Here is a 70,920-nt window from a genome sequence, read left to right as displayed (position 1 = left end):
CCCTCAGTGATTCTAACCCCCCCCCCCCCCCTCTGTAACTGACATTCATTCATTCTTTGCACTGTTCTTGCACAACGTCACTATCACTTTATTTGGATCTGTAGTTATACATATGTATATATATATATATATACATGTATATATATATATATATATATATATATATATATATATATATATATATATATATATATATATACATGTATATATATATATATTAACCTTTATATGTATATATTTATATTACTTTGTGTGGAATGTTGTAAATATATTTAAAAATGTGTGTATATCTGGAGCGTGTAACAAACGTAATTTCCCTCTGGGATTATTAAAGTATGTCTGATTCTGATTGTGAAAACCCTCTGTGCAGGGTTGTACACATTTTTGCGTGGTCTTGGGTTTCGTCCCTCATCCAAAGCGTTCCTGTGCGAGCTGTCTTCAGTGGTAGTTTCGCTGCATAATGAGGTCTAAAGTCTCACTGTCCCTCCACAGCTGTCTTGCTAATGCTAACTGCTATCACCTCCAGCTGCTGGTGGATAAACGTAATTTTGATAAGGGTTTTGTACACTGACGGGACATTAATGTTTGTGTTTTCTGGTCCACTCATTACCACAAAATAGATCTTGAAAGTCTTTTTAAATGAGCTTCAGGGGTCTGCTAGCATAAGCCGCTATTAGGTTCCTTAATAAACATAAGTACGGCTTATTTAAACACAATGCTTGTTTTTGTTTCACTCCACCTTCGTCTGATAGTGCTACGAGCGTTAGTCCAGCATGAATGGGGAACATTAATGTTGAATTAATGGTGTTTTGTGTAATTTAAGATTAACTGATCAAGCTAAAGGCCTGCATGTGCCCAAACACGTCATTCCTGGTTGATTGTCTGTTACGGTGCCCTCTAGCTTAAGTTACCAGTTTGAGTCTTAATTATTTCTAGAGAAATAGTTATATTGATAAAAATCAAGTGTCCTAAAAGTTGATTGATTTTCATTTATCAAATCATTCTTTAAATTATTTCCTCAAGTAATATTGCTTAACTCGGGATTTGCATAGTGAATGGGTTGAAACACATACCAAATGTTGTTCTAGATTAGATAAGCTAATTCAACCATATTCCACATTAAGATAAACTTTGGTTCTCTATTTAGTTCGCAAACTGTTGCGTTTGTTTATTTTGTGTGTAAATAGTTCCTTAGCTTCTTATTATCTTAACTTTGCTTAGTAGTTTTAGTTAAGTCTCACTAGTCTAGTAGAGAGGCTTTGTTGATTGAAATATAGAGTTAATTCAGATAAACAGCATTATATAGTGATGTTCTCTGGATGTTCATTTTATTTCTGGTAATACATTCTTGAACTTGAAGAGAAGTTGTCACTCCTTTATTCTATATGTGTGCAGAGAAATTTGCTTTGGTGGTGAGAAATTTCGTTTGAGTCAAACCGGCTCCCCCTGGTGGTTCTAGGAGGTGTTGTAATCGTGACGGGTCTGTGGCAGAGCTCTTCAACCGGTACCGGTGCGGGGGCCCGGTGCGGGGCCCCGTCGAGTAATGGGGCGGATCCCCTTCGCTGTGTTGGTAGCAGATCTTGCAGTCCCGCTGCAGGACCTCCACGTTGAAGCCCTCTGATCTAGAGTTAGCGCCCAGCAGTTCTCTGGTGGGTTCAGTTGGGTTCAGTAGGCCTGACGTCTCCTGCAGGCTGTGGTCCATCAGCAGGTTTTGGTTCTTCTAACAAAAAGCTCCTGGCAGCGGTTAGGGTTAGACATTTCTAAATGTGGTGCGTAGCACCTTCAGCTGCTGGGTGGTCCGCCCTGCAGCTGCTGCTTCAGGATGGTGATAAACTCAGGCCTATTGTCTGTGTCCCTGCAGGAAGCTGGCCAAGAAGAGGAAGGAAACGCTGAGCTCCAGACAGGAAATGACTCTGATGGTGAACACCTCGCAGCATACCAGTGTGGTGGACGCTCACACTCTGAACGGCCGCAGTGAGTACCCCCCCCCCCCCCCACACACACACACACACACACACACACACACACACACACACACACACACACGGCAGACTGGAGATAACCTCACTGAGAGCCCCAGGGGACCGAGGGGGACATGAGACGAGCTGCTCCAGGAGCAAAGACATCAGGAAACATGGTTCTGAGAATGGATCTGAGCGGTTCTGGTGGGTCCAGTAGTCCGGCAGGATCCCGCTGGGATGCGTTCTTATGGGCGTCTGCTTGTTAACATGACTTCATGCTGAGGACGCCTTGCTGAGGGTCAGAACAGGGAACAAAGGGGACATGATTGTTGGTCCCAGACAGGAGGAGAAGTTCTGAATCACAATAATGAACAACTCCCAATAACCTACATATAGAACCCAAAACATTCTGCATCATGAGGTTCTTCAGATCCAGAGGAACAAAGCTGGAGCAGCAGCTCCATGACGGTGAAGGTATGGTCGTCCTCCTGAATCCAACTTTGTGTCAAAGTCTGAGGAAAAAGGAGAACGTCCATCCCTCCATGGTCTCCAAATGAGGAACATCTCCAGGGCTTCTCTCTGACTGACTCCCAGTCAGCCCTGGTCCACCGCTTCACAGGTCTGGTCCTGGTTCTCCATGAGTCAGGAACCTCCCACTCTCTGCAACGTTCTAACCTGTGAGCGTCACCCTCTGCTGACGTTCTCCTTCGTCTCCCTGTCCTGCTGCTGTCTCCTTAGACTCTAACCGTGTGACGTTGTTGAGCCGTGAGAAAATGAGTTCATAAGCAGACGAGAGCAGAGGAGGAACATGAATCAGGCGGTTCTGTTGCCACAGAGACGTCTGTCTTTGTGTCCTGCAGCAGCGTCCATGCTCAGCGCCGACAGGCTGCAGGCCATGGACTCAGCGTTTATGGAGGCGCTGCTGCGGAGGCGCTGACCTTCCCTCCGGCGTTCAGCTCAGCTACTTCCTGTCTGCTCAGACTGCAGCTCCTCCCGTGAGAAGCTCCTGGCTGAGTGCTGCTGCAGACAAAGGAGGTCCAGTCTGGGCCAGACGGAACCAAAGCTGGTGAAGTCCGCCCGTCCTCAGCCTTTATGATGACACCTTTGTTCTATCCTGAAGGTGGAAAAACGGCATTTAGCAGCCAGTGAGGAGATGCAGCACTCCTGCTCAGATGATCATGGAGAGTTCCCAGATTTAAAAACGCACCTGGCTCACACTGGCATGTGGTTCTGCTGCAGAACCCTGTGCTAAGCTAACGCTAAAGTCATCTTCAGAGAAGTGGAACCTGGATGTCCATCTGCCCGGTCCGACGTTCTGACGTTCTCCTGATGAGGTTCTCCTGGCTAGGTCCATCACTGTAAAGCTGGTTTTCTGGCTTTTTGTCAGCAGCTAGTGACCAACCTGCGCTGCTCATTCCAGATCTTTGATACTTTGGTGGATTTATGTGTGAAGAATGTCACTGGGGGGGGGGGGGTTACCAGACGCTCACAACCACCATGCCCCCACCATGCACCCACCGTGGCCCCCACAATGCCCCCACCATGCCCCCACCATGGCCCCCACCATGCCCCCACCAAGCCCCCACCATGCACCCACCGTGGCCCCCACCATGCCCCACCATGGAGACCGATATTTAACATGCGTTTCCTAGAAGACGCCTGCATGACGTCATGTGGGCGGTTGTCCGTCAGACTGCAGCGTGGTGCCCCCACAATGCCCCCACCATGCCCCCACCATGGCCCCCACCATGCCCCCACCATGCCCCCACCGTGCCCCCACCAAGCCCCCACCATGCACCCACCGTGCCCCCACCATGCCCCCACCATGCCCCACCGTGGCCCCCACAATGCCCCCACAATGCCCCCACCATGCACCCACCGTGCCCCCACCAAGCCCCCACCATGCCCCCACCATGGCCCCCACCATGCCCCCACCATGCCCCCACCGTGCCCCCACCAAGCCCCCACCATGCACCCACCGTGGCCCCCACCATGCCCCCACCATGCCCCACCGTGGCCCCCACAATGCCCCCACCATGCACCCACCGTGGCCCCCACCATGCCCCCACCATGGAGACCGATATTTAACATGCGTGTCCTAGAAGACGCCAGCGTGTCGTCATGTGGGCGATTGTCCGTCAGACTGCAGCGTGGTGCGTTCATGAACTCTGGTTTCTGTGTCTCTGCAGCCATGTCGTCTCCGTCCTCCTTCACCCTGAAGACAAACACCATCAGTACCTCCGTCCCCAACTCCTACTACCCAGGTAACCTCTACCACATGACACACATGGTCAGTGAACGCATCACACCGGCATTGAACGCATCACACTGACAGTGAACACAACACACCGTCAGTGAACGCATCACACTGACAGTGAATGCATCACCCTGACAGTGAACACAACACACCGTCAGTGAATGCATCACATTGACAGTGAACACATCACCCTGACAGTGAACACAACACACCGTCAGTGAATGCATCACCCTGACAGTGAAATCAACACACCGTTAGTGAACGCATCACCCTGACAGTGAACGCATCACACTGACAGTGAACACATCACCCTGACAGTGAACACATCACCCTGACAGTGAACACAACACAGTGTCAGTGAACACAACACAGTGTCAGTGAACGCATCACCCTGACAGTGAACACAACACACCGTCAGTGAACACAACACACTGTCAGTGAATGCATCACCCTGACAGTGAACACAACACACCGTCAGTGAACGCATCACCCTGACAGTGAACGCATCACCCTGACAGTGAACACATCACCCTGACAGTGAACACAACACAGTGTCAGTGAACGCATCACCCTGACAGTGAACACAACACACCGTCAGTGAACGCATCACACTGACAGTGAACACATCACACTGACAGTGAACCCATCACCCTGACAGTGAACACATCACCCTGACAGTGAACACAACACACCGTCAGTGAACGCATCACACTGACAGTGAACCCATCACCCTGACAGTGAACCCATCACCCTGACAGTGAACACATCACACTGACAGTGAACCCATCACCCTGACAGTGAACCCATCACCCTGACAGTGAACCCATCACCCTGACAGTGAACCCATCACCCTGACAGTGAACACATCACACTGACAGTGAACCCATCACCCTGACAGTGAACCCATCACCCTGACAGTGAACACATCACCCTGACAGTGAACGCATCACACTGACAGTGAACCCATCACCCTGACAGTGAACACAACACACCGTCAGTGAACGCATCACACTGACAGTGAACCCATCACCCTGACAGTGAACCCATCACCCTGACAGTGAACACAACACACCGTCAGTGAACGCATCACACTGACAGTGAACCCATCACCCTGACAGTGAACGCATCACCCTGACAGTGAACACATCACACTGACAGTGAACCCATCACCCTGACAGTGAACCCATCACCCTGACAGTGAACACATCACCCTGACAGTGAACGCATCACCCTGACAGTGAACACATCACCCTGACAGTGAACACATCACACTGACAGTGAACCCATCACCCTGACAGTGAACGCATCACCCTGACAGTGAACACATCACCCTGACAGTGAACACATCACACTGACAGTGAACCCATCACCCTGACAGTGAACCCATCACCCTGACAGTGAACGCATCACACTGACAGTAAACCCATCACCCTGACAGTGAACCCATCACCCTGACAGTGAACGCATCACCCTGACAGTGAACACATCATCCTGACAGTGAACACATCACCCTGACAGTGAACACATCACCCTGACAGTGAACACATCACACTGACAGTGAACCCATCACCCTGACAGTGAACACATCACCCTGACAGTGAACACATCACACTGACAGTGAACCCATCACCCTGACAGTGAACACATCACCCTGACAGTGAACACATCACACTGACAGTGAACCCATCACCCTGACAGTGAACCCATCACCCTGACAGTAAACACAACACACCGTCAGAGAACACAACACACGTCAGTGAACACAACACACCGTCAGTGAACGCAACACACCGTCAGTGAACGCATCACCATATTCAGGTCCGCTTTGACTCAAACCTCCAAATTTCCGCCGCCAATCGGACGCTCTTGGCCCAGCAGACCGTGACTCGTCTTCTGTTCTTCTTTGTCCTGTCTTCCTCTCTGTCTCTCTGCTGCTCTTGTGTCCGGATGGCAGATCCATTCGTACCGACAGCTATCCTGGGTGAGACTCTTTTCCTTGTTTCTTGTGCAGTAGGTCAAAGTTCAGGTTTACAGGTAGACAGGTGAGAGGTAGACAGGAAGTGGACAGACAGACAGAAAGAGAGAGGGATTCTCTGGCTTCCATCCATCCCTGCTTGCTTGTTTGTTGTTCAGCTGCCTTCTTCTCCTTTTTTCTGGAAACTTTAAACTTTTTCTTTATTCGTCTTTTTGTTCCGCGGTTCTATAATTATTCTATTTATTTCAGCCATCTTTAGTGTCTTTGTCTTTTTAACTGCCTTGCTTTTATTTTTAATGTTTTAATAGTTTTTAATTAGTTTTTTGTTTATTAAATTTTTTTCTTTATTATTTAATATTTAATATTTGTTTCTCTGTCATTTTTGTAATAGTTCCTTGGTTTTCACCCTGTTTTTGTCGTTTTATTTTACTAAAATGATGGTGGGCTTCACTCCATCCCCACATCCACAACATTCCTGCGTGTCGTGTTGACGTCACGTCTGTCTGTGACCTCCAACCTTTGCATGGACACAACACGCCCACCTGGACTGGGGAGGAAAATTAACAAAGACAACAACAGTGGAAATAACAGGGGCGCTTTTTATTGGAGTTTTCTTGTGTTTCAACAGAAAAACATCAGGAGAGTGACAAAAAAGTGTACATAATGATAAATACAGCCATACAGCCATAGACTTATTGGTCTATGATATTTTCTCCAAATGACTGTGAGTTAATTTGAACTTTATCCAGTGTTTCTGTTCTAACAGCCTCATTTAAGGAAAAGCCATTAAAGTGAACAAAGTAACCTAAAATTGTCAGTAGATGTACCTATTAGTCATGTCACCTTACGTTAAATCCAGGATCCAGAGATGATTGATTGTGATTAAGACTTTTCTCCAGGACAGCGATAGTTTGGACTGAATAGAAAACATGGTCCACCATGACCGAACCAGTTTAATTAATTTCCCGTCAGTCCAAGCTGAACTCTCCCAAACATCCAGGACATCCAGGGTCCTGTGAGACAGTACCTAGAGCGATGAATCGACCCATTTCATGGAAACGTAGCCAGTTACCTCCAGTTACCACCCAGGACCCTGATTCTAAACGGCCACAGCTGTAATAGAAACGTTCCCCACATGCCTAAAACTAGGGCTGTGCATAAAAATCAATGCAAAGATTAATATTGATATTTTTAAAAACGATTTAATATCGATATTCTGGCTCTAAATATCTATATACCTCCCAACCTCTAGGGGGCGTTAATACAGCGAGCCGTTACTGTTCACAGTGAGGAAGTAAGACGAATTTACGGAATGGCTGACAGGATTTTAGAAGCTCCTTCCTCCTTAAATCAGACGTTTGGGACATTTATGGTTTCTGTGATAAATGCATTGAATCAAATTCACTTTATGTTCATGTTAATATATCAGAGTTCAATAAATTGAACATAAATATAATATTTGGCTGGATTTGTTGATTGAATAACTTTGAGCATTAATTTAAAAGCAATAAATTTGGATATTGGAGTCAAATCAAATCAAGCTGAGCTATATGGAGAATCGTATTGTATCGCCTCATCCTAGATGATAGCCAGCCCTAAACCGTCCGTGGCCTTTCATGCTCCACTAAACCAGCAGAGGAACCCTCTGGGTTACACCTCTGAAGACCAGCAGGCCTTCTGGCTGATTCCTGTGTCCTAAAAAGGCTCTTCATGTCTTACAGCATCCTGGATATCCTCTGATCAGTTTCATGCAGACAATTAGGCTCATCTCATTCACAAAAGTCAAAGACATTTCAGAGTAGCAAATAATGGTAAAATAGGAAATGTTTCTTTTTTGTCATGCTTTGTGGCCTAACAGACCCCCTCTGACCTGAAATACCCATGATATTCTTCTCAGTAGTTATTCCTGTGATGGCAGGGCCTTAAAAATCAGATTTCTACTTTTTCTGGGTGCTTAACTAGTTGGAGGACAGGGATCCTGACACTAACTGGGCGCTCCAGGAGGTTAGCCAGGTTAGCAGAGAAAGTGGAGAGCAGCTGTCGTCAGGTTGAGCGTGTGTTAGCTTTAAGACCAGATAAAGGCTAAAGTTGTTGCTCATCTCGTGTCTCCTCTCTCTTCTTCTCTTCTATCTTCTCTGTGTAAAGTGCCCATTAATGGTAAGTGGTTAAATCTGGGGCAAAACGGGGGGGCTCATGTTTAGGGGTGTCACCACTTCGCATGGAGCCACACCCATCACCTGCTGTGATGTCATCCATTAGTGTGGCAAAGCCTCATTTTTCCCTCTGTAAAGTCGTGGCATCGCAACCCAAGCCCCTCCCATCATTACGTACCAATCAGCTCTCAGCATCTGAGCTCTTCTGATTGGTTGTTGTTTTTGTCAATGGGTTGTTCCATTCATCTGATCACCATCATCACATGGTCCATGTTCCTCACCTTGACTGGTCGGGCTGTTAGGTTAGCGAGCTTCTGATTGGTCAGTTAGCCCCCAGGCTAGCCAATAAGAACAGTTAGAGAACGTAGTGAAAGTTCTGTCCGCTGTGTCTTTGCTGAAATGTTCACGTCAGAGTGCTGGATGGCTTTAGCTCAGATGTCCACTGTGAAACACAAAGGTTTGTTCTCTTCCAGGACTCTGAACTCTGCTCTTTTCACACTGCAGCTCCAGGAACCCAAACTGTTGTGGACCAGCACACAGCTGGCCCAGTTCTGGACCAATAGCCAAGCCAGACTGGTCAACTTCTGGAGCCAGGCCATGTTATACTCCATATGGGAGCGTACTGGTTCTGGACTGGTTCTGGACTGGATGTAGACCAGTAACCTGGGCATCTTACTGGCACTCTCCGTCTATCTGACCGTCACATTCTTGATTATAGACTTTTGGCAGCAGTGTGAAAAGAGTCCATCATCATCCTCTCTCCAGACATGTAATGTGATGTCATGTGATGTCATTCATTTGTGTTGTTGTTGTGGTACCAGCCTGGTAGGAGTGGATGTGGACCAGAACTTTCCATTGGACAAAGTGGTGCCAAACTGTTTGGTTCTGGACAGACTCGCAGCAGATTGGTTCTATTGTCTCTAAACAAAGACCTACTGACCTGGTTCAGACTTTGATTAGGCCACATTAGGTTATTCCTGTCCTGCAGGTTCTCACTAATCAGACAATTTAAAGCTTTGTTGGAAAGAACTTGTAGAAGGTTTCTTTGCCGAACCATCGGGCTGCTCCTGCTGGTCTGCTTGACGTTCCACCAGTGGAGGTCATACTTCAGTTCATCAGGACTGTTGCAGATGCAGGAGATGCATGTGAAAGAAAAGGCAAATTCAGAAGACATTCAAGGGAGAGATTGTGAATCAACACTCAAGAACAAGGAGGAGAAACCTCTGAACGACTTCCCCAGATATCTGGACTGGTATTTAAGGGCCTGATGGTTTTGCCAGTGAGCCGTAGTATTTGGCTCACGCTCCAGGTACCATCGTCCTTCTAATCCTAAATCAATGTTTGAAGTCCTTCTTCCTCATCTTGCACTGCAAATTTCAGTTTTAATTGGTCCTTATATTCCAAATATGGTAAAGGAGCTAAAGTTTGGATATTTGGATTTTTAGATGTCCTATTGAGGAGCAACACAAGGTTTCAGCCAGAATCCCTGATGGAGCCACAAATGTGAGCAGTTTGGCCTTAGACTCCTTTGTAGGAACACAGCATTAAACAACGTTCCTCAGAGAAACCGGTCTAGATAAAAAGTTTGATCTGTTGGACTGAGGCTAAACAGCAGCTGCAGACCCAGGAGTCCCTCTGGAGGCATTGTAAGGAACTAGGATTAGATTCTGGCTTGCAGGCAGAACCAGAGGAGGTGCATATAGAAAAATAAGGTTGTCTAATAGGTTCTGGACCATCTGGAGGGGTTTTGATGTGAGAATACCATGTTCTGGAGCAAGGCCATGGCGTAATCAGGTGTTAATGAAAGGCTTGTTAGATATCAAGACTGCAGTGAAACAAGAATGTCTTCTAGAGCCTCCAAGACCAGGAGGACAGGTTTCTCTTTGTTCTGAAAAAGAACGGGTTCCAACCGTGAGCCCTGTGGCACTCCGATGAAGAGGACATGTTGTTTGTGAAGGTGCAGTCAGTAAAATTCTCACTTTTATTCTATTGCTCAGGAATACTGGAGCAGGACACTTCCATTATTTGATCTGTAGTGGACATCTGTGAATGTTCTCATTGTTCTGCGAGGAACACATTTTAGTCGGACAGATCAAACTAAAGTGGAATCAAAGTCCAAACTTTCAGTCCCAGTCTGTCCAGAATGAAGCTTTAACATTATAAACTGATAAAAATGAATCTGGCTCCACATGTCAGATCATATTTAGACCCAACTGGTTGTGGCTGATTAGAAACAAACAGATCCTGGTGTTAGCGGGTCAGTCTGGTCCCGTCCATCCTGTGTCCAAACCTTCTGTGTTCACCCTCAGTCTGATGTCGCTGTCTCTGCCTCTGTTTGTGTCCAGACGACAGCAGCCACACCATGACCAGTGAAACCAGCAGCCTGGTCCAGTCCCACTACAAGCAGCGGGAGGCGGAGCGCGAGGCGCTGCCCTACCAGACGGGCCAGCTGCATCCCGCCATCCGAGTGGCCGACCTGCTGCAGCACATCACCCAGATGAAATGTGCCGAGGGCTACGGGTTCAAGGAGGAGTACGAGGTGAGAACGTGAGCTGGGGACAGAGAACCCAGAGTTACAGGGACAGAAAACAAAGGCTGCTTCTTCACAAGCTGCAGCCTTGATCCATCAGAACCCGCGTTGGTTCTGAATGTTTAAACATGGAGTTCACAGAGTTTTAGCTGTTCTGATTGGTCGGTGTAACCCCGCCCCCACGCCGTTCCTCTGTGGTCTTTGGTTGAGATGATCTGTTTGGACCAACCGCCGACGTGTAAGTGGAAGTAGAAGTGTTCACCTCGGCCCGTTCTACGTTCCGCGTCACAGAACCCTGTAATCACATCCTCTCCCAGTCTGAGCCGTTAAACATCCTCCAACACTGAACATGCAGCTTATTTAGGGCCAGGGCTGGATTAAGACGGTCCAGATCAGGGTTCTGGGTTCTAATGTTCTGCAGCAAACATTAGAGGACTTCTCCTCTGCAGTGGAGTCTGCTTCCCTTTCTGCCAATCCCAGGCCGTCCTGAAGGGCTCTGTGAGTTCTCGGTGGATGAGGCCGGTGATCGGACCAGCAGCCGATCCCCTCCAGAACAACACGGAGTCCACCTGAACGATCTGAGACGTTATCGATGATCAGATAATCAGTCAGGAGGAGATGCAGCGATAACGGAAACCAGAGAAAATCCAGCCAATAATGCTCTCTAACAGCAGCAGTTTGGAGCGGCAGTGTGTGTGTGTGTGTGTGTGATTGTGTGTGTGTGATTGTGTGATTGTGTGTTTATCCATTTTATCAGGAGAAACCCACTAATGGACGTTACTTACCTGAACACACACACACACACATACATTATAGATCTTCCCTGCAGCTAATGGCCCAAACAGGGAGCAGTGTGTGCGTGATTGTGTTACTGTGTGTGTGTGTGTGTGTGTGTGTGTGTGTGTGTGTGTGTGTGTGTGTGTGTGTGTGTGTGCGCTCGCGGCTGCCCTCAGGGCTGATCCATTATACATACTGAATACACATTCTCAGAGTCTTCACCCTCCATTTGCAGAAAGTTAGCGCTGAGGAGTTCTCCCTGCCTCTGTTTCTGTTTCTGGCCCAATCCCCACACACCAGCAGCACCATTATGTGCTGTGAGCTGGTTTCAGCCTGGTTCTGATCCAAATAAGGATCCTACAGGAAACAGTTTGGATTTAAACTCGTTGACTGCTACAAAAACAAAGTTCCAGATTCATTCAGTCCTTTCTGGTTCTGGTTTTGGACCTCTTACTGGAAGATTTCTGGACCCAAATGCTGGATTCAGAGCGGTTAGCAGACCAGGAGCAGGAAAGGAAAGGAATCACGCCTACAGTGAGATTACAGGACGTTCTGAGGAGGATTATAAATGGAATATGTTACAGAACCTTGTCTGTTTCTGTGCTTTGGGACCGGACACAATAAACAGGATCCCTGTGTGTTCATGTAAAAATAGCTTGTTCACAGCATTCAAACTGTGTTCAAAGTCCTTCTTAGAAACAGTCTCCAGAAACGAATGATCTAAAAAGCTCTAAGTCTATTTATTTAGTCAGAGATCTGCTGCTGGGATCAGGACATGTTCTCACAGATGGTAGCAGTAGATCTGGTGGAGACAGAATACATGCAGCTGGACCTACAGAGTCCTGAGTCAGACAGTTATATACAGATGGAACCGTTCTCCTCTCCTGGCCCAGAACATCCCACTAAAATCCACTGAAGTCCTGCTAGGAACTGGGCCATCAGATGCAGAGATAAATGGATCTACAGTACACGGTGTAAGGGACTGTCGATAGGTGAGAAGAAACTGTGTTAGGTGAAGCGTTTAATCCAAGGAGCTTTTAGAACCCCATCCCGGACGAGCCCCCAACACAACCACAGATCCAGCTGCAGTGGAGGAGTTAGAAGCTGATTACCTGCGGTTCCTGGACTGTCTGCATGATGAGACCAGCTGATGATCAGTGCTGAGGTCTTCACACTGAACAGGTCAACATGGGGGAACCGCGTGTTTCCATCAGGTGGAGCTCTGATGGATGAAACTGTGGAACCTTAGAGACCCTGATGGAAACACCATGTGACCCTGCTGGGTGGACACCTTCTTGTCCAAACTGACATGATGATGATGATTGTCCTGTTTTAAGCATAAATATGAAAGTCAGGATCCGTGTAAAAATGACGCGTTTTCAGAATCACTCAGAATTTTGAAGCAAAATGATTAATGGCATTTTTTCCTAATTCTGCTTTGACCAGTTAAGTAGAGCAGCTGAACGCCCCACTCATGACTCTTGTCTCCCTGATCCCTCCATGCTTTTCTAATTAATCTGATTGGACAGCTTAACGAGGTAAGACACCTTCTTGGTTTTCTGTGTTTCTGTCATAGATCAGGGTTTAGTTGGTGGCATCGCACCTCCGTTAACGACGTGCTAGCTCAGATTCACCCAGATCCAGTTTGTGCCTGTTTGTTTATCTGCATCACACACCGGCCTCCATGGTAACCCTAACCCTTTACATCATAAAGCTGAAAACAGCTCTGCACCCATCAGGACAAAAGTAGTGCCATCACTCTTTGGAGATCCTCCCGGCTCAGTTAGATGCTGGCAGAGGTCTGGTGACGGCGGTAATGACTACACCTGATGGGACTGGAGCGGATTGGATAACGGCCAGCAGAGGGCATCAGTGTGGCTGTCAGGAGTGTCCTGGGTGGGGGGGCTGCTGTCCAGTGTATTTCAGAACCAGTTATCTGGGCAGCACATGGCGTAGTGCTAGGAGCTATCGTTCTCAACACTGCCATCTAGGGTCCAATTGCTGAACATGAGAACTTTGCTGCATGTCCTCGCCCTTCACCCTCGGCCCATTTGCTGTGTGATTACTGTCAACCAAAGACCCTGTTGTTTAGATGCTGGGACCAGTGGGTCTCTGTGGAAGCCATCAGTTTGACCAGTGTGGGAAACACTCCCCCAGCATGCAGAGATCTCACAGGCTTCTCTCAGGCCTTCGTCACCAGGTGATGGGGAGGTCTGGGTCTGGGTGCCCTCACATGCACACCGGTCCCAACATCCGTCCACCAGGACATCTGTAGCCTCCACATAGGAAAGTGACCAGCTGGCCTCATGCAGACCTACCCTGTAAGCTCCATGAACCTCTGTCAGCGCTGCTAATGCTCATCCTCTGTGCATGTTCACCTTCACGCTGACTGTCAGTCGCTCCAAAAACTACCTGGTAAGACTACTGCTCCAGTCCTGATGGCGCCATTGACGCCCTCTGGTGGCCATTCAGTAAATCTGATCATTTCCATGAAGACCAAATTACATCTAATTGTACTTATAGTATATGAAGTCTGCAATTACATTGTAGACTTCTGTCAGTATCCTGTGGTAACGATGCAGGAACCAACTGAGTGGTTTTACTGGTGCAATCTAACCTGGTAGCAGTTGTTAAAGAATCGACCTGCTGCGGTCACCCCAGGTTCTTTAGCTGAATAATGTGATGTTTGTATTGTAGACTTCTGTAGTAATAAAAAGACACTCCCCTGAATGAGTGTACACAATGGGTCCTACTTAATGTCTGTGTGAGGAATGAACAGGGCTCTCTCTGGCGTCCAGAAATCTGCCCGTTGTTGTGTATGAGAGTCCAGTACTGAAGCTGTAAACATCCCTCTGCCTTTTAGATTAAATATGGTCAAATATAGTTCCTGTTTCAAGAGTCTTTTTATCACTAGAGAAGTCTACAGTAGAAACACTCATTATTCAGCGAAAGAACCCGGGGTGACCGCAGCAGGTCAATTCTTTAACGCAGTGATGATGTCATAAACGGACGTGTAATCTGTTAAACAGCATGGGTCAGCACTGACAGCAGCCTGCTAGCAGGAATCAGCTGGACTAGAAATCTTCAGATGTTTCATTTTAAACTTTTTCATCGTTTCCTCTGGTTTAAATCTAAATGACCCTGATTTACTCAGAGTTACTACCTGGGGAATGCCTAATGATGCCCTCTGGAACCATGTGTCACCTGAAGCTCAACATTTTCTTCCTGAGGAACATTTACCCCGTGGTTCAGAGGACTCGTTAAACTGGACTCTGTGCTTCGGTTCAGGGAGTCTGTCATCATCTGGTAGTCTTCATAAGGGTCTCTGAAGGTGTCTGATGAACGGGTCCATTTGAAGCACCTCCCTGTCATGGATAAATATTGATGTTAGATGGACCGAAGTTTCTTGCTTGGTTCTGTCAGGAACAATTAAAGTTCAAAAGTCCCCCATGACAGCTGAACTGGCATGTCTGGTCCTCTCATTCATCCTTTTTTCCTTACGGACTTTGGTTTGATGGGACCTTTAATGAGTTATGATGGCCTTCTGCAGCACAAGAGACACAGAACCTCAAATATGTTTATAATCCACCCAGAACCAACTGTATGGACCTCTGACCCCATATCAGCAACATATAGTTCTCCATAAATGAAATATTCAGCAGCCTGCATGCCCAGTATTCTGACTACATTAGATACCATCTCTGGTGTCTGGCCCGGTTCTAGTCCACCTAATATATTTCTAATTGTGTTTTTGATACCTGTGTCTCTGGTATTACTGCACGTGTTACCGTGGTTACGCTCGTTGGGTACCTTTCAGCATGACCGGTGGGCACTGTTTGTGATTGTAGTATTTAATAGGCTTAGTACTAACAGTACGGCTCCATTAGGTGATCTCAGTGAGACCAAAGGGTGAAGCTGGCTCCTGTCAGTGGTCTAGAAACCACATCATGTCTGACTTTACCAATCTAACATGTGGAGTACCTGAAAACTGTTTTTGGCCCACATGTTTTTCACTATATATTCATCCACTTGGGCAGATCATTCATAAATTTCATAATGTCTCCTATTTGCAGATGACATGCGGCTGTGCAACTCCTTTAAAAGGGTTCTCTAGACTGTGCTAGTTAAGTTGTTAAAAGAAATGACAAACAGAAAACAATTCCCTATAAACTCTGAGAGGACACAGTGTTCGACCATATCCCCGGATAACACGGTTCCTCCAATTGGGCAGATTGGACTTTAACACTCTCCCTTCAAACCAGAGTTGAGTTGTTTAGGTGTTTTCAACCAATCAGTGTTTAAAATGTCTAAATCTTCCAAACTAAGAAGTTCATTTGAAAACAGAACTTGGTTATTGATGTATCAGCAAAACGTTCTTGACCACCTTCGGTTGGTCTGAGCAGCCAGACTGTTGACCAAACAACAGAGCTCCCATCACTGTGTTCTGCTGTCTGATCACTGGTTACCAGTTCAGTTAAGCTCAAAGCTTCAGCGCATCAAACCAAAATGAACGGGATCATTTCATACAAACCATCTGATCTACTGATACCAACGCTTCCACTGATAACTGTTTCCAGAGCCTGAACAACACCTTCAGTACTGACCCAGTGCAGGACACCAGAACCAGACAAAGACAGCTTAATGGAAGCTCATTGAAAAGATCGACCCCGGTTCTAGGGCAGGTCCAGGTACCTTTTCCACCAGGTACTTTTGATGGGAGACCAATCCAAACAAACTCTATGAGCTCCCGTTTAAACTCTAGGAGCAGTTTATACTTCCTCAAAGATCTAAACTTCAGAGTGTCCAGTAACAGGAACCTTTTCATGGCTTGACTAGGTAGTTCTCCGTGTTCTTCCTGTAAATCCAGCAGAAGTGCACTCTTTTCTAGTGTAAAGTCCCCTCCTGTCACAGGAACCATCTTAATAGAACTAACATCAGCGAACCTACAGGCTGCAGTTCCAACATGGACGACTGAGCAACTCTCCAGAACCTGTTGTTACACCATTGGTAAAGAGTCAGGTGTACAGAAGTTCTGCCTCTAATCACAGTGTTCTGAAGACTGGAGGAACCGGTCCACCCAGGTTCCCTACTAAAGTCTGTAAATCTCTGTTCCACTGGGACCTCCACAGGTCCTGTAGACCATAGGAATCTCTGAGGCAGTCTGAATAAACTTATTGGGGATTTGTTGGTCTTTCTCTGGTCTTCTTCTCTGAGCAGTGTAGGAGGCACCAAGGTTGGACCGTTCTTTGTTGACATGATCTTCATGCAGTGACATGTCTGTACCTAACCTGACCCTGGCCAAATGAATTTCGCTCCGCCTAGCTCCACTCATCCATCTGGGACTGATCCATAGGAATGGTGTTTCAGAAGGCTGGGCCTTATCAAAAATCCCTGCATGTGATTGGAAAAGCCACTTGTCTGTCATCTTTATCGACGTGCTATTTCAATCACTCACACCGAAGCTAACCCGTGACGCTGATGAGAGCGACGCAGAAAAAAAAAAAACAGAACAGCCAACAAAAGCCTTCAGAGGTGTTCTCTGATGTTCTTTTAATGAAACAATATTAGGTAGATTGGACAACACGGAAGAAATAGCAGCATCAATGTTAACGCTGCTTCCTCCATGCGAGCCGCCATTGTTGTCTGAATCAAAACAGTCTCACGGTCGCTTCTCCACTACGTCACATCTATGAAACTCCAGCTCTGCGTCCTGATTGGCTGGACAATAAAATGGGTTGGAGAAATCACTCTCTATGGGAGAGGTCCCAGATGGATGTGAGTGGAGCTAGGCGGAGCGAGATCCATCTGGCTAGAGTCAGGTTAGTCTGTACCAGCCTGTGTACAGCAGAAACACAGCATCTCCTGAACTTATCCTGCTGTGGTTGGCAGAACCAGCTGCAGTTCCTGGAGTCCAAAAGGAGGAGGGACGTTTACTTTAGCTATGGGAACTATAGAAAAGATACCTTGAGGCGAGGCATGGGCCAGACATTAGTTTCATGGTGTTGGTATGAAAAACTCATGGTCTTAAAACCACTATGGACTTTCTTATATACAAATGTCAACAGACAGGAAGTGGAGGTCAGATCCCTCAGGTAGCATGCAGCATTTTGACCCATCAGAAGAGAAGGCAAGCTCACCCCCCCCCCCAACACACACTAAACAACACACACACTAAACAACACACACTAAACAACACACACTGAACAACACACACTAAACAACACACACTGAACAACACACACTAAACAACACTCACACTAAACACACACACACTAAACAACACACACTGAACAACACACACTAAACAACACACACACTAAACAACACACACTAAACAACACACACTGAACAACACACACTAAACAACACACACACTAAACACACACACTAAACAACACTCACACTAAACACACACACACTAAACAACACACACTGAACAACACACACTAAACAACACACACACTAAACACACACACACTAAACAACACACACTGAACAACACACACTAAACAACACACACTAAACAACACACACTGAACAACACACACTAAACAACACACACACTAAACACACACACTAAACAACACTCACACTAAACACACACACACTAAACACACACACACTAAACAACACACACACTAAACACACACACACTGAGCCACAAACAGACGGAGGGGAGGTTCTGCCAGCACTCATTAGTTCCATTCTTTGCTCTGTTTTCGTGTTTCGTCTTTGTTCCTCGCTGTCACCCATGTCTGTGTGTGTCTGTGTGTGTGTGTCTTTTTGTGTGTGTCTGTGTGTGTGTGTTGTTGCTCACCTCACAGTTTGATGGATGTCTGAAGCTGTTAGACGGCTGTCAGACACACATTCATTTGTCTGCCGGCGTTTTAATGAGCGACTCAGGAACCTGCCTTGGATCAAAGTGGGAGACGTTCACACACAGAGAGTGACGCTACAGACGTGTGTGTGTGTGTGTGTGTGTGTGTGTGTGTGTGTGTGTGTGTGTGTGTGTGTGTGTGTGTGTGTGTGTGTGTGTGTGTGTGTTGGAAGATTTGAAATGTTTGTTTCCTCTTACAGAACCTGGATTGGTTTGAATCTCTGTGTTTGTTCGTTTGCAGCTCCCCTCACAGCCTCGTCTCCTAATTGGACTTAACCGTGTGTTTTGTCCATGAAGGCAGGCGCCAAACAGCAAATCAAACGCACCCTTTGCATTATTCATGGCCCTCATAGCTGCAGTTATCTCTAACAAACTGTCTCTGTCTTCCAACAGAGCTTCTTTGAGGGACAGTCCGCTCCATGGGACTCAGCCAAGAAGGACGAGAACCGCATGAAGAACCGCTACGGCAACATCATCGCCTGTAAGTGCAGATGAGTTCTTATTCTGATTCTGGGTTTGAGGAAGTGTGTGAATTGAGGACCATGGGCCCCGTTAACTGGCCCAGATGGGGCCCAGATGTTTAGTAAGGATGCTCTACATATGGGCCTCATCTGGAACAAATTTAATGCAATAGTCAACAGCACCTTTATGTCATGCTTGGGCCTTGATTGGTACCAAATGGTCCAGATGGGGCCCAGGTGGGGCCCAGATGTTTAGTAAGGATTCTCTACATATGGGCCTCATCTGGAACCAATGTAATGCAATAGTCAACAGCACCTTTATGTCTAAGAGGAGTTCATGCTTGGGCCTTGATTGGTACCAAATGGTCCAGATGGGGCCCAGATGGGGCCCAAATGTTTAGTAAGGATTCTCTACATATGGGCCTCATCTGGAACAAATGTAATGCAATAGTCAACAGCACCTTTAAGTCTAAGAGGAGTTCATGCTTGGGCCTTGATTGGTACCAAATGGTCCAGATGGGGCCCAGATGGGGCCCAGATGTTTAGTAAGGATTCTCTACATATGGGCCTCATCTGGAACAAATGTAATGCAATAGTCAACAGCACCTTTATGTCTAAGAGAAGTTCATGCTTGGGCCTTGAATTGTACCAAATGGTCCAGATGGGGCCCAGATGGGACCCAAATGTTTAGTAAGGATTCTCTACATATGGGCCTCATCTGGAACCAATGTAATGCAATAGTCAACAGCACCTTAATGTCTAAGAGGAGTTCATGCTTGGGCCTTGATTGGTACCAAATGGTCCAGATGGGTCCCAGATGGGGCCCGGATGTTCGTGAAGGATTCTCTACATATGGGCCTCATCTGGAACCAAAATAATGCAATAGTCAACAGCACCTTTATGTCTAAGAGGAGTTCATGCTTGGGCCTTGATTGGTACCAAATGGTCCAGATGTCAGGAGACAGGCTGGAGAAATGGGCCCCATTGGGGAGAAATATGAATACAGCATTTGATTGCTTTTAGGAAGTTCTATCCTAAAGCTGGAAAAAGGTTCATTCAGTTTTTTTGTTTTTTTTTGAAGGGCCATTTCACAACAAGTATTGTCTCCATGTCCCTGTTCAGTGCTGACAGACCCAAAGGCCCTTAACGAGAGACGCTAATAAGGAGAAGGTCTAGCAGAAGTCACCTGAAGGTCAACCAGCGCTCCTTGATTTCTGAAGGAAAAGAGACGTTTTTATCCTGGTCATTTGTAGGAGGGAGCCAAGCAGACCAGGGCTGGTTAGATTAAACTGTCCTCAAACCAGTTTCTAATGCACTTCTGTATTTGGCCCCAAACTGTCAGGAGTCCAATCCTCTGTCTGGGGTCCAATGAGTCAGGGCCAACTTTGACCAAGCTGCTTCTTGTTGTTATTTTGGTGTTGAATTAGTTTAATTAGATGAATTTAAATACTCAGAGCGTGTTTGGGCGTCTCTCACTCAGACTGAGTGTTTCCATCATTCAACGGAATCCAATTAGAGGTTATTAATTTGTTAATAGATCCTTAATTCAGTGGAAGGTAATTAGCTCTGATTGTGTTGAGCTTCACAGTGACAATGAGCACAACAACTAATGCTCCCTGGTGTGTGTGTGTGTGTGTGTGTGTGTGTGTGTGTGTGTGTGTGTGTGTGTGTGTGTGTGTGTGTGTGTGTGTGTGTGTGTGTGTGTGTGTGTGTGTGTGTGTTTGTGTGGTAGACGATCACTCTCGTGTGCGTCTGCAGCCTCAGGATGGAGACGGCGGCTCAGACTACATTAATGCAAACTACGTGGATGTGAGTAACTATCAGCATGTTTGCTACTGTTTCCTTGTTTCTCACTTTATTAATTAATACAGTTAAACTCTTAATCTCATGAAATCTGTTAATATGTGCTGAAAAACAAAAAGGAGGCATAAACTTTACTTTCTTCTCATTCTGCTGATGTTGCGTCAGTAGTAATCACAGATGATTCTTCTGGTCTTTAAAACAATAAATATAATAAAACCTTCCTGTGATATTTTGTAATGCTCCAGCTTTTGCTCTGATGCTGTGGTCTCTAAGGTGTTTTATTTAAATCAGCTTTCTATCTGTTCCCTCTCAGGGGTACCACAGACCCAATCACTACATCGCTACACAAGGTGAGGATTTTCTGTCTGTTTTACAGCTGCAAAACACATGAAAACACTCAGTTAACGCTTAAAGTGTAACGCTTAAAGAGTCTTACTCTGGTCATGGTCTGGACCACTGATAAAAGTTATTTAAATGCTAAATACACTAACTGAATGCTAAGCTAATAAGTCGCTTACCTGAAATCCGATACAAGGACCTCAGAAATCAGCATTCAGCCTCCAAGTCGCTATGGAGGCACACGCTGCTTTTATACTCCACAGTCGCAGAGCTGCTGACGTCAGTTTCTCCAAATGACATCATGAAAACCTTTCAACCAATAGCAATGTTGATTCAAAATTCAATGCCACACCACCATTTAACCCAAGGAGGGCGCCACACTGACGGTTTTAGACACAAAAGCAGGAGTTCAGCAAATATGCAGTAAATCACCAGGATATGTAAATAGCTCTATAAGACAACCATGTTAGCAGTTTGTTAGCAAAAATGTTGATTTGGGGTGAGTTACCCTTCAAACACTCCCAGTTAGATTAAAGCAGACGTAGTTACCTGGTGTGACCACAGGGGGCGCCATATTAGCAGAGCTTAGGCATGCACACACAGACTCAGCTCTGCAGGGAGGAACTCATCCCCCCAAATAAACAGCGTCTCACCAATCAGTCTGAGCGTGTGCGTGCGTACACAACAGGAATAAATTAACAAGAACTAATTAATTTGTGGAAAGGCAGCCCGTCGGCAGTGATTAAAAATATTCTCTCTTTTGAATTAATTAAAGGCGTCCCTATAATTGCTGTTGATGTGATCTGTGTTTACCTGGCGTGTTTACCTGGCGTGTGTCTGACAGGGCCCATGCAGGAGACGGTCTATGACTTCTGGAGGATGGTGTGGCAGGAGAACACGGCAGCCATTGTGATGGTAACCAACCTGGTGGAGGTGGGCCGGGTGAGTCTGCTCATTGTTCAGACCATCTGCTCGTGTTTTTCTGCCTGATGAAGTCTGGGACTTCATTTCCCAGAGTGCCTCTGTCACGTCTCCACTCACTGCGGTTGCTGCAGCAGTCTGGAGCGAACACACACTGACAGCCTGCGTGTGAGACAGCCTCTCAGCAGACTGAGCCCATGTTGGACCCGCTTGATCTTCTGATGCTGTGGTAACGGGTCACCTGGAAACAGGCACAGGTGGGATGGTGATGCGAAGCAGAGGACCGAGGATGGAGCCCTGGGGAGCCTCACATGTTGCTTTAATCTGACTGATGTTTGACCTGCATGGTTCTGGGACATGGACCGGTTCCACTGTCCAACGCGGGGAACATTGGACAGAAGGAACAGAACCAGTGGTTGTTCCCTGTTCTGGATAATCTACAAACAAGGTGAAGATGTCTGAAACAACTTTGCAAAACAGGACGGAGAAGCTTTCCCAGCCAGGTCCAACCAGGTTCTGTTCAGCTGACACCACCCGGGGCTGCAGGACAGAACCGGCAGTTGTCCTGATTAACAAACCGCTTCACAGCTTCTGCCTCTCTTATCTAACCGAACCAGTCAGAACCTCACAGGTACTGACCCGGTTATCATACCGAACCAGTCAGAACCTCACAGGTACTGACCCGGTTATCATACCGAACCAGTCAGAACCTCACAGGTACTGACCCGGTTATCATACCGAGCCAGTCAGAACTTTCTTGCTGTGGGCTGTGTGCAGAGAACAGCTGGATATGTTTGGGTCGGTGTTCAGTAATCACCGCAGTGCCTCAGTCATGTGATCCGCCTCAGACGTGATGGGAGGTTCTGAAGCCACGGCGCCGCTCGGCTTCAAGCTGCACAGGCGAGGATAAAACCCGACTCGTTTCCTCCTGAAATTGGAGGATTTAACCTGAGATCAGAGCCTCCCAGCTCTCATTACCCACAAGGCACCAGGGATCTGCCGGGCCTCGCTGGCGGCGCCGCGCAGGGGGATTCTGGGAGATATCAGGCTGATTATCTGCCTCTGTCTTTCCCTGGCACGCACACACAGACACACACACACACACAGACACACACACACACACACACCTGATGTAGAGCTGAGCGGTTCTGTCTCTGTTCACCTGGCTGGTTGTCGTGGTGACACAGAGTGGGTGTTAATGATGAGGGGGCGGAGCCTCAATCAGCTGTTTGTAATGAGGATTAAATAATGACACCCTGTGTGTGTGTGTGTGTGTGTGTGTGTGTGTGTGTGTGTGTGTGTGTGTGTGTGTGTGTGTGTGTGTGTGTGTGTGCAGGTGAAGTGCTGTAAGTACTGGCCTGATGACACGGAGATCTACGGGGACATGAAAGTGACGCTGATCGAGACGCAGCTGCTGTCTGAGTACGTGATCCGGACCTTCGCCGTGGAGAAGGTGAGCTACATCAGGAGGAAGAGGAGCGTCATGATGATGAGCACATGTGAGGTTGGTCCCTGATCTGTGGCGTTCTCCTTCAGAGGGGCGTGGCCGAGATTAGGGAGATCCGTCAGTTTCATTTCACCGGCTGGCCCGATCACGGCGTCCCCCTGCACGCCACCGGACTTCTGGGCTTCATCCGCTGCGTCAAGGCCAAGACTCCGCCCACCGCCGGCCCCACGGTGGTCCACTGCAGGTCTGACCTCTTCCTGACCTTAGTGCGGTTGTGCTGGCAGGTTCCTGTGCTGCAGCTTTACCTGTGTGCTGAAACCAGGTGTGTGTGTGTGTGAGACAGTGCTGGGGCGGGACGAACAGGTTGTTTCATCGTCATCGACATCATGCTGGACATGGCTGAGAGAGAGGGCGTCGTCGACATCTACAACTGTGTCAGAGAGCTGAGAGCAAGACGGGTCAACATGGTCCAAACCGAGGTACACACACACACATCCGTGTTTTAGGTACTTCCTGAGGACCGTCTAACACGTCTATCCCTCATGGGGTGGTGAGGGGCGCTGGTGTCTATCTCCAGCTGTCAATGAGCGAGAGGCGGGGTTCACCTGGACAGGTAACCAGTGTATCACAGGGCACCTTAGTGCTAAATGCCTGAACAAATTCTCAGTGATTCGGGTCACCACAAAGGCCGACAGGTTTAAATCGGAGGCACTGGGCTTCTTTCTGAAAACGTTACGACGCGTATCCAGGAATCTTTGTCCAGAATGACAAACTGTAACGCAACATACCTGAGCAAATTCTCAGTTAGTCCTAAACACAACCCCCAGCCCAGAAAGGTGAGGACCAGGAAAAGGTCCTCACTTTACACTAGTCCTCAGTTTGGTGGTAAAATACTAAAAGGTCTCACTGAGCTGTAAGTACAAGAACGCACGCACACGCACACACACACACACACACACACACACATCCTTGTTTCCCTGCCTGGTTTGACTGCAGGTCCAGTCTGGGACTCAGGTCTGTTAGACTGAAACTTTACAATATTTTATTCTGACACAAAGCATTTCTGGCTGGAGACCAGAAATGCTGGAGACCAGAACCGTTCAGAACCGTTCAGAACCGTTCAGAACCGACCAGAACCGACCAGAAGAGAAGGGAATTACGAATGTATTTGAACCAGAACTGAATTGTAGAGAAAATGGCCAAAATGAGTAAATTGTTGAGAAGGCCTTGAACACCTGATGCTATGTTCCGTGAGTTCTGGAGAATTGTCTTTTATTGTTTTTAAAATATAAAGTTATAATAAAGAAATATAACGTATTTGAAGCCCGACTTTGGGAAGCTGTGAGACCTGCAGTCTGCCTCTGTTGTTTAAAGGTCCTGATGTCGTCCAACTGACAGGATGTGACAGAAGGACAAAGTCAGGCCTTCCTCTAACTTTTAATGTCACCCTCCTCCCCCATTCCTCCCCCATTCCTCCCCCATTCCTCCCTGTCCCTCCTGCTGCCGGGTGTCGACATAAATCATTCATGACGTGACATTTCAGCAGCCGCCCTGCTGCCAGTCACTCTGCAGGAGCACCAGCTCCTCCATGACGCCGTCCCTCTGTGTCCACAGGAGCAGTACGTCTTCATACACGACGCCATCTTGGAGGCGTGTCTCTGCGGCAACACCGCCATCCCAGCCAATCAGCTGCGCTCAGTCTACTACGACATGAACCGATTGGATCCCCAGACCAACTCCTGTCAGATCAAGGAGGAGTTCAGGGTAACGTATCTCCAGAACCTTCATGAGATGTTTCAGGAGCTGCAGGACCAGAATGATCATCAAACTGGATCATCAGAGCAGCAACAGGAAACATCCTCCGTTACACTCGTTAATTTAATGCTTTATTCATTATTAAACAACAAGAGTTCTGTCTGTTCACATAATAATAACAATAATTATTATTATTATTATTCATTTAAATAACAATTACATTACGACCAACATGGTCAACAGATATTTAATTTAAGATAAGATAGTCTTTATTGATCTCACAATGGAGAAATTCACTTAAATTCGATTTAAATACGTTGATTAGATTGATATTTTACTAAACATTTTAAAAGTCCGTCTGAGTAGAATTGTCTAAATGGTAAAAATTAACATTAAAGGAAATTTAAAAGGCAATTCTGATAATTAAGATTACAAGGTTATTTGCAGAGTGGAAGCTTATTTTAATGTTTTGTAAAAAATCTAACAAGTTTAAAGTTATTTTAAAAGTTAAAAATACAATAATTTGCTTTTCATATTTTTAGATAGAGGTATGAGAAGAACATCTGGTCACACAGTAGAACCACCTGTTCCCTGTACTGGTTGCTCTGCTGACGTTCAGCTCATCTGCTCTCGGTTCTGTTCTGCAGACCCTCAACATGGTGACGCCCACTCTGCGCGTGGAGGACTGCAGCATCGCCCTGCTGCCCAGGAACCACGAGAAGAACCGCTGCATGGACGTGCTGCCCCCGGACCGCTGCCTGCCGTTCCTCATCACCATAGACGGAGAAAGCTCCAACTATATCAACGCTGCGCTCATGGACGTACGTAACGCACGCACACAGGTCACATGACGGCGAACAGGTCACCTGACCTCAGCTGTTCAATGTCAGACGCCCAACAGAATAGTGCTAAGGCAAGACTACAGCTCCCATCATGCACTCTGGGTCAACAGAAGATTCTTATTGGTTTACAGTCAGAGATGTCTGCTGGCTTTTATACTAGCGGTTCTGGTACCGGTACCAGTGGAAGGTTCTAGACGGGCAGGAAGAGATGCAGAGGCCTGACGCTGATTCCAGAACCAGCTGTGGACCCAGACAGAGTTCTGTCCCACAAGGAGGACAATGTCCCCAAGTGTCCTCATACCGCCATATTGTGTGTTGCAGAGCTACAAGCAGCCGTCGGCCTTCATCGTTACCCAGCATCCTTTGCCCAACACGGTGAAGGACTTCTGGCGTCTGGTTCTGGACTACCACTGCACGTCCATCGTCATGCTGAACGACGTGGACCCTGCGCAGGTAAGCTCACCTGGACTCACCTGAACACATCTACCAATCAGATCTGGACTCTTTGTGGAGGCAGACGGACCCAAAGCGATCCTTGATGGTCGCCTGTACGTTCTGCACGGCCTCGGAGCCTACAGAACCAAGAACAATACTTAGTCCTGGCTAATTATTGTTCAGCAGACTTCGTATTTACAGGCTGTTCACATTAGAGCATAAAGACATGAGGAAGGAGGTCGTTTTTTAGCAGTGATTTTACGGATTCATTCACAGAAAAGATACTCCTGAGATATTCCTGAGAATATCAAAGTAGACAACAAAGAACCAGAACCAAATGAAATAAAGCAAGACCCAAAAACAGATAGAACCGAAGAAACTCTGTGAACCAGAATCAGGGGAACCAGAAACAATAAAATTGCATCCTGCTAATAAATAATAAATAAGTTCTTTAAACCACAACAGAACCAAAAAAGTCAGATAAGAAAACTAAAAATCATTTTTTATTTACTACCCACTCTCAGAACCCAGGTAGATGCGGCTGTTCAGGAACGCCAGAGATCCTCTTTTATCTATAGCTACCAAGAGAGAACTGTCTCAGAACTGGTGGGGGTTCTGCTGGGCCCAGACGGTAAACCCAGGTCAGGTGGACCATTAGAACCAGCTCAAAGCCACAGGTACCCTGTGAGATCAAATATCAGACCAAGGTTCTCCCTGGTCTGAGGGTTTCTCCAGTATCTGTTTGATAACTAAATCCTCCGTTTGCTCATGAAAGAGCAGAAGAACGTTCTCCTCCATCCATGGCTTTGGACCTAGAATAGCTGGAGCACGTATCAGGAGAGCCAGTAGCTCAGAGAACCCCATATGGACCAAGGTTTGAGCCTTGAGGAACACCAGTTTGTAGAACTTTAACGTCAAAGTTCTGTTTTACAGGAGTGGAACACTTAAAGGCCTTTGTAGAGAGGCAGATAAAGTTCTGTTCTGTCAGAACATGCAGTCAGATGAAGAACACCCTGTTGTTTCTGTGTGGGTTCCAGTCAGAGGATCCATGAGAACGTTCTCTGTGGGACCTTCAGGTGATCTGTGGACGTCTCTGTGTTTCAGCTGTGTCCTCAGTACTGGCCGGAGAACGGTCTCCACCGCCTCGGCTCCCTGCAGGTGGAGTTTGTTTCTGCAGATCTGGAGGAGGACATCATCAGCCGCATCTTCAGGATCTACAACACAGCCAGGGTGCGTTTCTGCTTCACACCTTCACCTCCCTCCACTGAGGCAGGGATCCAGCGGCAGGGGACGGGTTTGGGTCTTCAGGACCTGTTCCATCTGTAATCAGAATCAGACATACTTTAATAATACTATAAACTGTGTTTAAAGTGTCAGAAATCCCACCTGCCTTGAACGTCTCTGCACACGCCTACACGTTAGCAGCATCAGCAGATCTACAGTGGTTCCTGTGCTGCAGGTGCTGTAGAGCTACGGCGACCATATGTGGGGCGGGGGGAGGAGTCAGGTCTTTAAAGGTAGATCAGCGGCGGGCTGCAGCTGATCAGGAGGAAGCTTGTTATCTTGTTCCAGCATGTGTGCGGTTATTTACTGATGGTATCAGCAGAGTTAATCCACCTCTGTAGATCTTTATGCCCTCAGGTACGCAGAGCCTCTTTGGCTCCTGTGTGATAAACTTCAGCTGTTTGATCCAAACTTCCTCTTTCTTTCCTGTTTCACCGAATTTAGATCAGAACGTGTTTGATTTGCACCCGCTCACCTCCCCGTCGGGCTGAGTTTACGTTTCACAGCGTCTGACTTGTTCTTCATTTCCTCCCTGCGTCTCATCAAATATGTGCAGCGTTTGATCCAGACTCGCGTCTCCGCCCGCCTGGCGCTAGCAGCTGGATTTAGCTCTGAGTGCGTTTGATTTAACGCCTCTCTCCTCCATGTCTGCTCAGCATTAGCCTGCTCCCTGCTCCACGTTCCACGTTCCCCGCCTCACCGTTCTCTCTGTGTTCTCCAGCCGCAGGACGGCTACCGCATGGTGCAGCAGTTCCAGTTCCTGGGCTGGCCCATGTACCGCGACACGCCCGTCTCCAAGCGCTCCTTCCTCAAGCTCGTCCACCAGGTGGACAAATGGCAGGAGGAGTACGACGGCGGCGAGGGACGCACGGTGGTCCACTGCCTGTAAGGACTACTACACACTACTACACAGTACTACCACTACTACACATTACTACACACTACTACACAGTACTACACACAACTACACAGTACTACACACTACCACACAGTACTACAGGCAGTAATACACAGCAGAACACAAGTGGCAGGAGGAGTATGACAGCGGCGAGGGACGCACTGTGGTCCTTTGCCTGTAAGGACTACTACACACTACTACACAGTACTACGACTACTACACACTACTACACAGTACTACACAGTACTACAGGCAGTACTACAGGCAGTAATACACAGCAGAACACAAATGGCAGGAGGAGTACGACGTCGGTGAGGGACGCACGGTGGTCCACTGCCTGTAAGGACTACTACACATTACTACACACTACTACACAGTACTACACACAACTACACAGTACTACACACTACCACACAGTACTACAGGCAGTAATACACAGCAGAACACAAGTGGCAGGAGGAGTATGACAACGGCGAGGGACGCACTGTGGTCCTTTGCCTGTAAGGACTACTACACACTACTACACAGTACTACACAGTACTACAAACTACTACACACTGTACTAGACAGTACTACATAACACTACATGTAGTAATACACAGTACTACCACTACTACACATTACTACATGCAGTACTACACACTACTACACACTGTACTACACATTACTACACAGTACTAAACACTACTACACACTGTACTACACAGTACTACACAATACTACACACTGTACAAAACAATATTCTCTACTGTACTACACAGTACTACACACTACTACATGTAGTATTACACAGTACTACCACTACCACACGTTACTACACGCAGTACTACACACTACTTTAGAGTAATTCATAGTGCTACACCCTACTACACAGTACTACACACTTCTATACACAGTACTCCACACTACTACACAGTACAACATGCAATACATCACAGTACAATACATAGTACTACTACACATAATAAGGTTTAGATGAAGCTAAAATTTTAGATAGCTCAGAAAGCTCTACTGCTTCTAAACAGTTCAGACACTGCGCAGGTTCTAAGGATTCCTCCAATGCTGCCTCACTTACTGAGGACGAGGTAATCATGTTTGGAAGGATGCCAATTATTTTATTTTTAATGGAATCAATTTTATTTATGAAGAATCCCATAAAGTCATTACTACTAAGAGCTAAGGGAATGGATGGATCAACGGAGCTGCAGCTCTGGGTAAGTTTGGCAACTGTAGTGAAGAGAAATCTAGGATTATTTTATTCTCTGCAATTAATGATGAAAAATATGCTGCTCTAACTCTGCGAAGGGTCTTGTTATACAACAATAGACTGTTCTTCCAGATTAGGTAGGATTCCTCTTGGTGTGTAGAGCGCCATTTTATCTCCAATTTCCTAACATTGTGCTTCAAGGAACGCAGCTCTGAATTAAACCAGGGAGCCAGCTTCCTGTGAATAATCACCTTCTTTTTCAAGGGAGCTACATTGTCTAATGCAGAACGCAATGAGGAAGTCACACCGTTTACAAAGACATCTATTTGTAAATGGGAAGAAACAGCATTGCTGCTATCTGCAGGATATTTCTGCATTATTGACAATATTAAAAGGGGGACAGACTCTTTAAAGTTTGATGCAGCATTATCCGATAAAGATCTACTATAATGGAACCCTCTTTTGGGGGTGGAGAACTCAGTTAGATTAAACTCAAATGTTATTATAAAATGATCAGATAGGACAGGGTTGTGAGGAAATACTGTTAATTCTTTACAATCAATGCCATATGTCAGCACAAGGTCTAAAGTATGAAGCCAAGAGTGCGTCGGTTTATGCACATTTTGAGCAAAACCAATTGAATCTAGGATAGTTTTAAAGGCTACACTAAGGTTATCACATTCAATACACAGTATTACACACTACTACATAGTACTACACAGTACTACATTTATCATTTCATACTACTACATGCAGTACTACATATTACTACACAGTTATATACACAGTACTACAGAGTACTACAAACTACTACAGAATACTTCACACTACTACACTTAGTACTACATATTACTACAATGTACTACACACAATAATACAGAGTACTACACACTGCTACATGCAGTACTACATACTTCTACACGTTACTATACACTACTACACGCAGTCCTAACTTGACTAAACACTGTACTACAATGTACTCCAATGTACTACTCAATGTACTTACTACACAGTACAATACACTAATACACAGTACTACTCACAGCATTACATGCGCTACTACATGGAGTACTACAAAGTACTACACACAGTACATATCGTATTACACACTGTACTACACACTATTACTCAGCACTGTACAGCAGTACACACAGTACTGTGTAGTACTATACACTACTACACAGTACTACACACTACCACACAGTACTACAGGCAGTACTACACAGCAGAAGGCAAATGGCAGGAGGAGTACGACAGAAGCGAGGGATGCACTGTGGTCCTTTGCCTGTAAGGACTACTAAACACCACTACACACTATTACACAGTTCTACACACTGTACTACACAGTACTACACAATACTATGCACTGTACTAAATAGTACTACACACTACTACATGTAGTGCTACAAAGTACTACCATTATTACACATTACTACACGCAGTACTACACACTACTGCACACTGTACTACACACTATTACTAAATACTACTACACAATACTAAACACTACTACACACTGTACTACACAGCAGTACACAATACTACACACTGTACTACACAATACTCTACTGTACTACACAGTACTACAAACTACTACATGTAGTACTACACAGTACTACCACTACCACACATTACTACATGCAGTACTACACAGTACTTCAGAGTAATCCATAGTGCTACACACTACTACACAGTACTACACACTTTTATACACAGTACTCCACACTACTACACAGTACAACATGCAGTACATCACACTACTATATACAGTACTACATATTACTACAGTACTATACACAGTACTTCTACACATAGTACTACATATTAGTAAACAGCACTACTACAGAGTACTACACATGTCTACATGCAGTAGTACACACTACTACACCGTACTACATGCAGTACTTCACACTACTACATGCAGTACTACATATTACTACATAGTACTACATAGTCCTACACACTACTACACTCTACAACATGCAGTATTACACAGTACTACATACTACTACACAGTACTACACACAGTACTACAGAGTACTACACGCAAGAACACAACTGGCAGGAGGAGTACGACAGCAGCGAGGGACGCACTGTGGTCCACTGTGTGTAGTAAAGTGTGTAGTACTGCACGCACTACTACACACTTTACTACACACAGTATTGCACAGTTCTACTCACACTACTGCATGCCATACTACACGCTACTACACAGTGTACTACACACTACTACATGCAGCACTGCACACTGTACTACACAAGAGTACACACTCTACTACACAGCAGTACTACACAGAGCACTATATCCAGTACTACACAATACTACATGCAGTACTGTACACAGTACTACACAATACTACACACTGTACTACACACAGTGCTACATGCAGTACTTCACACAGTACTACACTGTACCACACACTGTAATACACACTGAATTACATAGCACTACACACAGTACTACACGCCAACCCACACTGTACTACACAGCATCAGTACTACCTCAAGGCTTGTTCCATGTTACTAAACAGCAATACGCACAGTACCAAACGCTATACTACACAACAATATACACTATACTGCATCACTACACACTGATACACACTTTACTACACAGTGCTAAACGCTGTACTACACACTGTACTACACACAGTACACACTCTACTACATGATGCTAGACTGTACTTTGTTCAACAGTCCTACAGACTGTAATGCCAACTGTACTCTCTAGTACATTGTACGTACCACAAACTATACTTCATTGTACTTCAGATTATACTACACTATACTGCATGTTTTACTACACACTGTGTCAGATCATACAGTGTGTAGCACAGTGTATAACTATATGTAAAGTTCACACCATACAACACAGTACTGCATACTGTACTACACAATGTACTACACTATATACTTTACACTGTACTAGATAGTGGTACGCACTGCACTACCTCATACTACATACTCTACAACACAGTACTTCACGCTCCAGTTTTTATTTTCCTCTTTCAATCATGTGAAGTACTGAAATGTGCCATACAGTATGCAGTAGTACACAGAAATACACACTGTACTACATGATGTACTACATCATGCTACACATTACCATGTGTACAGGGCATACAGCATGATGATCTTCTTGTAGTATTACTGCAGTAGTAATACTGGGGGGGTTGCCGGTTAGAATCCTACAGACGCCTCTGAGCAACAGGGCACGTTTGACTGGAGCCAATGAATGGTGCTTTGGCTCCCCCTGGTGGTCAGACGGGGAGTAGCGGGTGGGTCGCCTTGCTGTGCTCCTCTCACCTCGTCCTCCTGTCTCCTCCTGGACCGTGTCTCAGGAACGGCGGCGGTCGCAGCGGCGTCTTCTGCAGCGTCAGCATCGTGTGTGAGATGCTGCGACAGCAGCGCTGCGTTGACGTCTTCCACGCCGTCAAGACGCTGAGAAACAACAAGCCCAACATGGTGGACCTGCTGGTAAAACTACACGCTTCTCCTGTTTCTCTTTGGACAGAACCAGAACCCAGCTCAGCTGACTTCAAGTATCTACCTGTTGTGTTAAAGTACTTTTATGTAGAAGTACCTGACCTGTACGTGTACGTGTCTGACAGGAGCTGAGGGTTAATTATTGTTGAACATGTCTGCAGGGACACAGCTGCACACGCGTACTCAGTAGTACGTGACAGTACGCACAGATACATCTCTGACTTCTCAGATTTAATCTGAGTAAATCAGTTTAATACGTTTTAATTAATAAGATTACTACATTTTTGAGGTTTTGAGGCAGAACGTTGCACACACTGCTCAGAAAGCTTAAGGAACACTTTGAGTCCACCTCAGGACAGACGGCGTCCTCAGACCTCATAAAGGGACCCGTCTCAAAGCTAACCACATGCAGCACTTCCTGTCTCTGCTGTTCTGCTGAGTCATCTTTGGTGACCAGGTGAGGATGGAGGGATCCTCACCTGGACCCTGGCCTGTAGCTGCTTCTGCAGGTTCTAAACCTGCCAGGGGTATGAATACTTGTGAGCCTAGCTGGATGTAAGGCCAGAGCCAGCAGGAAGGGTTCTGAATGGTTCTGACTGAGATCAGTGCAGCAGGTGTTCTGAGCACCTGGTCAGGTGGACACCTGCTTTGTTCTAATAGTGTTTATTGTTCATAAATGTTTTATAAGGTTTTCTATCCCCGTGTGTCTCCACAGGAACAGTATAAATTCTGCTATGAAGTGTCTCTGGAGTACCTGAGCTCGGCTTAGCTCGGACCAGAACCTGCTGCTGCGCTCCAGCGGGGGGGCACTACTGACTGGAGGTGGACAGGAGGACGTTTGCACTGCCTTGTTTGACTGGACCGTCTGACGTGGACACACCCACAGCGTCCCTCACCTTGTCTCACTTTGTTGTCGTTTTTATCGTGTTGTAAATTTGATGAGTTGAAGCAAAGAAGACGACGTCAGGCTGAATTGTCTCATCTGGGTCCGTGTGCCACTAAAGTCCCTGGAGATCCTGCTGGAGGAGAAGGTGGTCTGCCGCCGGCCCCGGCACCGCCTCACCACCGGATCTTAGCGCTAACGGGTCTCGTTAACGGCAGCAGGCTGAGGGGAAGCCTGCGGTTCTGTGGATGAACCCACAAACATCACGGAGAACTCTGAGGCTCCACAGATAAATCAGTCAGCAGATTTCTCAGCCAAGTCATTCATTTTGGGAAAATCTGGTTGTTGTGTCATTTGTAAAGATCTTTTCTACGTTTTGGTGTCATAAATGTCAACAATATTAATTCCCTGTTGAACTGGAAGTCACTCTCTCAGTATATTCTATGTATTCTATGCCTGCGCTTTAAAACCGGTTCTTCAGTCAAGTTTGGACTCAAAGCGAACTGAGAAATTCTGCAGCTGAACCAAAAGACTGAACCTCATCTACTGTCTGATCAGTTCTGTCCTAATGCGGGTTTTAGGATTACTAATTTACTGCAGACATGATGAATTTATTAGGAGTTTCAAATCATTTGCCAGCAGTTTTTTTGATGTTTTTATTTTTATTTTTGAACATGGAAGATCCAAAACAGTCCAAAGATGTCAGTCTCTCAGAATACAGACATGCATGTTGTAAATTATTGTGATGACAGATTCCCTTCAGAAGCCCAGCTGTTTGAGACAACGATCTGTTTTACGTTCAGTGTTATATTAAATTTATCTGACCATACACAGTTTGTCATATTAGAAGTTTCCATTGAGAGCAGATCAAGCTGATGAACTCTACTGCTGGATCGCTGCTGGAAACAGCTGTGGGCCGAGCCATGAGCCAAGTGGGACACCATTTGTTAACAAATAAATATCATTGCCATTAAGCCACAGATTCAGAAACAGAATCAGGAAAACTAGAGAAACAAGAATGAAGAAAATGATGCATTGGATGTCATGAATCTGATGAATTTACAGCGGCTGAAGTTCAAAAGTTGATACCCAAACGTCACGTGTCCAGCTCAACTTTACGTATCAATTCAGTCTTCTGTTTCTTTCCAGTTATGATGCCAATATTTATGGTTTCTGGAGCTCAGAATGATGTACAAAACCTCGCTGTTAACATGGAAACCATAGCATCTTCTGCTGTGTTGTGGTCAAACCTCGTTTATACCGTATATGATTCTGGTTTAACCGTGGTTAGAAGTGATTTATTTGGTAAAGTGCCAGTCAGCTCAGTCTCTAAACCAGTTTAACCCTGATCACATAAATCTCTAAACCAGTTTAACCCTGATCACATAAATCTCTAAACCAGTTTAACCCTGATCACATCATTCTCTAAACCAGTTTAACCCTGATCACATAAATCTCTAAACCAGTTTAACCCTGATCACATAAATCTCTAAACCAGTTTAACCCTGATCACATCATTCTCTAAACCAGTTTAACCCTGATCACATCATTCTATAAACCAGTTTAACCCTGATCACATAATTTCCTAAACCAGTTTAAACCTGGTGACATCAGCCTCTAAACCAGTTTAACCCTGGTGACATTATTCTATAAATCAGTTTAACCCTGGTGACATCAGGGTCTAAACCAGTTTAAACCTGGTCACATCTGGCTTTAACCCAGTTTAATCCTGGTCACATCATTCTCTAAACCAGTTTAATCTTGATCACATCACGGTTTAAACCAGTTTAACCCTGGTGACATCATTATATAAACCAGTTTAAACCTGGTGACATCAGCCTTTAAACCAGTTGAACCTTGATCACATCAGGGTTTAAACCAGTTTAACCCTAATCACATCCAACTCCAAACCAGTATAACCCTGGTCACATTAGGCTTCAATCCAGTTTAAACCTGATAACATCATTCTCTAAACCAGTTTAACCCTGATCACATCATTCTCTAAACCAGTTTAACCCTGATCACATAAATCTCTAAACCAGTTTAACCCTGATCACATCATTCTCTAAACCAGTTTAACCCTGATCACATCATTCTATAAACCAGTTTAACCCTGATCACATCATTTCCTAAACCAGTTTAACCCTGATCATATCATTCTCTAAACCAGTTTAACCCTGATCACATCATTCTCTAAACCAGTTTAACCCTGATCACATAAATCTCTAAACCAGTTTAACCCTGATCACATCATTCTCTAAACCAGTTTAACCCTGATCACATCATTCTATAAACCAGTTTAACCCTGATCACATCATTTCCTAAACCAGTTTAACCCTGATCACATCATTATCTAAACCAGTTTAACCCTGATCACATCATTCTCTAAACCAGTTTAACCCTGTTCACATCATTTCCTAAACCAGTTTAACCCTGATCACATCATTCTCTAAACCAGTTTAACCCTGATCACATCATTCTATAAACCAGTTTAATCCTGATCACATAATTTCCTAAACCAGTTTAAACCTGGTGACATTATTCTATAAATCAGTTTAACCCTGGTGACATCAGGGTCTAAACCAGTTTAAACCTGGTCACATCTGGCTTTAACCCAGTTTAATCCTGGTCACATCATTCTCTAAACCAGTTTAACCTTGATCACATCACGGTTTAAACCAGTTTAACCCTGGTGACATCATTCTATAAACCAGTTTAAACCTGGTGACATCAGCCTTTAAACCAGTTGAACCTTGATCACAGCAGGGTTTAAACCAGTTTAACCCTAATCACATCCAACTCGAAACCAGTATAACCCTGGTCACATTAGGCTTCAATCCAGTTTAAACCTGATAACATCATTCTCTAAACCAGTTTAACCCTGGTGACATCAGCCTCTAAACCAGTTTAACACTGGTCACATCAGGCTCTAAAAGAGTTTAAACCTGGTGACTCCAGCCTCTAGAACAGTTTAACCTTGATCACATCAGGGTTTAATCCAGTTTAAACCTTGTCAGGTCCACCTGTAAACCAGTTTAACACTGATCACATCACGGTTTAAACCAGTTTAAGCCTGGTCACATCATTCTCTAAACCAGTTTAACCCTGATCACATAATTTCCTAAACCAGTTTAAACCTGGTGACATCAAGCTTTAATCCAGTTTAACCCTGATCACATCATTCTCTAAACCAGTTTAACCCTGGTGACATCAGCCTCTAAACCAGTTTGAACCTGGTCACATCTGACTTTAAACCAGTTTAATCCTGATAACATCATTCTCTAAACCAGTTTAACACTGGTCACATCAGGCTCTAAACAAGTTTAAACCTGGTGACACCAGCCTCTAGACCAGTGTAACCTTGATCACATCAGGGTTTAATCCAGTTTAAACCTTGTCACGTCCACCTGTAAACCAGTTTAACCCTGATCACATCACGGTTTAAACCAGTTTAAGCCTGGTCACACCCTGATCACATAATTCTCTAAACCAGTTTACACACTGGTTTAGAGCCTACACAGCATCACATCAGGCTTTAATCTAGTTTTGAATCTAGTGACATAAACCTCTAAAGCAGTTTAAATATGATCACATCAGGGTTAAACCAGTTTAGACACTGGTTTAGAGCCTACACAGCATCACACAGACTGGGAAAGTGTGATGTAGGTGGGTGAGCCTGTTGAGGAGTTTGGGCTCATGCACCATTTAACCTTCCAGGTGTCCAGACAACAGGCCCCACCTGTTAAAGAGGAACGTGAGGCACATAAGGCTCTCTGGAGAATGGGTTCACGTTTACACCATGTTTTAGTTTTGTCTTCAATGAGAAACACCGGGGCTCTATGTTCACATCCATCTTCTGGTGTTTCTTCACTGCTGCTCGTTTGAAACTAACTGGACGGGACCTATCGGGGCCCCTGGGCCTCGGTCAGGTTCTGGTGTTTGTGTTTACTTGCTGGGGGGTTCAGACTGCGATGGAGGGAAGTGTTAATACTGTACATAAAGCCGGAGGAGACGGGAAGAATATTTATTCCTTCAGTTGTTTCAGTCTTGTCGTCGTTCTAGTGAAGCACACAGAGGCAGACAATCATGACAGATTTTATTGTTCCACCATCAGAACCACCTTGAAACCAGAAACCGTGTACCCTGGCTGTCATGTCTGATGGTTCTGGGCTGCTTTGACTATAACTTTGTTGTTGTGGTTGTGACTGAACCCTGTTACTGTACGGCTCTGGTGCTGAGGAGAACATTGTTGTAATGAAAGCTTTTATTTAAGTTGTATGATTCAAAAAGTACTACAAATAAAACTCTATACGCACAGACTGGAACCTGATGTCCCTGAAGTTACCCCCCCCCCCCCCTCACATCCCCAGATCTACTGGACTGGGTTCAGATGAACTGGTTCATAGGCCTTCTGCAGAAAAAAGCTTTATACTAGGGCAGGGAGTGGAGAAGGAGGTAGGAAAGGGATCCTACATGCTTCCTCTCATAGCTCCTTTAGCCTAGGAACCTCACTATCTCCCTTATCGGCACCAAGGAGCTACAAGAAATCCCACAATTCTTTGCATAACATGATGTATTAGCTCAGCCCACCTCACAGAAATCAACAAAAATGTCAGAAGAGAAGAGAGCACATACTTTGTAGTTCATTTTCAGAAGGCTGTGGGTCCAGATCTGACTGCATCATCCATGCTTCCGCCACATAATGACGTCAGAGTTAAAGTCTGTCTGACATCGGCACAGCAGTCCAAAGCTCTGTTCCTTTCCATGATAGAGTTCTGACTGTTGACTCCATGAAAGGGCAGGGAACAGGAGCTAGGAGCTATAATATGAACATTTTGGATGTAGCCATATACATGTTTGAGGTTGTAGAAGTCCTAATGGAAGGAGGTAGCTTCCACAAAGGCCTGGTCTCCTCTATGTTTCAAACTAGACTCTGGAATAACAACAATGTATCTATTAAACACATGGCAGAGACCTGGAGGGGGCGCACCTTCAACTAACAACTAATAATACCATTTTTAGTCCATCTGGGAGAAATGCCCAAAGAGACGCACCATACTGGGTCAACTGCATTCAACCCCCCCAACTCCAACTAAAATACTGCCAAGTAGTACTGGTGAGATCAAACAAAGCATGGATGTCCTCCAGAGAAATAAACGGCTTCATTTTTGCAATTATTGTTAACTGAAATAGTCATCTGTTGATGTTTAACAAGTTTCCAATATAAACTGCTTCAAGGGCTGAAAAGTCTTGCAAAGTGGACGTTCCACAGATGCAGTCTGTGTTCTTTAATTCTAGAAGTTTTGGTGCGGTCTATAACATTATGTCTTCTAGTGACCCCATAAGAGGTCCTGACGTGTTTTCTTGTAAAAATATTTGTCATTCACATAATAAAATGCAATGTTGTGCACTTAGACTTAGACAACTTTATTTGTCATTTTGTATGCACAGAGTGCGTACAGAACAAAATTGTGTTGCATACAGCTTGTAAATTGCAGTAAAAAAAACAGGACTGATTGGGAGGATTTAGTGTTTATAAATATTTTTTTTACATATATATATATATATATATATATATATATATATATATATATATATATATATATATAAAAAGGATATTTTAAAATACATATTGCCATTCTGACCCACACTCCTCACCAGTTGGTGACAGTAATGCCCACCGAAAAATAAACCTAAGTAGAAGAAGAAGAAGAAGTAGAAGAAGCTTCCGTTCCGCGGAGCTCTCAGCGCAGAAGAAGAGCAGCAGCAGCGGGCTGCTGTGGTTCCGTTCGCGTAGAGGTTTTGGGTTCTGGTGTTTGGTGAGCAGATCTTTTGTTTTAATCTTTATGTCCTGTGTGTGACGTCACAGCAAACTGTGGTGAGTCTCAGAGGAGCTTAGCCGGCTCGCTAGCGGTAGTTAGCATGGAGCTAACCCGGACAGTAGGAGCCGGTTCTGATCCCGGACGGTGGTCGGTTCTGGTCGGGTTGAATGAAAGGCTCTGTCAGAACTCTTGAGTCGTCAAAGGTTCCGTTCAGGACCGTGTTTAACAGAACCGGGACCATCGGAGCTGCCAGGCTGCCTGTCTCTGTGATGGACCCACTGGTCTGCAGCGCAGGTGGCCGCGCCGTGCCTGATTAAAATCACCGCCAGTGGACCGAAAGCGTTTACGGAATGTACCTAGAAGTCCATTTCTGTTGCCAGTGATGAAAAAAGTGTTTAAAATCACAGAGCAGCTCTTCTTCTTATTATTATTCTTATTCTTATTATTATTATTATTATTATTATTATTATTATTATTGTTATTGTTGTTATTACCTCAGAGTTTCAGTAGATTCTGGGATGCTTGGATGAGAACCGGATCTGGAGCTGGTTCTGGTTCTGGTTCTGGTCCGTATGGCAGGGGTATTGTCTGCAGTACTTTGTTTTTATCCTGGGGTCCAGTAATGATGCCGGGTCGTCACGTCACTAGAATCGTGTCTGAGCTACCTGAGGATCTTCTTGGCCGTGTGAGGTCATCTTCAGCCAGGACTGATGTCTTAGGAAAGTGGAGAACTGGTTTCAGATAAGAGACGCCGACATACTCCACCAGAGAACCTCTGACCTGTGAAGTGGTATCCTGTGGCCACGTTGGTGCATTTACATCACCTGTGGTCTCACCTGTTGTAGGCTCTGCAGACCAGACGGGGGTCCAGAGTGTGTTCAGGACGTTGGAGGCTCGGTCAGGGCAGCTTTGTGAGGAGAACCCACTGATTGGACTGCTGTACTTTTGTATAAAGATGGTCATGAACCCTAATGGCTGTATAAAAATGTTAACACCCCCAGAACATGAAGCTGGTTTAAAGCCAGCGAATAAATCATTTGACACAAAATAACTTAAAGGGCCAGCACCTATTTTACTGCCTCACACCAAATGTATGACCAGCGTCCTCGACCTCGGCCACTAGGCGGCGCCCTACGTCTACGTTGTTGTTTATCGAGCAGAAAAGAAATAATAAAATAACAAGTAGGACACAGACGGGTCTCTGTGAGCTTTGATAAAAGTCCCACATTTTTACAACAAGCAGTCGTTAGCTGGCGTCCTCTGGAACTTAGCGATGGCAAGATGGCGGCGGCGCTGGAGTCTGCCCACGACCTCAGCGCCGCCGTGTTGATGCGTTGTAGCCAGCCAGACCCCAGCAGGGTGGCCAGCAGGAAGAGGCGAGGTCTGCTTAAAGCTCACAGCGAGGCTTAGAGACGGCTCCATTGAGACGTGTTTTCCTCGTTACTTCCTCGTTTCCTCGTTGCTTCCTTGTTGTTTCCTCATTACTTCCTCGTTTCCTTGTTGCTTCCTAGCAGCCGCTGTAGGTACCAGATCGTCTCGGGCGCTACCCGATGACGTCTATTTATGGCAACTCAACTCAAACAAACTAGATTATGTCCGCGGTCTCCATTTGTTACAAATCAATTTTATTTAGTTAATTTACGGTTATTTTCCTGTAAATTAGTCGAGGCATGAAAACTTTTAACATCATTTTGGAATACTTGTGTGGTAGTCTGACAATTTAATCTGTAATTTTGCAGGATCAAAGTTACAACCTTACAGAAATTTAATTCCTCCAATTTTTTTTTTTAAGTTTTGAAGGACAACTAAACCATAAACTCATTTCATTTTTAATAAAAGTCAGCAGCCATTTTAATTTAATATTATCACAGCATTCATCACTTTAAAATCAATAACATTCATTCCTCCTTTTTGTACTGATGTTCTTTCTGATCACATGTTTTTTTTTTATTATTCAAGATGAAATTGTGATGAATTTAATTATTTTTTTATTGTGGTATTTGGTACATTTAAGATATATGCTGGATAGGGTTAGCAATATTCTTCCAAACATTGAGCCAATTGTCAAATATTTGTTGATTTTTTTTTTTTTTTTTTTTTTTTTTTTTTTTTTTTTTTTTTTTTTTTTTTTTTTTTTTTTTTTTTTTTTTTTTTTTGTAAAATGGCTTGAATATTTGTTCAAGCTTTTGAGAAAAAAGAAACCGCTAAATTAACTTAATAAAATTGATTCGTTACAAATGCAGACCGCGGGCTCTATGTAGTTTGTTTGAGTGGCGTTGCCATAATGTGATGTCATCAGGAGGCGCAGGGACCATGGAGAATTTCTTCATAAAATTGTCCGTTTACAAACCACAATCCCGCTCTGGAATAAAAACCTACACCCCGCTATAATTACTTTAGGAAGTTGTCCAGACCAATTACAATATTTTGCGCAATTGAGCAAACGTTAAACCAACCATGTATAGTGATGTCATCAGAAGGCGCAGGACCCGAGTCAATCTGGTACCTACAGCGGCCGCCATTGTTGTCTGAAACTTCTCTGATGCGTCACGTCTACGAAGATCCCGCCCCCCGATCCTGATTGGCTGGTCTGATGTGGCGTTGGAATCCCGCCCAGATGTGAGGAACCCAGCAGAACCGCATCCATCGGGCCAGTCGGGTTACCTCTGTGACTGACGCCATCTTGTTGATGCTAGCGCCATGTGTTGCTATGTCACATGACTACATGGTCATGTGACGCGCGTTCTGTGTAAACGGCTCGGTGTCGGGTCAGCGCCGAGGGTCCGGTTCTCTCCAGGCTCTGACCCGACCGATCGGACGCGTGTGACGGTACCGCAGGTGTGGTTCTGACGGGTTCTACTTTCTGAACAGGTGTGCCTGCAGGTGTGGCAGAGATGGAGCCCCCCGGAGGAGGAGAGGAGCTCTGCATCCTGCTGGTGAGGGACGGGGGGGCGCCGGTGAGCTGCAGGGAGGTGGGCTGCCAGTGGGAGAGTCCCCAGGAGCGCAGGGAGGTGGGCTGCCAGAGCCGCGGCGCCGAGACCCGAGACGCCGGCGTCCAGGTGGACCTCCTGGGTACGCACCTGGGCTGGACACACGCAGGTGAGGGGGGGGTTCTGGTGTCGAGGACACCGCCTGGACCGGTTCCCTGAGTCGCATCAGGGGGAAGATGGTCCCTCATGTCCTAGAACACCAGTGGGTTCTCCAGGTTCTGAAGGAGAACCTCACGTGTCCAGCTGAGGTTCTTCAGACCTTCAGCTCCTGAGCTCAGGTGGTTCCTCTGGTGGGTCGGCGTCCTCAGGTTCTGCTGGACCCATCAGCGGTCCCGCCCCGCCTCCACAGGGTTGGAAGCGGTACAGAGGAACCTCTGCCGGGTCCAGACAGCAGGTTCTCAGAACCTCCAGACCCAGGAACATCCTGCAGTCTGAGCCCAGGTCCAAATAAACCTCCAGAACTTTGGTTCTGAGGGATGTCCGCCTGGTGCTGAAGGTCCAAACCCTAACGTTTAGGAACCTGAGTCTGCCGCCGGGTCAGAACCTGCTGGACCAATGTTCCTCGGTACGCTGTCCCGGGTTCTCCCAGGACGAGGTTCTTGTGGTTGGATCAGACCGACCCGGTTCTGACACCAGGAGGCAGCAGAGGACCGGCTTAGATCAGAGGCGGGTCCACAAGATGTACCGACGAGGTTCTCTGTAAAGTTCCTCAGGAACCGTTCTGGGTGATGGAGGTTCTCCTCCACCTCCTTCAGAGACACTATTACCAAATATGGATGGAAGTTTAGTTACCAGATTTCCTGGACTATAAGGGGGTCATTACTTTGGACCAATCACTGAGCTGATTATTGTCTGGGTCATTACTTTGGACCAATCACTGAGCTGATTATTGTCTGGGTCATTACCGTATTTTTTTAGACTATAAGGAGCAGTAAATATTCCTCCAGGTGTGTAATATCACTCCTTCATGTCCACAGCTCTCTGTCCGTCTCAGGAGGACAGAGTAGCTGGACTACACTGCCTTGTTTTTAACATGAGGCCAAAATAAACTTTATAATGAATTAACTTAAAGGTTTATTGTTGCTAGCACGTTCTCCAGGCTGCCTTACATGAATGCACTTCTAGTTTAGACATTACAGTCAGGCAGTCTGGTAGACAGCTCAGGGGTCCTCAGGTAGTGACACAGTGTACCTCAATCAATCAATCAATCAATCAATCAATCAATCAAATTTTATTGTCAATTACAATTTGCATTGCAATCAAAAAGTCAGTTCCAGTACAACCGTCCATCACATAAACAAGCAAACATTTTGGGGGGAACGATTGACTGAGGCCTTGCGTTGCCAAGGAACGCAGCCAGTCAGCTGCTGCTAAATAGCGCAGCCGTCAAGGCCGCATTCCTCCAAACGGCCTCAGAACCCCGCCTACATGGAGTTCACGAGGCGCTGCCCTTGAACTGTCGAAGGAAGAGCAACAACATGGGGGAAAGAGGGGGGAAGAAAAAAAGAGACAGATGTTTGCCTATTTATGCTCTCACCAATAAAGAGACAAACAACCAACACAAAAAACCCTCATAGCACGAAAAGCACAAATAACACAACATGTATGCAGAAGATAGACCTGTCGCGTGTAAATTCAACAGTTTTATGAGTATCAGTTATGTGTGTGTTTGGGTGAAAGTGTTTTATCTCCGTGAACACTCTCCAGAGGCCATTGTCCTTGATGTTATCAGCCGGCTCACAGTTCAGAGAAGCATCCTCAGGTGTCAGCGGGGGAGGAGGGAGCGGGGGAGAGTTCTGAGCTCTACGCCATAACAATCCAGGAGTAGAGATAGGGAGGGAATCCAAATATGTTATTTGTTATGAGACAAGCTGCACTGCCTTTCCTGTCAGCTTTTAAGTCTTTTGCTGGCTCCAAATAAATCCAATTTTCCAAATTATTGGGCTTTTTCGCACTTCACTTCCAGATTTTATCCCATCTCCCCTTGAGTTCAACCACCAAAGTCAGTCTGCGTTCCAGCACAGCCAGCTTTTCGGCTTCGCTCCATTCACCTGCCAGGTTTGTCCGTTCACCGCCTACAGTGAGCGCGTCATGCAGCCGGCAGCCTGATCAAGGCCAAATGGCTCCGACATCCGCTGTATTTGCCGATACTTCAAAAATCCACAAAGACCAATAAGTAGAGATCCCAGTATTCTTAATCCAATGTGAAAATTTCAAACGTCCAGGAATGACAAAGTCAAAAGACACACCGTTTTCCTTCCAGGAATTTAGGGTGTATCTCACAAAATAAGTCAAATCAGGACCGGACGGGTCCCCCTTTCGTTGCCTACCCGTCGAAAAAAATTTATCAATAGTATTGAGAGACCAGTTTACCAGATCCATGTTTTTCAGAGTTCGGTTGATATGAAGAAAGTGCTCAGAAAGACAAGACATAGCAAAGCAGGAGGGGGGGGGGAAGCTGCAGAGAGAGAAACGACACGACCGACCTCGGAGAGAGACAGAGACATGCCACTAGGCGGCGCCCTACGCCTACGTTGTTGTTTATCGAGCAGAAAAATAAATAATAAAATAACTATTAGAAGGACACAGACGGGTCTCTGTGAGCTTTGATAAAAGTCCCACATTTTTACAACAAGCAATTGTTAGCTGGCGTCCTCTGGAACTTAGCGATGGCAAGATGGCGGCGGCGCTGGAGTCTGTCCACGACTTCAGCGCCGCCGTGTCGATGCGTTGTAGCCAGGCAGAACCCCAGCAGGGTGGCCGTCATAATGTTCCTAATATCCACTGAGCGGAGCGGCTTCATTGCTAACCAAAGCTGTATTTACACATTTTAACAGATTTATGATCCAATGCATCACATAAAATCAGTCAGTAGCACAACGGTGATCAGATGTAAGGAGCACCTTTAGTTTTTGAGAAGATTTAAGGATTTTAAGTGCGCCTTATAGTCTGAAACATACGGTAAATTTAACCAGCAGTAAATGTTGATGTACGTTTAGATCATCAGTCTGTGGATCAGAACCGGGCTCAAACTAACCCGGACTCTTCCTCCAGGTTCCTCTGCCGTGCTGCTGCAGTGCCTCACAGTCAGACCCGATGGCGCCGACGGCGGCGCTCTGCTGCAGCACTGCACCCCGAACCGGACCAGAACCAGAACCATCAGACCTGCAGTCAAACTCTGTGATGAGCCCACAGAGACCAGAACCAGAACCAGGAAGAGCTCCAGCACCGTCAGACGAAGCCGGCAGCGCAGCGGCTCTCCTGACCTCCCCCAGCAGCAGGAGGAGGAGGAGGAGGAGGTGCAGGAGGAGGAGGTGGGGGAGGTGCAGGAGGAGGTGGGGGAGGTGGAGGAGTTTACAGTGGGGGAGGAAACGGGGGATCCCACCTGGACCCCTAAAGGAGGTGAGACCAGAACCAGAACCACAAAGCAGAGCGTTGGGTAAAGGTGTGAAGGTTTTAATCTGTAGCCTCTCCTTCCCCGCCCCCGCAGACACGCCCCCCTCCCCCCCCTCAGACCCGGCGGCGGCGCGGCGCGGGGCTCTGCTGGCGGTGAAGCTGGAGCCCGACAGCACCGTGTGCGACGTGTGCGGTAAGGTGATGAAGAGCAAGTCCAGCCTGGCGCGCCACTCCTTCATCCACACGGGCAAGAAGCCGTTCTCCTGCCACCTGTGCGACCTGCGCTTCAATCGCCGCGACAACCTGCAGCACCACCTGAGCCGCCTGCACCCCGGCGGCGCCGCCCGCCGCCAGAAGCAGCGGCTGGCGCCCGCCTGGCTGTGCGCCGTCTGCGGGAAGACGTTCAGCTGCCGGTCCCGGCTGAAGACGCACGAGGTGATCCACTCTGGCGTGAAGCCGTTCCGCTGCGACCTTTGCCCCAAAGCCTACATGCGCTCCAACGACCTGGAGCACCACAGGAAGGTGGTGCACGTGTCCGGCGCCGCCCGCCCGCCGCGCCCCGCCTCCCTGCTCTGCCACCTGTGCGGCAAAGAGTTCAGGTGCCGCTCGCAGCTCGCCGTCCACCTGCAGACTCACACCGGCGAGCGCCCGCATCTCTGCGACGTCTGCGGCCGAAAGTTCGGCCGGCAGTACCAGCTGCGGCGCCACAAGATCCTGACGCACCGCGCCGTCGCCGCGGACGACGTCCTGCCGCCCGGCGCCGGCTTCGCCTGCGGCGTCTGCGGGAAGAGGCTGAAGAGCGAGGCGCTGCTGGCGGCTCACGCCCGCGTCCACGCCGGCGACAAGCCGCACCGCTGCGGCGTCTGCCTGCGCGGCTTCCAGCGGGCCGCCTGCCTGAAGCACCATCAGCTGCAGGCGCACCTGAGGGCCGACGGCGGCCAGCCGCCGCACGCCGCCGCCCTCAGCGCCTTCCCCTGCCACGTCTGCGGCAAGGTGTTCCGCTTCCGCTCCCTGCTGGCGAGCCACGCCCTCATCCACAGCGACGTGCGGCCGTTCTCCTGCGACTTCTGCAGCCGCAGCTTCCGGCGCCTCGGCCACCTGAAGAGGCACCGCCAGGTGGTCCACGCCGACGGCGCCCGCCTGCCCCAGACCTACGTCTGCCACATCTGCGGCAAGGACAAGAAGTGCCGCTCGCAGCTCGCCAGACACGTCATCATCCACACCGGGGAGCGGCCCTTCACCTGCGACCTCTGCCCCGCCCGCTTCAATCGCCGCGGCAACCTGCAGCAGCACCAGAGGCGCATGCACGGCGTGGGCCGGCCGGCCGCCGCCGAGGACACGCCCCTCCTGTTCGAGGACGACGAGGACGGCGTGAGCTGCAAGCAGGAGGAGGCGATGGAGGAGGAGACGGTGGACGGGGGCGTGGCCTCTGAGCCGTGTGACCCGCTGGCCAATGAGGACGCTGTAGAGCACCTGGACACCACCTGAATGGACTGATGCTCTGAGCGCGCTCAGTGCGCCGCCTAGTGGACCGGCCCTGATGCAGGTTCTGGTTGTCATGGGAACGCGGCGAGGCAACTGTCTCCATGGCAACGGGGACTGGTGGGGGGTGGCTGAAACCGGCCAATTAGGAAGCAGCAGTTGCTTCCTCAGGTGGAACCCGTCAGAGGAAGTGACTCGGAACCAGCGACCCGTCTGGACCCAGTTCTGTGTTCCTCTGCAGAACGGCGAGGATGGTTCTGGTGTAATAAAGGTGTGTTCCACGTGTCTGTCTCAGAACCTCATTTAACACAATCAGATGTGCCTGTGACCCAAACCGCGAGGTTCTGGCTTCCAGCAGAACCGCTCTGCTCAGCCACATCAGGAACTCTGCGGTTCTGGTTCTGTTGACCAGTCCAGTTTATCGGTGCATGTACCAGTCAGATCGGATGGAGAACATCTGAATCTCAGGTCTGGACTTTGACTAGGCCGCTCTAACCCACGAACCTCTGATCTAAACCATCCCATAATATGTGCGTCTGCTGGTTCTGCTGGGTCATCCCGGTCCATCTCTGACCGTTCAGAATCAGAACCCTGGCAGAATCCTGTCCTCCAGGATGGAGAACCTACCTGTTGGGTGGAGAACGGCCACAGCGGGTCAGGGAACCCGACCAGAACCTGTGTCTGGGTCGGGTTCTGTCAGACGGTGCTAATGAGGCTCAGACTAGCAGCTGATCAGACATTTTTTATTAAACATTGAAGCTTCATGCATCAAGAAGCACGCAGTCAACATCAGAACCTCCTGATGGGCCGCCGTGTTCCCCGTGTCTGATGTCCCTCAAACGCACCATCAGCGGGTCAAAGGTTGGGCTGGACGACAATTCAACATCGATCGACAGGAAAAACAGTTTTAAATAAAATCAATAAAAAGTTCAATAGAATAATAGTTTTACTTTTTCTATTCTAGCATCTAGGTTAATATTACATCATTACATCCTCCCAGCCAATCACAATGCAGACCCAGGAACCAAGCCCCGCCCCCTTCACAGAACGCACGTTCTTTATTTCAAAAACTTGTTTTGGTAAAAAGTTGGTTGAATAAAGGTTGAGTTTGAATTCAGTGTTTGTGTCTTTATCTTAAAACAGGTTGCTAAGCAACAGGATAAAATGGCCAGAGCTTAAATGTTCTTAATTTGTTGATAATTATCGACACCAATAAGATTTCTATTTTATGGATAAGCTTGTTTTCATCATCGAGCCCGGCTCAGACTGTTCAGGTACGGAGCGACCAGAGGGCCAATCAGGACGTCTGAAGTTCTGCAGCAGAACCTCCAGAACATTTCAGTGGTGCTCCTGGGAACCTTTGCTGTTCTGTTGGTTCTCAGACATCCAACAGAACCGCACTGACTGGTACAAAGTCCACTGGTCTGACCCAGGTTCCTGATTGCCTTCTGGGTTCTGGAGCGTCCAGGGATCATGGAGGTTCTGGATTTAACCCATGATGCTTTGTCCCTCTCCTTGCTCCGTACTTCCTGATCCAAACATGTCAGTCCAGCAGGTGGCGCTCTCCTGTAGAACACCTGCTGTTCCCCCGGAACCAGAACAGCTGGGGGAACCAGAACGCTTCTGGGTCACTAACAGCACATGAATGAGGTCACTAAAATACAATAAACAAGCTCCACCCACACAGCTCACTGACGTCACCCTCTGACTCCGCCCCCAGTCACAGGAGGGAGGAGTCACAGGAGGGGGCGGAGCCACACAGGAAACAGTTTCAGCCCATGTAACTAATTAAAAGTGACGTTCTGGCGTTGATGTCACAGTGATGTCACACTTCCATGCCGTCGGGTTTGGGCGTCCTGGAGATCCAGAAGTTTGATTGGTCAGCAGGAGTCTTTGTCCGAGGACGGCTGGAGAGACAAGAGGATGACATCATCAACGCTTATCACCAATCAGAGAGGTCCCAGCTGTTCCGACCCGCTTTATGGATTAATCAGTCGGCCTAGAAAACTAAAGCTAATCTGATTATGAATCATTATTAATGAGATTATTTGCTGCTTCCTGCGTTAGCTAGCAGAAACATGAAGATCCTGAGGGGTTGAGCGTGACTGATCATGTGACTGATCAGTGATTGGTTGCTCTCTTAAAGGGGACCAGTCTGTTAACCCTGAGCCTGTGGACTTTAATTCTCCCACTAAAAGGCAGAAAAAGGAGCCAAAAACTTTGTGATCCTGCCTGGAAATTCAGACTCTTAACCCGCTGCAGAGAGAAGCTCCAGTTTCGGTTTGCCATTGAACGCACCTTTCCTGTGACCTCCAACACGTCACGTTTTGTCAGAATATGCAGCTAGTTTATAAAAACCTCTGATTCACCCAAGAAAGCTGCTCAAACAAACACATTTTGATGCAATCACTGATTGATCACCGAGCTGTTTCCTGCAGCAGCCCCGGGGCATGCTGGGAGCTGTAGTCCTCCAGCCTACCTCCTGCTGAGCGTCTGGAAGCAGCACGTTCCAGAAGCCACCAGGATGAGGAGCAGGAGAGGGATGGTGGGGATGATCACATACAGCAGCAGCATTCCTGAAACAGACGGACAGGGTGACGTCACCGTGACATCACTGTGACATCACCACAGGTCACAGGTGTTCGTACCTGAAGATCCTGCCATGGCCACATGAGGAGGGATGCTCTCACTCCCTGCAGACTGAGTCACCACACCTCCGGCAGTCGATGCTGAGGGCAACAAACACACCTGGGTTAGGGAAGCTGCTGACACAGCTGCAGGTAAACCTCCCAGCCCTGCTCACCTGTGCCCCGCCCTGTTGGAGTGTCGCCATGTTCCTTCACCAGGTGGCTGTCTGAAACCAACCAGCACAATGAAGATATAGTCACCCTACACTGATTGGCTAGACGCTCTCTTAACGGAGAAGTTTATCTGCTGCTCCCACATCATCTTGTCGTCTGAACCTGATTGGCTGGGTTCACCTGGCCCGTTAGCGTGTGATTGGCTTTGCTCACCTGGCCTGTTAGCGTGTGATTGGCTGGTCTCACCTGGCCTGTTAGCGTGTGATTGACTGGTCTCACCCACTGAGCTATATAATAGGGGGTTTTCAGCTGACGTCACGCTCACGTGACTACTCAGCGCGTCCGCCATATTGGGTGGCAGTCGTTTCGCACCGTTGACCTGCATTGTATGACGCCTTAGGCAGTATTGGAAGTGAACAATGGGGAAAACGTGTTTAATGGTTGGTTGCACGGCCCGTGGAGGTGGAGATCAACGCTCTTTCTATCGCCTACCAGCCGTAATAGTGAATCAGTGTGAAAAAAAAAACAGCTGTCTGAACAACGCCGTCACCTATGGCTGACACGGATATCCAGGTCCGATTTGGACGGTGTTAAGCTGGAATACGCCAGAGTCTGCGGTGCTCACTTTGTCACAGGTAATTAACTGTTAAGTATTTAAAACATATAAGAAGAATATATTAATAATAGGGCTTGGGCGTCATGACTTATTACTTTCCGCGGCTGTCATGTTGACTGCCTCCGCCGCCTCTACTGCCTATTACTACCGCGTACTGTACTCCCTCTCTCAGCCGTGTTTTAATTTGATTAATTTCACCTTAACTTGATTTCAACCATGGTAAACCGTTGCTGTATTGTGGGCTGTAACAGCGCAACACATGATCGCCATGGGAAAAACATAGAAACAGATTAATTTTCCACCGCTTTCCTGCCTGGAGGCGCAACCACGGAGAACAACTGTTAGCGATAACAAAGAGTCGTCGGCTCGCTTGGATCGCGGTTGTAAGTCGACTGATCATAACTTTCCACAGTATCCCGATGTCAATGAGAGTGTGTTCTAAACGTTTGAAACACATAGCAGCAAGTTAAAAGTACATTACATGCGCGAGTGGTTGTTAGCGCTAACGGTTAGCATGAGCCAGAGCCCGGCTGAGCGCAGCTTACCTTTGAACGAGTTACAGAGATAACAAAGAGTCGTCGGCTCGCTTGGATCGCGGCTGTAAGACCGAACATAACTTTCCACAGTATCCCGATGTCAATGAGAGTGTGTTCTAAACGTTTGAAACACATAGCAGCAAGTTAAAAGTACATTACATGCGCGAGTGGTTGTTAGCGCTAACGGTTAGCATGTGCTAACCCGTCTGAGCGCAGCTTACCTTTGAACGAGTTACAGAGATAGAGATCGTCGGCTCGCTTGGATCGCGGCTGTAAGTCGACCGAACATAACTTTCCACAGTATCCCGATGTCAATGAGAGTGTGTTCTAAACGTTTGAAACACATAGCAGCAAGTTAAAAGTACATTACATGCGCGAGTGGTTGTTAGCGCTAACGGTTAGCATGTGCTAACCCGTCTGAGCGCAGCTTACCTTTGAACGAGTTGCTGTGTTCCCACTGTTTGCTGGCTTTATGATCTGCAGCTCCTACCGGCGCCAATACGGTAAATACAACTTAATTTTGCACTGGTCATTGTTCTGCTTAAATAATTAAAGCCGCGAGCGGCGTCGATCGGCCCAGAGCCCGTCCGCCCTGTGGCGGGCGGCCCGCCGCCGGCCGCCAGCCACCGCAGAAGCATGCGACACATTTGCGTCGGATTGTTTACATTTTTACCATCTTATTAAAACTCACCCGTCCACGTATGATGGCGATTTCCTTGATGTACATAACCAGATGTGAACTGGTTGTGAGCCTCTAGATCCTTGTAAGCTCTCATTTCCTCAAGAGTGTGCAGAGGGTTTTCACCGAACACCAGGTAATGCATCTGGATTACGGCTAAACAAGGCACCGTGGAGGGCATACGGGTCCATATGGTCGATCACGGAACATTTCCTCAGATATACGTCCTTATCTGGTCGCTCTAGCATGCTGGCGTACTTATCCATTCGCGATACGATAATACGTGTAAGACAACTAGAGATAAAGAAGTGTGCCACCCAATATGGCGGACCGGAAGTTGGCCAGTGACGTCAGTGAAAACACCCTATACACTGGAGTGCTGATTTTGCCGAAAAACTGAAGTCACTGGCCGCCATCTTGCTACTCCCTACTCTCCCAGAATCCCACAGGATTTGGTTGCAACAACAAGCAGTTTTCTGGCTGAGTGAAAACGTTTCACAGGTAATTCTACAGTCAGTGGATGTACTAACACTATCAACTACTAGGAAATTAGGTGGTGAAATATTTTACATGTTATTCATATTAAATATATATATATATATATATATATATATATATGTATATATATAAGTATGTGTATATGTATATATGTATATATATGTATACACATATGTAAATATATGTTTTTGTATATTGTTATTTATATATTTATAAATGTTAAACATATATATTTAAATGAATAAAATGCAAAATATTTCAGCACATGACTTTCTCAGTACTTGATATTTTTAGAACATAACATAAAAGTATATGGCATTAGACATTTTAAAAGTCTTAAGCCCCCCCTGAACATGAGAAAATCCTCGTTATTCAATGCTGTAGCGCACATATTCCCTAGTTACTGGGGGGAAATAGGGAGTACCAATATGGCGGCTGGTGGCTTCACAGTGACTCGTTCAAACAGACGGTGATTAGCACTCCAGTGTATTATATAGCTCAGTGGTCTCACCTGGCCTGTTAGCGTGTGATTGACTTCGCTCACCTGGCCTGTTAGCGTGTTATAGCTGGGCTCACCTGGCTCATACTTGCAGATGAAATTGTGCTTCATGTTGCAGCGGTCATCGTTCCATTGGTAGAGATATGCCCCGCCCAGGCCTGAAGGTGCCGTTGGCTGGTGGTACATGACCACGCAGGCCTCCCCGCCGCAGGACGGCTCGTCAAAGTACCAGTTCCTGAAAAGTCGTCACCACGGTCACCAGCAGTCAGAACGCCACCCCAGTGAGAGAGAAAGTGCTTCACTTGTATGAATCTAATCAGACAGAAATATTAACCTAGGCACACATTCTGGTATTTTAAATAATAAATTACAACGAATACAGGCAGATCAAACCGAAATTTCCAAAGGAAGTTGATTTGAAGCCAATATCTACAGGAGGTAACACACATCTAGTAAATCCTCTTCTGTATATTCAGCTGAACTCCAAGATGCTCAGCAGGTAGAAGCAGAAGCAGGAAGTTCCACTGCAGCAGGAACTCTACGTGTTTCACACCTGAGTTCTTCATCCGCTGACACAACCAGAGCCAGAAGCTACACCCAGCAATGCAGAAGTAGAGCTAACCCGCTACTACCCATCGTAACCAGCAGCTCCCACACTCACCTGAAGGTGGCGACGCTGCCGTCGGTCCACTGGTACAGATCAGGACAGGGAGTCAAGGTGTTGTCAGCTCCGCCCACCCGGGTCAGGCCGATCCAGAAATCCCCGTCAGATATCCCACCTCTGGCTCTGCCCACGGCCCCTGAATGGAGCGCCTGCAGGAGGTGATGGAGGTGCAGTGAGGAGAAGCAGGGTCTCAAGGTGTGTCCCACCTGCTGCAGGTGTGTCTTATTTTTAGCAGGCGTGTCCCACCTGCTGCAGGTGTGTCTTATTTTTAGCAGGCGTGTCCCACCTGCTGCAGGTATGTCTTATTTTTAGCAGGCGTGTCCCACCTGCTGCAGGTATGTCTTATTTTTAGCAGGCGTGTCCCACTTGCTGCAGGTATGTATTATTTTTAGCAGGCGTGTCCCACCTGCTGCAGGTATGTCTTGTAGCAGTTGTGTCTTTGAGCGGGTGTGTCTCACTTGCAGCAGGTATGTCTTGTAGCAGGTGTCGTGTAGCAGGTGTGTCTCACCTGCAGCAGGTATGTCTTATTTTTAGCAGGTGTGTCCCACCTGCAGCAGGTATGTCTTATTTTTAGCAGGCGTGTCCCACCTGCTGCAGGTGTGTCTTATTTTTAGCAGGCGTGTCCCACCTGCTGCAGGTATGTCTTATTTTTAGCAGGCGTGTCCCACCTGCTGCAGGTATGTCTTATTTTTAGCAGGCGTGTCCCACCTGCTGCAGGTATGTCTTATTTTTAGCAGGTGTGTCCCACCTGCTGCAGGTGTGTCTTATTTTTAGCAGGCATGTCCCACCTGCTGCAGGTATGTCTTATTTTTAGCAGGCATGTCCCACCTGCTGCAGGTATGTCTTATTTTTAGCAGGTGTGTCTCACTTGCAGCAGGTATGTCTTGTAGCAGGTGTGTCGTGTAGCAGGTGTGTTCTACCTGCAGCAGGTGTGTCCCGCCTGCAGCAGGTGTGTCGTGTAGCAGGTGTGTCTCACCTGCAGCAGGTGTTCAACGTCCCTCTGCTCTGATGGACTCTCGATGCTCAGCAAAGCTCCTCCGTCCATCTCGCAGGCCTGCCTCGCCTCGCTGAACGCCACTCGGCTCGACACGTCGTGGAAGTACGCGATTTTGTAGCAGGGATGTTCAGCGCCACCCACACACACCGTCTGACCTGGAGACACGTGACCACACCCACATGACCACACCCACATGACCCCGCCCACATGACCCCGACCACATGACCACACCCACATGACCACACCCACTTGACCACACCCACATGACCCCGCCTACAGAAACATGAGTCAGTGAAGCAGAGCCTGGGGGGGGGGGGGGAGAGGACTGCAGCCTACATCATGGTGCGTTACCTCTATATATGTAGGTGTGTGTGTGTCAGTGTGTGATTGTGTGTGGTTGTGTTAATGTGTGTGATTGTGTGTATCATTGTGTGATTGTGTGTCGTTGTGTTAATGTGTGTGATTGTGTTAATGTGTATCAGTGTGTGATTGTGTGTATCAGTGTGTGTCGTTGTGTTAATGTGTGTGATTGTGTGTCGTTGTGTGTGATTGTGTGTGGTTGTGTTAATGTGTGTGATTGTGTGTGATTGTGTGTGGTTGTGTATCAGTGTGTGATTGTGTGTGGTTGTGTGATTGTGTGTATCAGTGTGTGTGGTTGTGTTAATGTGTGTGATTAATGGCCCTCGGGGGAAGTGCCTCCTCAGACCTACTCTAAGTGATTAGCTGGAGTCTCTGGTGCATCATCATCAGTTTCAGTTAAACAGCTCTGGGCTTTTGTGTCCAGAACCCGTCCCCAGAGAGCCGGGTCAGAACCAGAACACGCTGGATGGTTCTGACCCGGTGCAGAGGAGCTCTCACGCTGCTGAGTCTGCAGGAATATTCTGCAGCTCAGCAGTTTTTATTCTGGTTCAGAACCGGTTCTGCGGGCTTTGGGCCCGTCATGCAGCAACAGATGAACCCAGCCTTGTTCCTGCGTGAAACTTCCCTCTGATTGGACAGAACCGGCACCGTACCAATCAAACCGTCCAATAGCAGCGCAGCGGTTTGATGGTGACGGTTCCTCTGCTCTTCAGGGGACCGTTAACCTGATGTTCTTGCAGAACCGAACCATCTGAAGCTGTCAGGACCTCTGACTCCACGACTACAGCCCTGTCAGAACCTGCAGTAAGCGGTTCTGGTGCTGGTTTTGGTCTGGATGAATGATTCTGCTGTGGTTCTGGAAGCCCACAGCAAGCCTTTCGTTTCTGGGATGCAGACGTCTGCAATCTGAGATGTTTTCACTGTAAAACTGAAGGAACGTCTTCCACCTCCTGGGATTTTATCAACCCGGTTCTGCTTTCTGAGCAGAACCTTTCCACTGATCATCATTGTTGGTTCTGGAGCTAAATTCAGCTGTAATCACATGGGTCCAAACGTGCAACTTTCTTATAGTAGCACATGCTGAGTGTAAACAGAAGCCCGGTTCTGGCCTGGGACGGCGCCAGGGCTCAGTGTGGGTGGTGGGAGACAGAACCCCCCAAGCAGAGCTGGACCGCTCCATCAGAACCGGACTGCTGCAGCCTGGAAGCTCAGAATTCCTCCCAGCAGAGACTCTTAACTGGACCTGTAAACAGCTACGACTGCTGGGCTTTTATCAGAAAGCTTCATTCACCCGACTCTGTCATTTTAATCTGACTCGGCACATTTTAATCTGACTCTGTTATTTTAATCTAATTTAGTGATTTTAATCTGATTTATCATATTTTAATCTGACTGTCATTTTAATCTGACTCGGCACATTTTAATCTGATTTAGTGATTTTAAACTGACTCTGTCATTTTAATCTGATTTAGTGATTTTAATCTGACTCATCATATTTTAATCTGACTGTCATTTTAATCTGACTCGGCACATTTTAATCTGATTTAGTGATTTTAATCTGACTCTGTCATTTTAATCTGATTTAGTGATTTTAATCTGACTCATCATATTTTAATCTGACTGTCATTTTAATCTGACTCGGCACATTTTAATCTGAATCTGTTATTTTAATCTGATTTAGTGATTTTAATCTGACTCGTCATATTTTAATCTGACTGTCATTTTAATCTGACTCGGCACATTTTAATCTGAATCTGTTATTTTAATCTGATTTAGTGATTTTAATCTGACTCTGTCATTTTAATCTGATTTAGTGATTTTAATCTGACTCATCATATTTTAATCTGACTGTCATTTTAATCTGACTCGGCACATTTTAATCTGACTCTGTTATTTTAATCTAATTTAGTGATTTTAATCTGATTTATCATATTTTAATCTGACTGTCATTTTAATCTGACTCGGCACATTTTAATCTGACTCTGTTATTTTAATCTGATTTAGTGATTTTAATCTGACTCTGTCATTTTAATCTGACTCTGTTATTTTAATCTGATTTAGTAATTTTAATCTGACTCTGTCATTTTAATCTGACTCTGTTATTTTAATCTGATTTAGTGATTTTAATCTGACTCTGTCATTTTAATCTGACTCTTCATATTTTATTCTGACTTGTCATATTTTAATCTGACTTGTCATATTTTAATCTGATTTAGTGATTTTAATCTGACTCGTTCATTTTAATCTGACTCGTCATATTTTATTCTGACTCTTTTATTTTAATCCGATTTAGTGATTGTAATCTGACTCGGTCTATTTAATCTGACTCGTTATATTTTAATCTGACTCGTCATATTTTATTCTGACTCTTTTATTTTAATCTGATTTAGTGATTTTAATCTGATTTGGTGATTTTAATCTGACTCATCATATTTTAATCTGATTTAGTGATTTTAATCTGACTCTGTCATTTTAATCTAACTCATCATATTTTAATCTGACTCTTTTATTTTAATCTGATTTAGTGATTTTAATCTGACTCTGTCATTTTAATCTGACTCTTCATATTTTATTCTGACTCTGTTATTTTAATCTGATTTAGTGATTTTAATCTGACTCAGCACATTTTAATCTGACTCTGTGATTTTAACCTGATTTAGTGATTTTAATCTGACTCTCATTTTAATCTGACTCGTCATATTTTAATCTGACTCTGTCATTTTAATCTGACTCTGTCATTTTAATCTGACTTTGTTATTTTAATCTGATTTAGTGATTTTAATCTGACTCTCATTTTAATCTGACTCGTCATATTTTAATCTGACTCTGTCATTTTAATCTGACTCTGTCATTTTAATCTGACTTTGTTATTTTAATCTGATTTAGTGATTTTAATCTGACTCTGTCATTTTAATCTGACTCTGTTATTTTAATCTGATTTAGTGATTTTAATCTGACTCTGTCATTTTAATCTGATTTAGTGATTTTAATCTGACTCATCATATTTTAATCTGACTGTCATTTTAATCTGACTCGGCACATTTTAATCTGACTCTGTCATTTTAATCTGACTCTGTTATTTTAATCTGATTTAGTGATTTTAATCTGACTCTGTGATTTTAACCTGATTTAGTGATTTTAATCTGACTCTCATTTTAATCTGACTCGTCATATTTTAATCTGACTCTGTCATTTTAATCTGACTCTGTCATTTTAATCTGACTTTGTTATTTTAATCTGATTTAGTGATTTTAATCTGACTCTGTCATTTTAATCTGACTCTGTTATTTTAATCTGATTTAGTGATTTTAATCTGACTCTGTCATTTTAATCTGATTTAGTGATTTTAATCTGACTCATCATATTTTAATCTGACTGTCATTTTAATCTGACTCGGCACATTTTAATCTGACTCTGTTATTTTAATCTAATTTTGTGATTTTAATCTGACTGTCATTTTAATCTGACTCGTCATATTTTAATCTGACTTGTCATATTTTAATCTGATTTAGTGATTTTAATCTGACTCGTTCATTTTAATCTGACTCGTCATATTTTATTCTGACTCTTATTTTAATCTGATTAGGTGATTTTAATATGACTCGGCACATTTTAATCTGACTCTGTTATTTTAATCTGATTTTGTGATTTTAATCTGACTCGTTCATTTTAATCTGACTCGTCATATTTTATTCTGACTCTGTTATTTTAATCTGCCTCGGTAATTTTAATCTGACTGTCATTTTAATAAGAACCATAACCCTTCTGTTGTAAACTTTCTGTCCTACCTGCTGCTGATACACCTGCCAGTGTCCAATGAAGGATTATTCTAAATTCTGGTTCTAATGATCCGTCTGAGGATGATTTTATTAGAACATGGGACCATGCTGAGAGCAGATCAAAGTGTGCAGATTTAAAGGCACAGTCCGTAACTAAACAATGAGCGATCAGAGCTGCTGATGGATGATGCAGTTCCTTGACTGAACAGCAGGGGGCAGTAGCCTCCCGCGCCACACCTGTACCTGCAGCGCTCTGAACCCTCACAGAAACATGATGATGATGAGGAAGGAGCGCTGATGAAGTCACTCACCGCTCACCACGCGTGTCGTGTTCACCCTCATCAGCAGCGTGGCCACGAGAAGCTCCAGCAGCACCAGCCTCCTGCTTCCCTCCATGGATCAGCTCGGTCCTTCAGAATAAAAGCGTGGCGGCTCAGGGTCCCTCTGGCATGCTGCTCCTCTTCGCTCTGATCTGATCTGAGGAGGCGGAGGAGGAAGACTCCCACTGTCTCCTCCCCCGCATTGATCTGGTCCTCAGCTGGACCATCCTCTTCATTAGGCCCCGGGGCCCCCACCGCAGGCGGCGGCGGCTGATTGGCTCCTTCAGAGCACCTGATCGATGCTCCCTCGGCCTTCTGCAGTTATGAGCAACACTTCCTGAGCATCGATCGCAGCGCTGCAGGAAAACGCTGCTGATCCCCAGAGGGCCGCGTGCACGGCGGCGTGCACGCCACCGTGCACGCCGCCGTGCACGCTCTAAACCAATTAGAGAGAAGCTGAGAGGAGCCGCGGCTCACAGAGACCAGAACCCTCCAGAACCAGCCCAGTCCATGCATCAGGAGCCCAGAGACCAGAACCCTCCAGAACCAGTCCAGTCCAGGCATCAGGAGCCTGCTCAGAGACCAGAACCCAGTCCATGCATCAGGAGCCCAGAGACCAGAACCCTCCAGAACCAGCCCAGTCCAGGTATCAGGAGCCCAGAGACCAGAACCCTCCAGAACCAGCCCTGACCAGCCGTCCACAGTCAGACTGGTTCTGGTTACTCAGATCCTGTCAGACCTGGGCTGGTCTGCGGCATGTCTTCACATCTCTGGTTCTGGTTCTGGCTGCACAACCTCAGTCACAGGTCTGGGCCACTTAAAGTGGTCTGGCCCGGTCCTGACCCGGTCCTGACCCGGTCCTGATCTGGTCCACTAACAGCGTCACCGTCACCACAGAGCTCAGCAGTGCTCTCTCTGGAGTTCTCCTATCAGTCATGACAACGTTCTACAGAGGAACGTCTCACGCAGACAGAAAGCCACAAGCTGACTGGACTACTTCCAGGTTCCTCTGGTGAGAGGCTGCAGAACATCTGGACCAGAACATCTGGACCAGAACCTCCAGACCGCTGAGCAGCTTCAGGCCAGCAGGACACCAGCATCCACCTGGGATGGATGTCATGAACTGAAGGAACGTGGACTGTAGAACGTCTTTACCTGAGTTCCATGATCCACGAGGACGATGCCTCACTCCTGTCTCTGCTAAAGGTTTATGGTGCATTTGACAATAAACGTTCCTCCGGTCCTTTAATCTCCTTAATGTTCCCTTAATCAAATTAATGTTCCTCCTCTCCTTTACTCTCACTAACGTTCCTTCTGTTCTTTTCTGTTGTTAACGTTCCTCCTTTCCTTTAATCTTGTTAATGTTCCTTCTGTTCTTTACTGTCGTTAACGTTCCTCCTCTACTTAAATGTTGTTAATGTTCCCCCTTTCCTTAAATCTTGTTAACATTCCTCCTTTCCTTTACTCTCGTTAACGTTCCTCCTCCTTTATTCTCGTTAACATTCTTTATTCTCATTAATGTTCCTTCTGTTCTTTACTGTCGTTAACGTTCCTCCTTTCCTTTAATCTTGTTAATGTTCCTCCTTTCCTTTACTCTCGTTAACGTTCCTTGTTCTTTACTCTCGTTAATGTTCCTCATTTCCTTTAATCTTGTTAACGTTCTTCCTTTCCTTTATTCTCATTAACGTTCCTCCTTTCCTTTATTCTCATTAACGTTCCTCCTTTCCTTTACTCTCGTTAACGTTCCTCCTTTCCTTAAATCTTGTTAACGTTCCTCCTTTCCTTTACTCCCGTTAATGTTCCTTGTTCTTTACTCTCGTTAACGTTCCTCCTCTCTTTAAATCTCATTAACACTCCTCCTCCTTTATTCTCATTAACGTTCCTCCTTTCCTTTACTCTCGTAAACGTTCCTTGTTCTTTACTCTTGTTAACGTTCCTCCTCTCCTTAAATCTCATTAACGTTCCTCCTTTCCTTTATTCTTGTTAACGTTCCTCCTTTCCTTTATTCTCGTTAACGTTTCTCCTCCTTTACTCTCGTTAACGTTCCTCCTCAGCTTAAATCTTGTTAACGTTCCTCCTTTCCTTTATTCTCGTTAACGTTCCTTGTTCTTTACTCTCGTTAATGTTCCTCCTTTCCTTTACTCTCGTTAACGTTCCTTGTTCTTTACTCTCGTTAATGTTCCTCATTTCCTTTAATCTTGTTAACGTTCTTCCTTTCCTTTATTCTCATTAACGTTCCTCCTTTCCTTTATTCTCATTAACGTTCCTCCTTTCCTTTACTCTCGTTAACGTTCCTCCTTTCCTTAAATCTTGTTAACGTTCCTCCTTTCCTTTACTCCCGTTAATGTTCCTTGTTCTTTACTCTCGTTAACGTTCCTCCTCTCTTTAAATCTCATTAACACTCCTCCTCCTTTATTCTCGTTAACGTTCCTCCTTTCCTTTACTCTCGTAAACGTTCCTTGTTCTTTATTCTTGTTAACGTTCCTCCTTTATTCTCGTTAACGTTTCTCCTCCTTTACTCTCGTTAACGTTCCTCCTCAGCTTAAATCTTGTTAACGTTCCTCCTTTCCTTTATTCTCGTTAACGTTCCTCCTTTCCTTAAATCTCGTTAACATTCCTCCTTTCCTTTACTCTCGTTAACGTTCCTCCTCTCCTTAAATCTCGTTAACATTCCTACTTTCCTTTACTCTCGTTAACGTTCCTTGTTCTTTACTCTCGTTAACGTTCCTCCTCTCCTTTACTCTCGTTAACGTTCCTCCTCTACTTAAATGTTGTTAATGTTCCCCCTTTCCTTAAATCTTGTTAACATTCCTCCTTTCCTTTACTTTCATTAACGTTCCTCCTCCTTTATTCTCGTTAACATTCTTTATTCTCGTTAACGTTTCTCCTTTCCTTTACTCTCGTTAATGTTCCTCCTCTCCTTAAATCTTGTTAACGTTCTTCCTTTCCTTTATTTTCGTTAACGTTCCTCCTCCTTTACTCTCGTTAACATTCCTTCGGTTCTTTACTCTCGTTGACGTTCCTCCTCCTTTACTCTTGTTAATGTTCTTCCTCCTTTACTCTCGTTAACATTCTTTCGGTTCTTTACTCTCATTAATGTTCCTCCTCCTTTACTCTCGTCAACATTCCTTCGGTTCTTTACTCTCGTTAACGTTCCTCCTCCTTTATTCTTGTTAACATTCCTTTGGTTCTTTACTCTCGTTAACGTTCCTCCTCCTTTATTCTCATTAACATTCCTTCGGTTCTTTACTCTTGTTAACGTTCCTCCTCCTTTATTCTCGTTAACATTCCTTCGGTTCTTTACTCTCGTTAACATTCTTCCTCCTTTACTCTCGTTAACGTTCCTCCTCCTTTACTCTCGTTAACATTCCTTCGGTTCTTTACTCTCGTTAACGTTCCTCCTCCTTTATTCTTGTTAACATTCCTTTGGTTCTTTACTCTCGTTAACGTTCCTCCTCCTTTATTCTCATTAACATTCCTTCGGTTCTTTACTCTTGTTAACGTTCCTCCTCCTTTATTCTCGTTAACATTCCTTCGGTTCTTTACTCTCGTTCACGTTCCTCCTCCTTTACTCTCATTAACATTCCTTCGGTTCTTTATTCTCGTTAACGTTCCTCCGTCTTTATTCTCGTTAACATTCCTTCGGTTCTTTACTCTCGTTAACGTTTCTCCTCCTTTACTCTCGTTAACATTCTTCCTTTCCTTTATTCTCGTTAACATTCCTTCGGTTCTTTACTCTCGTTAACGTTCCTCCGTCTTTATTCTCATTAACATTCCTTCGGGGCGGACCCGCCCCTTAGAACCCCCAGACTGACTCCTTAAATCTCGTTAACGTTCCTCCTCTCCTTTACTCTCGTTAACATTCCTTCGGTTCTTTACTCTCGTTAACATTCCTTCGGTTCTTTACTCTCGTTAACATTCCTTTGGTTCTTTACTCTCGTTAACGTTCCTCCTTTACTCTCGTTAACATTCCTTCGGTTCTGTACTCTCGTTAACGTCCCTCCTCCTTTATTCTCGTTAACATTCATTCGGTTCTTTACTCTCGTTAACGTTCCGCCTCTCCTTTACTCTCGTTAATGTTCCTCCTCCTTTATTCTCGTTAACATTCCTTCGGTTCTTTAATCTCGTTAACGTTCCTCCTCCTTTACTCTCGTTAACGTTCCTCCTCTCCTTAAATCTCGTTAACGTTCCTCCGTCTTTATTCTCGTTAATGTTCCTCCTCTCCTTAAATCTCGTTAACGTTCCTCCGTCTTTATTCTTGTTAATGTTCCTCCTCTCCTTAAATCTCGTTAACATTCCTCCTCCTTTATTCTCGTTAAGGTTCCTTCGGTTCTATAATCTCGTTAACGTTCCTCCTCCTTTACTCTCGTTAACATTCCTTCGGTTCTTTACTCTCGTTAACGTTCCTCCTCCTTTATTCTCGTTAACGTTCCTCCTCTCCTTAAATCTCGTTAACGTTCCTCCGTCTTTAATCTCGTTAACGTTCCTCCTCCTTTACTCTCGTTAACGTTCCTCCTCTCCTTAAATCTCGTTAACGTTCCTCCGTCTTTATTCTCGTTAACGTTCCTCCTCTCCTTAAATCTCGTTAACGTTCCTTCGGTTCTTTAATCTCGTTAACGTTCCTTCGGTTCTTTACTCTCGTTAACGTTCCTCCTCCTTTATTCTCGTTAACGTTCCTCCTCTCCTTAAATCTCGTTAACGTTCCTTCGGTTCTTTATTCTCGTTAACGTTCCTCCTCTCCTTTACTCTCATTAACGTATGTCCTCCCCGTAAATCTGGTTAACGTTCCTTTTGTTCTTTACGCTCGTTAATGTTCCTCCTTTCCTTTTATCCTCGTTAACGTTCCTCCTCTCCTTTACTCTCATTAACGTTCCTCCTCCTTTATTCTCGTTAACATTCTTTACTCTCGTTAACGTTCCTCCTCTCCTTAAATCTCATTAACGTTCCTCCTCTCCTTTACTCTCATTAATGTTCCTTCTGTTCTTTACTGTCGTTAACGTTCCTCCTTTCCTTTAATCTTGTTAATGTTCCTTCTGTTCTTTACTCTTGTTAACGTTCCTCCTCTCCTTAAATCTCATTAACGTTCCTCCTCTTCTTTACTCTCGTTAACGTTCCTCCTCTACTTAAATGTTGTTAATGTTCCCCCTTTCCTTAAATCTTGTTAACATTCCTCTTTTCCTTTACTTTCATTAACGTTCCTCCTCCTTTATTCTCGTTAACATTCTTTATTCTCGTTAACGTTCCTCCTCTTCTTAAATCTTGTTAACATTCCTCCTTTCCTTTACTCTCGTTAACGTTCCTCCTCCTTTATTCTCGTTAACATTCTTTATTCTCGTTAATGTTCCTCCTCTCCTTTACTCTCATTAATGTTCCTTCTGTTCTTTACTGTCGTTAACGTTCCTCCTTTCCTTTAATTTTGTTAATGTTCCTCCTCTTCTTTACTCTCGTTAACGTTCCTCCTCTACTTAAATGTTGTTAATGTTCCCCCTTTCCTTAAATCTTGTTAACATTCCTCCTTTCCTTTACTTTCATTAACGTTCCTCCTCCTTTATTCTCGTTAACATTCTTTATTCTCGTTAATGTTCCTCCTCTCCTTTACTCTCATTAATGTTCCTTCTGTTCTTTACTGTCGTTAACGTTCCTCCTTTCCTTTAATTTTGTTAATGTTCCTTCTGTTCTTTACTCTCGTTAATGTTCCTCCTCTCCTTAAATCTCATTAACGTTCCTCCTCTCCTTTACTCTCGTTAACGTTCCTCCTCTACTTAAATGTTGTTAATGTTCCCCCTTTCCTTAAATCTTGTTAACATTCCTCTTTTCCTTTACTTTCATTAACGTTCCTCCTCCTTTATTCTCGTTAACATTCTTTATTCTCGTTAACGTTCCTCCTCTTCTTAAATCTTGTTAACATTCCTCCTTTCCTTTACTCTCGTTAACGTTCCTCCTCCTTTATTCTCGTTAACATTCTTTATTCTCGTTAATGTTCCTCCTCTCCTTTACTCTCATTAATGTTCCTTCTGTTCTTTACTGTCGTTAACGTTCCTCCTTTTTTTTAATCTTGTTAATGTTCCTTCTGTTCTTTACTGTCGTTAACGTTCCTCCTTTCCTTTAATCTTGTTAATGTTCCTCCTTTCCTTTACTCTCGTTAACGTTCCTTGTTCTTTACTCTCGTTAATGTTCCTCATTTCCTTTAATCTTGTTAACGTTCCTCCTTTCCTTTACTCTCGTTAACGTTCCTTGTTCTTTACTCTCGTTAACGTTCCTCCTCTCTTTAAATCTCATTAACACTCCTCCTCCTTTATTCTCGTTAACGTTCCTCCTTTCCTTTACTCTCATAAACGTTCCTTGTTCTTTACTCTCGTTAACGTTCCTCCTCTCTTTAAATCTCATTAACACTCCTCCTCCTTTATTCTCATTAACGTTCCTCCTTTCCTTTATTCTTGTTAACGTTCCTCCTTTCCTTTATTCTCGTTAACGTTTCTCCTCCTTTACTCTCGTTAACGTTCCTCCTCAGCTTAAATCTTGTTAACGTTCCTCCTTTCCTTTATTCTCGTTAACGTTCCTCCTTTCCTTAAATCTCGTTAACATTCCTCCTTTCCTTTACTCTCGTTAACGTTCCTCCTCTCCTTAAATCTCGTTAACGTTCCTCCTCTCCTTAAATCTCGTTAACGTTCCTCCTCTCCTTTACTCTCGTTAACGTTCCTCCTCTACTTAAATGTTGTTAATGTTCCCCCTTTCCTTAAATCTTGTTAACATTCCTCCTTTGCTTTACTTTCATTAACGTTCCTCCTCCTTTATTCTCGTTAACATTCTTTATTCTCGTTAACGTTTCTCCTTTCCTTTACTCTCGTTAATGTTCCTCCTCTCCTTAAATCTTGTTAACGTTCTTCCTTTCCTTCATTTTCGTTAACGTTCCTCCTCCTTTACTCTCGTTAACATTCCTTCGGTTCTTTACTCTCGTTGACGTTCCTCCTCCTTTACTCTCGTTAACATTCCTTCGGTTCTTTACTCTCGTTGACGTTCCTCCTCCTTTACTCTTGTTAATGTTCTTCCTCCTTTACTCTCGTTAACATTCTTTCGGTTCTTTACTCTCATTAATGTTCCTCCTCCTTTACTCTCGTTAACATTCCTTTGGTTCTTTACTCTCGTTAACGTTCCTCCTCCTTTATTCTTGTTAACATTCCTTTGGTTCTTTACTCTCGTTAACGTTCCTCCTCCTTTATTCTCATTAACATTCCTTCGGTTCTTTACTCTTGTTAACGTTCCTCCTCCTTTATTCTCGTTAACATTCCTTCGGTTCTTTACTCTCGTTCACGTTCCTCCTCCTTTACTCTCGTTAACGTTCCTCCTCCTTTACTCTCGTTAACATTCCTTCGGTTCTTTATTCTCGTTAACGTTCCTCCGTCTTTATTCTCGTTAACATTCCTTCGGTTCTTTACTCTCGTTAACGTTTCTCCTCCTTTACTCTCGTTAACATTCTTCCTTTCCTTTATTCTCGTTAACATTCCTTCGGTTCTTTACTCTCGTTAACGTTCCTCCGTCTTTATTCTCATTAACATTCCTTCGGGGCGGACCCGCCCCTTAGAACCCCCAGACTGACTCCTTAAATCTCGTTAACGTTCCTCCTCTCCTTTACTCTCGTTAACATTCCTTCGGTTCTTTACTCTCGTTAACATTCCTTCGGTTCTTTACTCTCGTTAACATTCCTTTGGTTCTTTACTCTCGTTAACGTTCCTCCTTTACTCTCGTTAACATTCCTTCGGTTCTGTACTCTCGTTAACGTTCCTCCGTCTTTATTCTCATTAACATTCCTTCGGGGCGGACCCGCCCCTTAGAACCCCCAGACTGACTCCTTAAATCTCGTTAACGTTCCTCCTCTCCTTTACTCTCGTTAACATTCCTTCGGTTCTTTACTCTCGTTAACGTTCCTCCGTCTTTATTCTCATTAACATTCCTTCGGGGCGGACCCGCCCCTTAGAACCCCCAGACTGACTCCTTAAATCTCGTTAACGTTCCTCCTCTCCTTTACTCTCGTTAACATTCCTTCGGTTCTTTACTCTCGTTAACATTCCTTCGGTTCTTTACTCTCGTTAACATTCCTTTGGTTCTGTACTCTCGTTAACATTCCTTCGGTTCTGTACTCTCGTTAACGTCCCTCCTCCTTTATTCTCGTTAACATTCATTCGGTTCTTTACTCTCGTTAACGTTCCGCCTCTCCTTTACTCTCGTTAATGTTCCTCCTCCTTTATTCTCGTTAACATTCCTTCGGTTCTTTAATCTCGTTAACGTTCCTCCTCCTTTACTCTCGTTAACGTTCCTCCTCTCCTTTATTCTCGTTAACATTCCTTCGGTTCTTTACTCTCGTTAACGTTCCTCCGTCTTTATTCTCATTAACATTCCTTCGGGGCGGACCCGCCCCTTAGAACCCCCAGACTGACTCCTTAAATCTCGTTAACGTTCCTCCTCTCCTTTACTCTCGTTAACATTCCTTCGGTTCTTTACTCTCGTTAACATTCCTTTGGTTCTTTACTCTCGTTAACGTTCCTCCTTTACTCTCGTTAACATTCCTTCGGTTCTGTACTCTCGTTAACGTCCCTCCTCCTTTATTCTCGTTAACATTCATTCGGTTCTTTACTCTCGTTAACGTTCCGCCTCTCCTTTACTCTCGTTAATGTTCCTCCTCCTTTACTCTCGTTAACGTTCCTCCTCTCCTTAAATCTCGTTAACGTTCCTCCGTCTTTATTCTCGTTAATGTTCCTCCTCTCCTTAAATCTCGTTAACATTCCTCCTCCTTTATTCTCGTTAAGGTTCCTTAGGTTCTATAATCTCGTTAACGTTCCTCCTCCTTTACTCTCGTTAACATTCCTTCGGTTCTTTACTCTCGTTAACGTTCCTCCTCCTTTATTCTCGTTAACGTTCCTCCTCTCCTTAAATCTCGCTAACGTTCCTCCTCCTTTATTCTCGTTAACGTTCCTCCTCCTTTACTCTCGTTAACGTTCCTCCTCTCCTTAAATCTCGTTAACGTTCCTCCTCTCCTTAAATCTCGTTAACGTTCCTTCGGTTCTTTAATCTCGTTAACGTTCCTTCGGTTCTTTACTCTCGTTAACGTTCCTCCATCTTTATTCTCGTTAACGTTCCTCCTCTCCTTAAATCTCGTTAACGTTCCTCCGTCTTTATTCTCGTTAACGTTCCTCCTCTCCTTTACTCTCGTTAACGTTCCTCCTCCTTAAATCTCGTTAACGTTCCTCCGTCTTTATTCTCATTAACGGTTCTTTAACGACTGGGGTAAATTAACCCCTCCTGTTGCATTTCATGAGGATCTTTTCAATGTGTCGGCTGAAGCTTCTGCTGCAGGTTCTGGAACCAGAACTCCCCAGAACCGAAGCTCCAGATGGACCGGAGATGGACCATGAATGCTCGTTCACCTCTCTCCTGCATAATCTAAATAAATCCAGAACCAGATGAGCGGACCCGCCCCTCAGAACCCCAGACTGAGCGGACAAGGCGGGCCTTATTCTGGTTCCTGGACCTTTTCTGGGTTTATGGGTCAGCCCTGCTGTTGGTTCTGTTTTTCCGTCCAGCAGGTGCAGGCTGAGCTGCTGGGCCGTGGTTCTGGGTGTCCCGGTTCTGTTGGACCTGCAGGCCCGTCGATGGGATGACGTGTCTGATGAGCAGCGGCTGATGGAGATGGAGAACGTGTGCAGAGGCCTGACAGCAGCACTTTATTACTCTGATGGGATCTGAAATCAATAGGAGCTCTGAGTGAGGCTGAGTGGCGCCGGTCCAAACCAGATGGGCCCGGTTCTGATTCAGTGTCAGGTGGGTGAGAACTTTGGTTTCAGTGGTTGGTTCTGGTGTCAGTTGTCACGGCGAGGTGTGTTTGGCTCTGCTTCGGTCCAGATGAGCGTGGAGGTCCGAACGGTTCTGCTGCTCTGGCCCGGAAATGCCGCCGTACTCGGTTCCGGGTGAAGTTCTGTCTTCAGGGAGAACCCGTCTCCGTTGGGTCAGAACGGCACGAGAAGGATGTGGTTAGAGGTCCCGGCTGTGCAGAACCTTCTCCAGCAACCCGACCAGAACCAGCAGGAGGCCCAGGTTCAGTGCCACAGCAGAACCCCCCAGAGTCCGAACAGGAAATAGGCCTTTAAACCTGACCTTAGATCTTAGCTTGAAGTCGGATCAGAACCGCCTCAGCGCGCCGGCTTTATGTGCCGGTACCAGAGAGCAGAGGAGGGAACAGCACCGACCCGCTGAGCCACCGTTACCTTAGGGATTTAACCGGCGCTCAGCCGGTCCAAACAGCCTGGTTCTGGTCCAAACAGCCTGGTTCTGGTCTGAACAGCCTGGTTCTGGTCCGAAGAGCCTGGTTCCGGTCCGTACAGCCTGGTTCCGGTCCGTACAGCCTGGTTCTGGTCTGAACAGCCTGGTTCTGGTCTGAACAGCCTGGTTCCGGTCCGAACAGCCTGCGGTCTGAACAGCCTGGTTCCGGTCCGAACAGCCTGGTTCCGGTCCAAACAGCCTGGTTCTGGTCCGAACAGCCTGGTTCTGGTCTGAACAGCCTGGTTCCGGTCTGAACAGCCTGGTTCCGGTCCAAACAGCCTGGTTCTGGTCCAAACAGCCTGGTTCTGCCTGTTAAAGTGTGGAGCCTCCGTCTGGGAACAAAGTGAATTATGTTCTGGTCTCCAGTTTCACTCAGAGCGGGTCAGGAAAGCGATCCGCTCCGGTACCCCCCCCCCCCCCCCCCCCCCCCCCCCCCCCCCCTTGGCTCCCAGCCCGACTCATAACGACGCCAGAACCGACCGGAGCGTAACCCGCTCAGAACCGGAGGTGATGGACTTCAGGATGAGCCGCCGGCTCTCCTGGGGGTTCTGGGTCCGGTTCCTCCTGAAGTCCATTTAGCTCAGCTGGTTCTGTTTTTATTGTTCTATATTTTTATTCCTTTATTAACGCTTTATCTGCCAGAGCCGCGGTTCTGGATTTATTTAGCAGCGTTCAGCTTTGGATCGACCGTGTCCATCCTAACGTTCTTTACAAATAAAGTTCTGTTGTGATGGTGGGGCCCGGTTCTGGGCCAGGAGCTGGGTTCTAGATCAGCTGCCGGGTTCTAGATCAGCTGCCGGGTTCTAGATCAGCTGCTGGGTTCTGGGCCAGGAGCCCGGTTCAGGTCCACATGTTCAGGTTCTGGCTCAGTGGGTT

The 70,920-nt window shown here is 46.0% G+C and overlaps 3 protein-coding genes across 18 annotated transcripts in view; 2 read left to right on the top strand and 1 right to left on the bottom strand.

Moving 5' to 3' along the window:
- Positions 1-38,616, top strand: part of LOC105921370 (receptor-type tyrosine-protein phosphatase mu) — a 134,342-nt gene extending 95,726 nt beyond the window's left edge. For 5 of the 14 annotated variants that reach the window (XM_036125654.1, XM_036125646.1, XM_036125656.1 and 2 more), the window contains 20 exons: positions 1,862-1,974; positions 4,151-4,225; positions 6,173-6,199; positions 8,339-8,350; positions 10,692-10,885; positions 13,183-13,191; positions 18,924-19,011; positions 20,724-20,800; positions 21,108-21,144; positions 21,978-22,075; positions 23,391-23,507; positions 23,591-23,745; positions 23,845-23,980; positions 25,116-25,265; positions 25,904-26,077; positions 26,420-26,551; positions 27,638-27,763; positions 28,539-28,702; positions 33,264-33,399; positions 34,124-38,616. In XM_036125654.1, the coding sequence (XP_035981547.1) occupies positions 1,862-1,974; positions 4,151-4,225; positions 6,173-6,199; positions 8,339-8,350; positions 10,692-10,885; positions 13,183-13,191; positions 18,924-19,011; positions 20,724-20,800; positions 21,108-21,144; positions 21,978-22,075; positions 23,391-23,507; positions 23,591-23,745; positions 23,845-23,980; positions 25,116-25,265; positions 25,904-26,077; positions 26,420-26,551; positions 27,638-27,763; positions 28,539-28,702; positions 33,264-33,399; positions 34,124-34,177 (2,074 nt within the window). In that variant the 3' untranslated portion in view covers positions 34,178-38,616. The remainder of the gene's footprint in view (positions 1-1,861; positions 1,975-4,150; positions 4,226-6,172; positions 6,200-8,338; positions 8,351-10,691; positions 10,886-13,182; positions 13,192-18,923; positions 19,012-20,723; positions 20,801-21,107; positions 21,145-21,977; positions 22,076-23,390; positions 23,508-23,590; positions 23,746-23,844; positions 23,981-25,115; positions 25,266-25,903; positions 26,078-26,419; positions 26,552-27,637; positions 27,764-28,538; positions 28,703-33,263; positions 33,400-34,123) is intronic. The other 9 variants (XM_036125660.1, XM_036125647.1, XM_036125659.1 and 6 more) reach the window with 6 other exon arrangements.
- Positions 38,617-39,997: 1,381 nt separating this feature from the next.
- On the top strand, positions 39,998-48,265 carry LOC105921371 (zinc finger protein 436). 2 transcript variants are annotated; one of them, XM_021313297.2, is made up of 4 exons: positions 39,998-40,110; positions 42,985-43,185; positions 46,158-46,505; positions 46,594-48,265. In XM_021313297.2, the coding sequence occupies exons 2-4, from the start codon at positions 43,008-43,010 to the stop codon at positions 47,985-47,987; spliced, it is 1,920 nt and encodes a 639-aa protein (XP_021168972.2). In that variant the 5' UTR covers positions 39,998-40,110; positions 42,985-43,007; the 3' UTR covers positions 47,988-48,265. The 2 variants fall into 2 exon arrangements, with proteins under 2 accessions (XP_021168972.2, XP_021168971.2); XM_021313296.2 differs by having other exon boundaries at positions 42,985-43,212.
- A 445-nt stretch (positions 48,266-48,710) lies between these two features.
- On the bottom strand, positions 48,711-67,822 carry chodl (chondrolectin). Of its 2 annotated transcripts, XM_036124876.1 has the most exons (8): positions 59,722-67,822; positions 55,251-55,426; positions 54,272-54,423; positions 53,688-53,845; positions 50,785-50,835; positions 50,630-50,710; positions 50,461-50,557; positions 48,711-49,888 (listed from the first exon to the last, which is right to left on the bottom strand). In XM_036124876.1, the coding sequence occupies exons 1-8, from the start codon at positions 59,804-59,806 to the stop codon at positions 49,807-49,809; spliced, it is 882 nt and encodes a 293-aa protein (XP_035980769.1). In that variant the 5' UTR covers positions 59,807-67,822; the 3' UTR covers positions 48,711-49,806. The 2 variants fall into 2 exon arrangements, with proteins under 2 accessions (XP_035980769.1, XP_035980770.1); XM_036124877.1 differs by lacking the exons at positions 48,711-49,888; positions 50,461-50,557; positions 50,630-50,710; positions 50,785-50,835 and adding an exon at positions 50,856-51,028 and having other exon boundaries at positions 53,623-53,845.
- Positions 67,823-70,920: the final 3,098 nt, after the last annotated feature.

The sequence above is a fragment of the Fundulus heteroclitus genome, chromosome 21 (assembly GCF_011125445.2).
Source record: "Fundulus heteroclitus isolate FHET01 chromosome 21, MU-UCD_Fhet_4.1, whole genome shotgun sequence".
Classification (NCBI taxonomy): Eukaryota; Metazoa; Chordata; class Actinopteri; order Cyprinodontiformes; family Fundulidae; genus Fundulus; species Fundulus heteroclitus.
This window is presented reverse-complemented; position numbering and strand designations above follow the sequence as displayed.

Bases quoted from the DNA above. Each gene is read 5' to 3' on its own strand.
- LOC105921371 (XM_021313296.2), top strand. From the start codon at position 43,008: ATGGAGCCCCCCGGAGGAGGAGAGGAGCTCTGCATCCTGCTGGTGAGG. The intron at 43,213-46,157 runs GTGAGGGGGGGG...CTCTTCCTCCAG, and splicing joins CCTGGGCTGGACACACGCAG to GTTCCTCTGCCGTGCTGCTG. The intron at 46,506-46,593 runs GTGAGACCAGAA...CCGCCCCCGCAG, and splicing joins CACCTGGACCCCTAAAGGAG to ACACGCCCCCCTCCCCCCCC.
- chodl (XM_036124876.1), bottom strand. From the start codon at position 59,806: ATGGAGGGAAGCAGGAGGCTGGTGCTGCTGGAGCTTCTCGTGGCCACG. The intron at 54,424-55,250 runs GTGAGACACACC...CACCTCCTGCAG, and splicing joins ACGTTGAACACCTGCTGCAG to GCGCTCCATTCAGGGGCCGT. The intron at 50,836-53,687 runs GTGAGCCCAGCT...GGTTGGTTTCAG, and splicing joins CATCTGCAAGTATGAGCCAG to ACAGCCACCTGGTGAAGGAA.